Source organism: Nicotiana sylvestris, chromosome 6 (assembly GCF_000393655.2).
Source record: "Nicotiana sylvestris chromosome 6, ASM39365v2, whole genome shotgun sequence".
Classification (NCBI taxonomy): Eukaryota; Viridiplantae; Streptophyta; class Magnoliopsida; order Solanales; family Solanaceae; genus Nicotiana; species Nicotiana sylvestris.
In genome coordinates this window covers 95,566,374-95,638,462 of record NC_091062.1, presented here as the reverse complement: position 1 = coordinate 95,638,462, position 72,089 = coordinate 95,566,374, and the positions used below count along the sequence as shown (strand labels likewise).

At 39.4% G+C, this 72,089-nt stretch overlaps 2 protein-coding genes across 2 annotated transcripts; both read left to right on the top strand.

Annotated features, from left to right (window-relative positions):
• Positions 1–44,167: 44,167 nt before the first annotated feature.
• LOC104212612 (NAP1-related protein 2-like) lies at positions 44,168–49,642 on the top strand. Its single transcript, XM_009761925.2, has 10 exons — positions 44,168–44,391; positions 45,645–45,767; positions 45,858–45,908; positions 46,099–46,170; positions 46,283–46,396; positions 46,481–46,542; positions 47,366–47,450; positions 47,611–47,667; positions 47,770–47,802; positions 49,373–49,642. Exons 1-10 carry the CDS (start codon positions 44,275–44,277, stop codon positions 49,433–49,435), a joined length of 777 nt encoding a protein of 258 aa, XP_009760227.1. The 5' UTR covers positions 44,168–44,274; the 3' UTR covers positions 49,436–49,642.
• Positions 49,643–50,274: 632 nt separating this feature from the next.
• LOC104212613 (jasmonate-induced oxygenase 2-like) lies at positions 50,275–52,482 on the top strand. The gene is made up of 3 exons (XM_009761927.2): positions 50,275–50,755; positions 51,627–51,948; positions 52,031–52,482. The coding sequence occupies exons 1-3, from the start codon at positions 50,400–50,402 to the stop codon at positions 52,301–52,303; spliced, it is 951 nt and encodes a 316-aa protein (XP_009760229.1). The 5' UTR covers positions 50,275–50,399; the 3' UTR covers positions 52,304–52,482.
• The last annotated feature ends 19,607 nt before the right edge of the window (positions 52,483–72,089 follow it).

The following is a 72,089-nucleotide window of genomic DNA, read 5'->3' as shown; positions in this document are numbered from 1 at the left end:
TCGTTTTTTTAATATAAAGATAAAAGATAAAGTAACATTTTCGTATTTTTTCAAAATTAAAATGACTATAAAACATTAATAGAACTATATTTTTGGTAATTTTCGTTTTTAATAAAAAGATAAAATATAAAGTAACATTTTCGTATTTTTCAAAATTAAAATGACTATAAAACATTAATAGAACCATATTTTTGGTAATTTTCGAAATTATATAAAGTACAAAATAAAGTACAATTTTTGTATTTTTTCAAGTTTATGATAAATACATAAACTAAAATTTATATATATATTTTTGTAATTTTCCTTTTTTTGCGACGAAATAAAGCAAAAATAGCCAAAATAGCTATATTAGGCCTAAATTACATATTTATGCTAAAAATGTGAAAATTCTCGGGGAGGGTCAAAAATCAGGTGTCTACAGTATGATCTGAAGGTGTGTCTCGGAGGAGGAACAGTTGAGTATCTTAGAAGCTTGTCATTCCTCTCCCTATGGTGGCCATCATGGCGGGGTGAGGACGACTTCCAAAGTTCTTAATTGTGGGTTTTATTGGCCAACTTTGTACAAAGATGCAAGTGAACTTGTGAAGAGATATGACGAATGTCAAAGAGCGGGTGAAATTTCGAAGAAAGATAAGATGCCTCTCAATACCATTCTTGGAGTTGATATTTTTTATGTATAGGGCATTGATTTTATGGACCCGTTTGTTAGCTCGTGTGGGAACACATACATCCTTGTGGCAGTTAACTATGTTTCAAAGTGGGTTGAAGCCATGGCTTTACCCAACAATGAGGCCCGGAGTGTTGTTGCATTTCACAAGAAGAGCATTTTTATAAGGTTTGGCACTCCTTGTACAATCATAAGTGATGGGGGGTCTCATTTTTGTAATAGAGCTTTTGACACTTTACTTGCAAAGTATGGTGTCAATCACAAAGTTTCTACTCCTTATCATCTTCAGGCGAATGGCCAAGTTGAAGTCTCAAACAGGGAAATCAAGAGTATATTGTCAAAGACGGTCAATGCAAATAGGACCGATTGGTCAAAGAAGTTGGATGATGCTCTATGGGCTTATAAGACTGCTTACAAGACTCCGATTGGTATGTGTCCATATCGGTTGGTATTTCGAAAGCACAAGGCCATGTGGGCTTTGAGGAAGCTGAATCTTGAATGGGATGTGGCAGCAAATCTTCATGTGGAGCAGCTTAATGAACTTGATGAATTCCGATTTCATGCCTAACCCGGTTCGTCCTTGTACAAGGACAAGATGAAGTACCTTTATGATAAATATGCTCGTGGCAAAGAGTTCAAAGTGGGTGATTTGGTTTTCTTGTTCAATTCTCGGTTACGTCTGTTTCCGGGAAAGCTTAAGTTGAAATGGAGTGGACCTTTTGAAGTGGTGTTTGTTACTCCATTTGGTATACTTGACTTGAACAACAAAAATGGGGAGGCTTTCAGAGTTAATGGGCATAGGGTCAAGCACTACCTAGGCAAAATTGATGACAGCCACGTGGTGGCACTGCTCTATCTAAAGTGATTTGATGGTAACCTGCGTCGTGCCGCGATGTTAAATCAGGCGTTTCTTGAGAGGCAACCCATGTGTCTTTCTTTTTGTTTTTCTTTGATTTTATTTGTAGTATAGGATCTGCTTTTGGACTAACTGGTGTGAGATGTGTATAGGATTGTTTTGATGCAGTGCAAGACTAAGTTGGGCGAAAATATGCACTCTCTGAAGTTTGCACTGCGGCCGCAAAGGCCTTAGTGTGGGGGCAACATTTCAATGCGGGGGGAGGGGGGGGTTCTCTAAAGTTTTCCACCACAGCCGCAATGTATTTTGTGCGGACCGCGGTGGACCACTGCGGCCGCGAAGCATTTCTTGCGGTCCGCGGTGGGTAGGTACAGTGGGTCCCAGGTTATTTTTCTTTAAATAGGACCCCAGGCCCTCATTTCAAACTTTTCGATCCTTTGCTCTCAACGGTGAAAAAAACGTATTGTTCATCACACCTAGCTGCACGAATTCAATTGCTGAGTCTCATCCATCTACATTGCATCTCATTTCTGGTACTTTTAATCTTTCCCCAGCTTTTAAATGTGTTTTATTTTCTTTTTAAATTGTTAGTTCTACGTTGCTTCTCCCCTTTTTCTTTAATTTTTTAGCTTAGGGTTTCATAAGTTGTTTAGATTAGGACTAATTAATTAATAAATACTGATTAACTACCTAGTGGGTTCATAATATGTGCATTTAGGCTTAAATTGAGCAAAATCTAAAACCCTAGGTTGGTATTACTGGTTGTGGCTCACCGCGGTCCGCGGTGCTTCTACGCGGTTCGCAATGCCATTTTGTGCGGTCCTTGGTGCTTCTCTGCGGTTCGCAATGCCATTTTGTGCGAACTGCGGTGGTAAAACTTCTAAAAGTTGAAAATTGAGGACCGCGCCCATGGTGGATTTTATGCGGTCTGCGGTTCTTTCATACAGACCGCGGTACCATTTTGTGTGGTTTGCGGTGGCCTTGGTCAGAGATTGGGTAGTCTGACCCCCAACTCAATGCGGACCGCGGTGATATTTTGTGCGGTCCACGGTGGTTCCTTTGCGGCCGCACTACATTTTGTGAGGTTCGTAGTCTGCTGTCTGCAATTTTTCTTTTTCCTGCAATTATGTCTTTCACTAATTTTTCTGATACTAACAAGCTTCAACTGAATGTTCCTTGCAAATAATGGTGAAATCACGAGGCGGAAGTGATAAACAGAAGGAAAAGGAGAGTCCTCCCGAGATAGGGGATGCGACATGATTAGATTGACCCCACAAGTTCGGCAGGCAATCAAAGATAATAGAAAATCAATACGGGCTATGGATAGAGCTGTTTCCCATTCGGGAAGTGAGTATGTGCCCTCTCGGGAGGTATCGAATCAGATTCAGTGCCAGAGTATGTTCCTGACTGGACGGAAAGGCGAAGATTGAGAGATACACCTCTGGGATCTCCTACTGCCCAAGTGTCAATGCAAATTTCTTCTGAGTCATCTGAGGGCTTAGCTGCAGGCAGTGACAATGCCTCTTCCACCTCACCTACTGCTTTAATACCCGGTGAGGATCCCCTAGAAGAAGAAGGAGGGGGTGATCCCCAAGTAGGAGGAGTAGAGAGAACCAGGAAACCGGAAGCATGGCAAGATAGGTTTGTGAGTGAAGCAGCCTACCACAAGTTTAGAGAATGGTGGCCCGAGAGGAAGCTGATACCTGAGCGGAAATTCATTACAAAGGACCTTTTGACTCACAACCCTAATGTGCTGAGGCAGTTCAGAGAGAGAGCAGGCTGGGACTATTTCATAGGCCACGTTAGGGATTCAAATGAGCACTTGGTGAAGGAGTTTAACACGAATGTTGCCCACATAAAAAAGGGAACTATAGTGACCAAGGTGCGAAATTTAAAAATAAAGTTTGATGGAAAAACGATCAATGACTACCTGGGCTTCCCAAAGGAGGATGAGGCATTGTACTTAGAGAAGGTAGCATTGGGGGAGGATGCCCGTCCGTGGTTAGAAGAGTACTTGGCAATCCCAGGTACCACCCCAGCATGGTTGACAGTGGGACTAAAAATTTTGAGGAGAACCCTAAACTTCGAAGCAAAAGGGTGGGAGACATTTGTATGCAGTAGGCTAGACCCCACCACTCATGGAGAACTCTCTTCCTATCTCCCGGGAAATTCTAGTAGCTTCTATCATAGTGGGGTACCCAATCAACATCGGGAATGTGATGTACAGGGTGATCATACAGGTGGTCAATGAAGGTGATAGATCATACCCCTTCCCTAATTTCCTGACCATGTACTTTGAGGATCAAGAAGTAGAAAAAAAGGAGATTCGATGTGAAGATGAAGCCGAAGGCCCCCTTTTCCTGGTACAACCTACAGAGTGATGACAACCCCAAAGGCAAAGATCCGAAAGGCAAATCCATTACTTCCACTGGCCAATCTGAAGAGCCAGTAGTAGTAATGGCTCCTACTCAGCCTCCTTCAGCTGCCCCAGACATGGACCCAAGACCCTCCACTTCTATAGTTCCAGATATTCCTTCATCTGCAGCATACCCTTTGACTGCCCACTGCTTGAGCTAGACCCTTGCCAGTATCAACAACTGGATGCAGGCAGCCACATCTAAGCTGTTTGTACTTTCTACTTCGATGGCAGCCCAGTCTGTACCTCTTCAGCCGCAGGTCCTACAGTCAGTAGAGGACACTCTCAAGGAGATTTTGGAGAACCAGAAGAAGCTCCTAGAGAACCAGCAATTAATATTAGATGTTGTGGGTTCTCATGGAAAAACATTGAAGGAGTTGACAAAAGAAACAAAGAAATTGAGAAAGACTCGGGCATCCAAGGAGTCGGTGAAAGAGTTGAGGGTGGAGGTGGAGAAATTGAAGGCTGATCACTTGCCTTTGGACCTTTTATTGCATGACCCGGCTCCAGCAGCCCAGCCTGAGCCGGAGCAGGAGATAGAAAGGCCAGCAAAGAGGAAGAGGGTGATTCCCCGTACTGATGATGCTGTGATAGAGTTGGAGATGCCGTAGGGAGGCTCCTCTAGACAGCCTCAGACCCCAGCACAGGCCCTAGACCTAGTACAGGCCCAGGTCCCAATAAAGACACAGGTTACAGGGAGCCAATCACAAGTTCCCGGGCAGTCTGAGGACCCAGAGACACAGACTCATGATCCTATGCAGATTGAGGGCCAATATGGAGTTTCTCTTTACTCTCTATCTTTTATTTGTTCTTATTTTGGTTAGTTAGTATTGAGGACAATGCTAGCTCTCATTTGAGGGGGTAGGCCCCATTTGGATGATTTGGGATGTATAGATGACATTACTTTCTTTTTATTATGCTTTCTTTTTATTTTTGGTATGCACATAATTTTACCATTTTAGTTCACTTTTCGTACTTTGCAACTTTGGTCTGTATATAAAGTTACTTTCTGATGTATATATTCATTCCCCCTTATGTATATTCATCTAAATCCCCTCTTGTACATATTCATTCTACTATCCGCATTTTCTCTCTCATAGCTTCTTATTTCATTTTGGTAGCTTATTATTTTGAGTTTTGCGTTCAATAAGCCTTTAGTTTCTTAATGCCACGGTTCTTTCCAAAGGTGGAATTTGTGTGAACCGGGTGGCTCTTCCCGATGATGGATGGGATGACAACCTTCTTGGGTTTGAGTCTGTTTTCTTTTTGCTTTTTGTGTAAATAATAGCTAGTAAGTAAGGGTGCCTCAAGCAAAGATTCACTTGGGCCTAACACATTTGCCTTTGATCCTATGGTCAAAGACAAATTGTTGTGTATAGGATGGTGAAAGTTGTGACCTTGAGACTCTTGTGTTGACCGATAATTATCAAGTGATTTTTCGGGACCATTCATGTTTCTCAAATCTCAGCTAAGGTTGTTGTGGGCCCCCAACTCTGTTTCTTTAGAAATCCTATAGCTTGTGTGGTGAGAATTTGAATTGAAAGTCCAAGTCCCAAGCCATTAGTATAGAACTTGCCTTGAATGTTTGTCTAGGAGAAATTCTAAGTGTAGTTTGACTTGAGATGTGAATATAGGCTCTCCTTTATCCGAATGATATCTTGAAAACTTCCATAGCCTACCAATGATAATATCCATAGTCAACCCTTTTGAGCCATAGACCTTTTTCTTTTAAAAAACCACGATACAAGCCTTTACCCGTTCTAAAAATATCCTCTCTTAGCACCCAATCTTTCCTTAGCATAAGGAAAAAGCATAAGTTTGGGGGGAGAAATGAGGAATGCAACAAAGTGGTAAAAGGTACAAAATAAAGAAAAGGAAAGACAATGAAAAAGAAAGAAAATTAAAAAGTCAAAAAGAATGATCAATGTAGAGAAAAAAATGAAGGGATTCAATAAAAGTAAAGAGATGAAAGGTGTGAAAAGTTGAGAAAGGAGAAAAAGGTTTGAAATGAACAAGAAAGAGTGGCAGTGTGTCTCTCTAACCCATAAGAAAGAAGTTAAATGACTCAAAAAGTCAAGAAATGTGTGCCAAAATGAAGCAAATGAAGTGCTTAAGGAAAGATGGAACCTACCTCGACCAAATATTTCCTACCCTGAACCAAAAGTCTTCACTATATCTCCACAAAAGCCCTATATGATCTTGAGTTGAATGAAGCTTACATTAGTGGTGACTCACATAAGGAGCAAGCTTATGGTACTTAGAGCCGGACTTGTGACCTTTCTTTGAGAGAGATGAGTGTGTTTTCCACAATCCCGTTCTGAGTGCTACAATCTAAAAGTGAGGTTTTCTTAGGGAGAGTTGAGGAGTATGAGTTTGGGTTCCACAATGACTAAAGTAGTAGAAAGAGTTTCTCTGATGGGTTGAGTCAACTCTTGATGCTCTTGGATTTACTCTTAAGAGGTGGGTCTTATTTTTTTTGCTTGAGGACAAGCAAAAACTTAAGTTTGGGGGAGTTGATAACTAGGGATTCTAGTTCATTTTACACTCCTTTTTACTTGATTTTTGATTAAAAATGTATACAAAATAGTCCCAAAGGCTTATATGTTGTACTTGTTTGCAGGGTTTGGTAAAAAAAGTGACAACTAGTCAAAACTAGCTCAAAAAGGAGTGAAACATGCACAAGTACCAAAAATAAGTCCAAGCACAGTTAAAACAGATCCACTGCGGCCGCAATCCATTTAGTGTGGTCCACAGTGAGGAGATTCAGAGAGGTGCAGTTTTTGGTAACTCAAACATTATGGCTGCAAACCATTTTGTGCGGACCGCAGTAGCCTCACCGCAGCCACACTTCATTTTGTGCGGTCCGCGAAGATGAGATTCAGAGAGTTATGAAAAATGGAGATTGAAGCCAGCGCGGTCCGCAAGCCATTTTGTGCGGGCCGCATTGAAGCCACCGCGACCGCGGTGCATTTTATGCTGCCCGCGGTGGCCAGATTCAGAGAATGATCAATTAAGCCAAGAAGCCTCGTTGTGGTCCGTGGTGCATTTTGTGCGAACCGCACTACCTCTTCAGGGATATTTTTGTCCAAAAAAGTTAGCCTAGTATAAATACTTTCTTTTCATATTTTAGGGCATCTTTTGTAATCCAACTTTCAGCAAAGCACATGAACGACTGTATTAGGCTATTTTGAGTAATTTGTAGCTAGATTAACACTGAATCTTCTTTATCTTAGCTTGTAATTAAATCATATGGGTTGTTCTTCATCTATTTCTTTGTTTTCTTCCATTATTATGAGTAAATAGACCCATTAGCTAGGGTTGTGGTTCAACCCTAGTGTGGGTATTGTCACAACTCCTTTTTACCTACACCCTGGAAAGGGTATAAATTCAAGGGAGTTTTTCCAATTAAAGGACAATCGAAACGGAATCGTTTATTAAAAATCAGAGTCGCCACTTGGGAGGTTTATGGTGTCCCAAGTCACCGGTTAAAATCCTGAATCGAGGAAGTTGACTCTGTTCTATAGCCTGCGAACACAGAAATCCGGGAAAGGAATTCTGTTAACCCGGGAGAAGGTGTTAGGCATTCCCGAGTTCCGTGGTTCTAGCACGATCGCTCTGATCATACTTGGCTTATTAAAATTATTTAATTGCTGATTTTAGACCCTATGCGCATTTATCCTTTACCGCTTTTTAATTAAGAGAATTATCTCGAAATGGGTCACACGTACGTGTACCCATTTGTTTGGCGCGTCAAAAATCATGTCATGCGAACGTATCCACAATTAATAACACTTTATGATATAAAAAAGAGAAAGGTTTGGCCAAAGTTGCGCGTGTCTAAAGCAAACTACAAACATTTGTCATTTTTGTATGATTAAATGGTAGACGGCACACCTCGGACTATATGAGCTAATTTAATTAATAACCTACGAAACCCATTTTTATTATTAAGAATGTTTGTTCGGAGTTGCGCGAACGCATACTCTGAATTGGTTTTTAGAATTGCAATCATATCACGCGAACGTGTACACAATCACAATCGTATTTTAAACGGCCCTAAAGGTTTCTCTACGAATATTTGTTATTTTACATCTACATTGTGAAATTAACACAAGAGCGATTGGTTACTAAGTGTCTAACTATGGCATGTCTCAAATCTATTTGGCAGAATCCAGTTAATGAAGCACTAATGGAATTCGAACCCTTACTATCGAATGAGTGACTTAATGGCTGTCACCAAAACATACTCATTCAATTAATAAGAGAGCCCAAATAAGACAGGCCCAATTACTTAAGTGGCGCGTCCGTTCAGGATTAAAGAGGAACAAATGGGCTCTAATCATGAGCCTACAAAAAAAACTGTGAATACAAGCCATCCCCTTTTTGTCTCAACATGGGTTCAAAATCCAGACCACAAGCCAAAGTAAAAAAAAAATTAAAAGAAAAACAAACTGACGCAAGGCCAGTCAAGGCCCGAGATCCTGGACATCACGCCATCACATTCACACAAATCAGCCCTTCAGCTAATTCAACAAACAGCAACTACACGAGACCTTACACCTGATTAAACCATTTCGATAACAAATTACACCTCATGATACTGCTAAGTAAGTGAATCTGAACATGAACAATTGACTCATATTTAACATGTTTACAGATAATCAAGGTAATTCTATATACGTCTCAGACCCTGAAGTGACGAGCCGAAACATTTCATTGTCCAATACACTATAAAACTGAATACGAAACATTTTTTCTTGATGTCTAAGTACATCAAGCCTGCCGTGACAGTTCAAATAAATTACGCAGCAAAAGAAGCTTTCATACAGTCTACATTACTTGACTTGAATGATTGATGGTAAAGCACAACTACTGATTCGACTAAACGAGTTGTTCATCAAGCAATTACAAACAAATTCAGCTCTCAAAAGGATACTATCAGCATCCAGCAGAATGCAATGCATTATATGATTCCAAAATAAGGCAATCAAAACAAAATAAAGCTAAATCTATGAGCAAACACTGGTGACATTATGCTCAAATTTCCAGATTTTCATTTCATCTTTGAATCAGGCCTCACATTAGATTGAACTCAGAGATCATGTATGTCACGACCCAATTCCCGAACCTGGTCATGATGGCGCCTTTCATGAAGACAAGGCTAGCCATTCAACCCAATTCATCCTTTTAAGACAATTAATTAACACCATTATAGTATAAACACGGTTTAATAATATCCAATAGTGAAAAGTATAGATAAAATACGGAAATGCAACCCAACTCAGCCCTGACCGGGGTGTCACAAGTCATGAGCTACTACAGAGTTTACTAAAATTCTATAAAGTATGGAATTAGGAACAAAGTCTGAAGATATCATAAATAACAGAAGATAAGGGAGAAAACAGGTCTGTGAATGCCATGCAGCTACCTCGATAACTCCGATGAAAACTGGACAGCAGAAAACTTGCTCTATGCCTCAGGAATACATGTACCTGCACACATGGTGCATGGAGTAATGTCAGTACTCCAACCCAGTGAGTAATAAATATAAATAATGAGTGAAGGTAAGAAAACACGTTAAGGCACATAACATTCTATACAGAAGCAGTGAAATCATTTAAAATAACAATTCAGTGAAATATCATGTGAAATTTCTTTTAAACCAGTAAAACAGGTAATTTGGCAGTAAAATGACAAGTAGAAATCTGCCCCTCGGGCTCAATATCAAAACAACAAGTAGAAATCTGCCCCTCGGGCTCAATATCAAAATAACAAGTAGAAATCTGCTCATCGGGCTCAGTATCAAAATAATAAGTAGAAATCTGCCCCTCGGGCTCAGTATCTCAGAACAGTATCAGCCCCTCAAGCTCAAAATAGTATGAAGCAACCAGTCAATGAAATAAGAGCACATAATTATTATGGCAGATAATGCAGATAAGGAATAAATGCATGAGTGCAATGCAATGCATATGACGGTACCCTCTGGTACCCACTGTGGCGTGCAGCCCGAGCCATCCATATTTATTTATCGTCGACGGCGCTCACTAGGGGTGTGTACAGACTCCGGAGGGGCTCCTACAGCCCAAGCGCAATATAAAGCCATCTCGTGGCATCAAATCTAAGCCCTCGGCCTCATATCAATATCAGTATAATCACCCAGGCTCTCGACCTCAATATCAATGTAATCAACCAGGCTCTCGGCCTCAATATCAATATAACACTGCTGCGGCGTGCAGCCCGATCCATGCTCAGTCCAGAAATCATCATAAGTCCCTTGGGCATTTGTAAAACAGTAGTTCTCAGCCCGAAATATCATTTAAGTTTTCAAATCTTAGAAAGATGGCTGAGTTTGCAAAACAGTATTTAAAACCTTGGACTGAGATCAAATGATATGCATGTATGCGAAAACAGTGATGTCAATCCCTGAAGGATTCAAATAATTGGCAAGAAGCCCAAATGTAACAATTAAATCCAAGTAAGGATGATTCTCAATTTAGTTCAAATAGAAAACAAGGTAAAAACATCTCTCGGGACGGACCAAGTCACAATCCCCAATGGTGCTCTACCCCACGCCCGTTATCCGGCATGCAAGTCACCTCAATAAAGCGTTACGATGTGAAATTCCGGGGTTTCAAACCCTCAGGACATCATTTACATCAATTACTCACCTCGATCCGGTCCAAAATCTAGCCCGCGATGCCTCACCCGCATGAATCGACCTTCGGATGCTCCAAATCTAGCCACAATCAGTACATAATCATTAAAATATGCTAAGGGAGCGAAGCTCACTCAAACATATCCAATTTAACATCAAAATCCCGAAATTGCTCAAACCCGACCCCCGGGCCCACGCTTCGGAATTCGACGAAACTCACAAAATCCGACAACCCATTCAACCACGAGTCCAACCATACCAAAATTACTAAATTCCGATAACAATTCGACCTCCAAATCTAGAATTTTTGTTTTTGAAAAGTTTACAAATTTTCTCCAATTTCTTCCATTTGATTCACTAATTCTTGATGAAAATAACTATGAAATCATTAAATATAATCACTTTTGGATATAGAACACTTACCTCAATCCATATGGTAAAAATCGCTTCGAAAATCACTTCAATCCGAGCTCCATAGCTCCAAAAATGAGAAAACTCTCGGACTGCCCGAATCATACACTGTCCAGAAATTTTCGCGGTTACTATTCATGGGTACTGTTCACGGTACTATTCATGGGTATTGCATATGGGGGTACTGTTCATATGTACTGTACACGGGTACTATACATGGATACTGTTCATGTTTACTGTACATGGTACTGTACACGGATATTGTTCACGCAGGTGCGGTTACTGTTCACACTTGCGAAAAATGCAGAAATTGCCCAGAAAATTGCAGCAGCTTTTCGTTTCACTAAAAAGGCTCTAACTCCATCATACGAACTCGGAATTCGATGATTCTTGTTCCTATGAGTCACAAATAATAATACGAACATAGCCCTTCAGTCGAAACTCAATTCGGAGCTCATTTGCTCAGTTCAATACCCATTTCGCTCGTTAAACAATTAACTCATGTTTCGTGTCAAAAACCCAATCGCGACTTGATGAAATTAGACCAAACTTTGCAGATCACTCCTATAATTCATTATTTAAATTCTGGAAATCTCGAAATAAAATTTCGATCTCTAGAACTAAAAATGAACCTTTGGATCATTACATGCTTATGCTCAAACGGCAAAAATCTTCCAAAAACTCTTCCAAAACATATCTGAGCCTCATGGGACCCCGACCAAACATGCCAACATAATTCATAACATTATTCAAACCTCTTCCAATCATTAAAACACCTCAAACAACATCAAATTACCCAAAACTCATCGAATTCAAGCCTAATTTTCTAAAAACTTCCGAAATACACTTTCGATCAAAAACCCGACCAAACCACATCCGAATGACCTGAAATTTTGCACACATATCCAAAATCACCTAACGAAGCTATAGCAACTCTCGGAATTCCATTCCGACTCTCGGATCAAAATCTCACCTATCAACCAGAATTCGCCAAAATACTAACTTCGCCAATTCAAGCCAAATCCTTCTACGGACTTCCAAAATGCATTCCGATCGCGCTCCTAAGTCATAAATCATCCCCCGAAGCTAACCGAATCATCGGGATTCAAATCCGAGCCCTCTAACATATAAGTCAATGTTCGGTTGACTTTTCCAAAACAAACCTTCCTTAAAGAGACTAAGTGTCTCATTTCCTACTAAAACCAATCCAAATCAACTCGTTCACAGGCAACACTGATAATGAAGTATAAAGAAATAGGAAATGGGGGAAATGGGGTGGTAACTCACGAGACAACGGGTCGGGTCGTCACATCGTACCTGGGAATAAGGGGAAAGCAAAAGGAGTAAAGATCAGTAGGCAGCAGCAACAGAACAAAATCCCAGACTTAACAGTAGTAGTAAGCTCAAAAATGACCAGTGAAATCAGCCTTGGACCCAACTTTAAACCAGTAGAAATAACCACTGATACCCAGCGATCAAAAAAGAACAGCCAAAATTTGAACCAAACTATTGAAAACCAACCAAGCTCAAACCATTTTAGCCCTCGATTGTTTAGAGATCATTTCAGAAGTGAGAGCCTCAAGAATTACAGAAAAACTTTCAATGGAACAGTGATTTTTTTTTTCAATTGTTCTGATTTCTCCTGTATTTTCAGCTTTTTTGGTCTCTCTAAGGTGTAAAAAAACTCTCTTTGAATGAGAAGAAGGTTTCTTTTTAAAGGCTGAGGGTCTGTTGTGTGCCTTCCAAGGCAAGACAGTCAGATTTTTCCCAAAATACCCTCATAGGGCATCTTTTAAAACTGATTTTTGGACAGCTGTCCATTTCCTTCAGATATTTTCAATTTACAGCCTGTTTTCCCTAACTATTTTGGGCAGCTGTCCATTTAGGAAGCTTCTCGTCAGTTATTAAAGATTCTTCAAGTTGAAAAAATCTCCAAAATTACCCCCTAAAGTTCCCCATTATTCACTTACCCCCCTTAAATTCTGAATGCTCACAATCACAATAACAGTAAACAAACGGGCTAACATTTTTAAACAAATTAAAATTCAAAACAACTATTGAAATCATGAGAAACTAGCTTGAATACCCTTCACACATAAACATGAGTTCAGAAAATGTTCATGAAACAAGAATTAATGCGAATGATGAATTATACTTGACTAATCTCAATGCTTCAGTTCCAAAATTAATTCACAAATGTGAAATGAAACCCAGCGGAAAGAAGAAAATCTCATGAATTGAAACCAATATTAAACTCAAACCTTACGAAGCCGATTGTCATTGGCAATTAAGCAAACAAGCTAACTAACGAACTTACAACCAGAACATAATGCAATTAAGCAAGAACAAAAATTCTGAAGGACAAAAATTGGAAAACAAACAACCAAGCAGACAAATAAAAGAGATCAAAAGGAAACCAATCGACGCAAAGGCATTTATCCCAAACCTACTTCGGCAAGAACTGCATGAACTCGAACAACCTTGAAGAAGAAAATGAACCTTTGACGGTCATTAATCGGTTGTCCTTAACAAAAGACAAACGATTAATGATGGTTTTAGGTTCACTTGACCTTGCTAAGCCAGAAAGGAACCCAGGGAGAGACTTGTCTATCCGGACCTCTGCTCTACCACTGACGGACCATTTTGAGATGAAACCAACACGTATTTGAGGCAGGAAGGAGATGAGGGGTTGCATGGTGTGATTTTGGGTGGATCTGGGAATTTTAGGGTTTTAAGCGCTAACCTCAGATCTGAGATTCGAGGCGATGGAAGGGGATTTGAGAGGAACTATTTGGAGATTTGGGATGGAGAGGTGGAAGGGAGTTGATGGTGTTAATTCAGTGGCGATTGGATGCTGGCGCCGCCACCGGACGTTGGAGAATTCTGGGGCGGCTACTAGGGTTTGAGGGGCAGGGTTCTGAAGTTGGGGTGTTGGGATGATGAACTGAGGGGGGGTGTTCGGACATATATATACTCCCCAGGCTTTAGTTCCGAGCTGTTCGATCAAGTGAGGATCAACGGCTCAGATTGACACTGGTCGAAACGACGTCGTTTCGCTTGAAAGGGGGGTCTGAACCGGGTATAGGCGGGTTTGGGATGGAATTGTACAGATCTGGGGGCAATTGGGCTGAAGGGGGTTTAATTAGATGGCCCAAATCCGAATTTCCTTTTGTTTTTTTTTAATTTCTCTTTTTCAATTTCCAAATTTCTTTTCTTTTTAAAATTAGAAATAAATCCTAAATTAATTATTAAAACTAATATTATCCTATCAAATGAACTAATTAAGCTCTAAAAATAATTACCATACTAATTAAATACCAAATTAGAGAAAGCTAACAAAATTCGAGAAATTAAAATGCAAAAATGAACTATTTTTCTGTGATTTTTCCATTTTTATAAAACACTAAATTACTAATTATTTCAAACATGCAAAAAAAAAAATTAAATCCTAAATGCAAATGCAGCATATTTTGTATTTTCCATTAATTAACAAACAAAATGCATAGACAAAAATGCAAATAATTAACAGTAAATGCCACAAAATCCACAAAATTGCAAGTAATGAAACGAAATTACTTTGTTTTGAATTTATGGGAGTATTTCATGTAAGGCAAAAATCACGTGCTCACAGCTGCCCCTCTTTGTTCGGAAACACGAAGAGTTTTCGTGCAAAGATAAAGTGAGCGGATACGAGCAATTTTTGTCCGTTTGAATACTCCGTGGGAAGCATTTTTGAAAGATTTGACCGCACCCTGCCTCTGAGGTTGCCTACATATCCTTGGCTAAAAAGGAATCAGGTCAGTGTAGTTCGGGAAGTTTTGGTAGCTAGGACTACTATGAAGCTGTGATTTCACTATTGCTGCTGCTACTGCTACTGCTTACTGAACCTCCTTATTACACCATGTCAAAATAAAATAAGAAGCTATACTAGACTATGATCTATGGATTACAAAAGTCCTATCTATATCTTCAAACTTGATCTTGTCCTTCTTATTGCCTTGTTGTTCTCCATTCTTTCGGAGACATCCATTTGTTTCTACCTTGAATTGTAAACTGAGATGTTTTCCCCTTCTTCAGGTGGGTGCCTGACTGCTGAACTTGATATGTATTCCCTGCTCTCCAGGCGGGCTCCTGACTGATGACTTGAAAGTATTCCCTGCTCTCCAGGCGGGCTCCTGACTTCGACATAGACAAAACAAAGGATTTGAAAGCTCAAACATAAATTGTACTCCCTTGTTCTCCAGGCGGGTTCCTGATTGCTGACTTTGAAAGTATTCCCTGCTTTCCAGGCGGGCTCTTAACTCCAACTTGAAATGTATTCCCTACTCTCCAGGCGGGCTCCTGACTTCAAAATAAACAAAGCAAAGAATTTGAAAACTAAAACTTTAAATTGTACTCCCTTGTTCTCCAGGCGGGCTCCTGACTGCTGCGTTTGAAATATATTCCCTGCTCTCCAGGCGGACTCCTGACTGCTAACTTGAAAGTATTCCCTGCTCTCCAGGTGGGCTCCTGACTTCAACAAAACAGACAAAACAAAGAAAATTTTCTGCCCCAGTTTGGTGGCTGGGGACAGATGTGATTGTAAAACTAAATCATATTACCAAGTATTACTAAGGATTTGCAAGCTAGGTCCCATTATTCAGGGGAGTCCTGAAAACTCTTAATTAAACGACATTTTTAAATCTAAGTTATATCTTCTAAAGGTGTGACTTCTGCTAGATCTTGTTATCTAAGAGGGTATTTAAACTACTCCCCATTATCCAGGAGGGTCCTAAAAATCAAAAGTCAAGTTTTATTTTAAGAGTGACAGTTTTTATGGCTGAATTATACTACCCTACAAAAAAATTTTACGCTATATGTTGCTATCTAATCAAAATTTTACAGCTAAGTCCCGTTATTCAGGAGGGTCCTGGAAACTCCTAATTGAATCCTATCTCGAACATGCAAACTTCTAAGCCAACTTATATTCCTTTGGGATACATTTATGCTAGATTATGCTATTTTTGAACTTTAAACTAGGTCCCATTTTCCAGGAGGGTCATGAAAATCAAAACAAACCTGTTTGGTGCCTGCCTTTCTCCACGGAGAGCTTCTCCGAAACAACCGCAATTTCCTGCCCTTGTTTCAATCAAAGAAAATTTTGTCAGTTTAAAATGGTGGTTAGTTGATGGCATTCTTGCTGAAGATCTTTCCGCTGCATTGTTTTGTTCTGACTGGCTTTCCCGAACTGGCCCTGAACCGCTTTGACTTCCTGACTGACTTTCAAACCTCATGACCTTTGACGAACCGAGTGTTCTATACCCGTGTTGTTGTTTTGCCTCTGACTCCTTTATCTGAACCTTTGCATCCCTCATGAAATTACCAGTCCCTCCCACCGATGAGATTTCCGGTGATTCCTATACCCTCCCTTACATCGTGTTATCCTTAGTATGCTCCGACCACGATGTGCTTTGCAATTTTGGAAGTTGGTAGTGAGTTTTGACTTGCTTTGAACAAAACTGACATTGAAACATCTGACATTGAAACATCTTAGCAGATAAACCCAAAAAATGAAATGCAATGACTTTGCGGCTTAAGGATAAGAAGAATCCAAAACCAGATGACTGCTACAAAAGGAAAAGAAAAAGAAACTTATCTGAGTGGGACAGCTGGTACCAATGATCATGACATGCATTTCGGATTAATCGGCCCAATCTGTCCAACCAATCAACTTTTGGTTGTCGTACTTTGTTGGCCCGGAATTTCCATGACCTGATTACTTCACCCAAACCTTGACATTATTTGTCCTGTGGTGCCTTGAAATAATTTTCCCACTAGCAGACCTTTCTCACTTGTTGACTTTACAACTCTCTTTCGCCTTACAGTGCCCGCGAGGGTTTTCACCAATAAGACTCTCTCATTTAATTTCTCTCGACTCTCGTCGCCTTACGGTGCCTGTGAAGGTTTTCACCTATAAGACTCTCTCATTTGTATTTCTCTCGACTCTCGTCGCCTTACGGTGCCTGTGAGGGTTTTCACCAATAAGACTCTCTCCTTTTTTATTTTTCCTGCTTGAACCAGAGTGTTGCCCCTGACATGACTTACGTTTATCTGCTCGACTTGGCATCTCTCAAAGACTGATCGGAAGGTCTTTATTTGGACCGTAACGTGGGCTTTTGGATGGGGTTAAAAAGAAAGGATATCAAAGGCTCAAAACAATTCACATGGGTTCAACATTACAACTTTCAGAATCAGATTTCTTACAACATCCACGATTCTGCCCCAATTTCTTGCTTGGGGACTTTTGGATTTTTGTTTTGATGAGATCGAACCGTGAGGCTGCCTACGTATCCTTAAAAGGAATCAGGTCGAATGTAGTTCATGCCATAGAAATTACTTTGTTATTGTGTTTTTTTTCTTTTCTCTTTCTTCTCTCTTTTTCTCTTTTGCTTTTCTCTTTTTCCTTTTATTGTTTTTCTTCTTCTTTTCTCTTTTCTTTTTTTTCTTTTTCTTTCTTTCTTTATCTTTCCTTTTCTTTCTCTTTTTCTTTCTTCCTTTTCTTATCTTTCTTGATTATGTTTCTGATATTCGCTTACTGATTCCGAAAGAGGGGTATGAAAGAAAATAAATAAGGCTCAAAAAGGATGACAAGGGATAAAGTGTTTAGATAGCAGAACAAAACGCCTTCGTCATTTCAATCTTCAAAATATGCCAAATACAAACAAGTACAATCAAAGCAAGAAATCATACATAGTATCTCTTGACTGCATCGAAATTGATAGCCATTTCTACACATTTCCCTTTTACATCTGTCAAATATAACGCGCCATTGGACAACACTCTAGTTACAACAAATGGTCCCTGCCAGTTTGGGGCGAACTTTCCTTTTGCTTCAGCCTGATGAGGCAAGATACGTCGCAACACTAGTTGACCTACTTCAAACTTCCGTGGACGTACCTTCTTGTTATATGCTCTTGCCATTCTCTGTTGGTACAATTGGCCATGACATACTGTCGCCAATCTCTTTTCATCAATCAGACTTAACTGCTCCAAGCGGGTTTTGACCCTTCAACGTCATCAATTTCTGCCTCAGCAACAATTCGAAGGGATGAGATTTCAATTTCTGTGGGTATTACTGCCTCCGTGCCATACACCAACAAATAAGGAGTAGCCCCTACTGAAGTGCGAACAGTAGTGCGATAACCCAACAACGCAAACGACAGCTTTTCATGCCACTGCCTAGAACCTTCCACCATTTTTCGAAGTATCTTCTTTATATTCTTGTTGGCTGCCTCGACTGCTCCATTCGCCTAAGGGCGATATGGGTTTGAATTACGATGTATAATCTTAAATTGTTGACATTTCTCTGTTATCAAATGACTATTGAGATTGGCACCATTGTCCGTGATGATTACCTTCGGAATCCCGAACCGACAGATGATATTTGAATGCACAAATCGACCACTACTTTCTTGGTCACAGATTTGAAAGTTTTCGCTTCAACCCACTTGGTGAAATAATCAATGGCTACCAGAATAAACCTGTGTCTGTTTGATGTTGCTGGCTTGATAGGCCCAATGACATCCATGCCCCAGGCAACAAAGGGCCATGGTGCCGACATTGTATGCAATTCAGATGGTGGGTAATGAATCAAATCTCCGTGCACCTGGCATTGATGGCATTTGCGCACAAAACTGATGCAATCTCACTCCATAGTGAGCCAGTAATAACCTGCTCGGAGAATCTTCTTCTCCAGAATATACCCGCTCATATGCGGTCCACAAACTCCAGAGTGTACCTCAGTCATGATTATTGTGGCATGTCTTGCATCTATGCATCTTAACAATCCAAGATCTGGAGTTCTTTTGTATAACACCCCTCCACTGAAGAAAAATCCACTTGCCAATCGTCGAATTGTTCTTTTCTGATCACCTGTGGCCTATACCGGATATACCCCCATCCAGAGGTATTCTTTGATATCATGGAACCATGGCTCCCCATCAAGTTCTTCTTCTACCATATTACAGTAAGAATGCTGATCACGGACCTGAATCTGCAAAGGGTCCATATAAGCCTTATCTGGATGATGTAACATTGATGCCAAAGTGGCCAAAGCATCGGCGACTTCATTATGTATTCTTGGGATATGCCTGAACTCTATTGACTGAAATCGTTGACAAAGATCATGCAAACGTTGTCTGTACGGTATGAGTTTCAAATCCCGTGTTTCCCATTCTCCCTGAATTGGTGCACTAGGAGGTCCGAGTCACCCAAGACCAAGACTTCCTGGACACCCATATCCACAGCTAACCTCAACCCCAAAATACATGCCTCGTACTCAGCCATGTTGTTGGTATAGTAAAAACGAAGTTGAGCCGTAACAGGGTAATGCTGCCCCATTTCAGAAATAAGTACTGCTCTTATCCCCACGCCCTTCATGTTTGCGGCTCCATCAAAGAAAAATTTCCATCCAGGCTTCTCGACTTGTTCTAACTCAACAATGTGTATCATATCTTCATCAGGGAAATAAGTTCTCAAAGGTTCATAATCTTCATCAACCGGGTTCTCGGCCAAATGGTCCGCCAAGGCCTGTGCTTTCATTGTAGTTCGGGTCACGTAGACAATGTCAAACTCTGTGAGCAGGATCTACCACTTTTCAAGCCTCCCTGTGGGCATAGGCTTCTGAAAGATATACTTCAATGGATCCAAGCGAGATATGAGATAGGTAGTGTAAGATGACAAATAATGTTTCAGCTTCTGCGCCACCCAGGTTAGGGCGCAACATGTCCTCTCGAGCTGAGTGTACTTGATCTCGTACGGTGTGAATTTCTTGCTGAGATAATATATGGCCTGCTCCTTCCTGCCAGTGATATCATGTTGACCCAATACATAGCCGAATGAATTGTCCAATACCGTCAAATATAGAATTAAAGGTCACCCTGGTTCTGGCGGGACCAACACGGGTGGATTTGACAAATACCCCTTTATCCTATCAAACGCCTCCTGACATTCATCCGTCCACCTGACCGCAACGTCTTTCTTTAACAGCTTGAAGATGGGCTCACAAGTTGTCGTGAGCTGAGCGATGAACCTACTGATATAATTCAATCTCCCCACCAAACTCATCACCTCGGTCTTGTTCTTCGGAGGTGGCAATTCCTGGATGGCCTTGACTTTTGATGGGTCCAATTCAATACCCCGGCGGCTGACTACGAACCCCAACAACTTTCCAGACGGCACCCCAAAAGCACACTTTGCAGGATTAAGTTTGAGATTGTACCTGCGAAGCCTTCGGAAGAACTTCTTCAGATCTCTGACATGGTCAGACTGCTTTCTAGACTTCACGATCACATCATCCACGTACACCTCGATTTCCTGGTGTATCATATCATGGAATATTGTTTTCATTTCCCTCATGTAGGTTGCCCCAGCATTTTTCAAACCGAATGGCATGACCCGATAGCAGTACGTTCCCCACGGCGTGATGAATGCCGTCTTTTCAGCATCTTCCTCATCCATTAAGATCTGATGATAACCCGCGTAACAATCCACAAAAGAACCAATCTCATGTTTGGAACAATTGTCAATCAATATATGGATATTTGGCAGGGGAAAATTATCCTTCGGACTTGCTTTGTTGGCATCCCGATAATCAACGCACACCCTGGTCTTGCCATCCTTCTTTGGCACAGGCACAACATTGGCTAACCAGGTAGGATACCGCGTGACCCGAATAACTTTTGCATCGAACTGCTTGGTGACCTCTTCTTTGATCTTTACACTCATATCCGTTTTGAACTTTCTCAGCTTCTGTTTGACAGGAGGGAATGCCGGGTCAGTGGGCAACTTGTGAACCACTAAATCAGTGCTTAGACCCGGCATGTCGTCATAAGACCATGCAAAAACGTCTTTGTATTTGAACAGTGCTTTGATTATCTACCCCCAGAGTTGAGGTTCCAGATGGACACTTATTTTAGTTTCACGGACATTTTCTTGGTCCCGTAGATTAATTGCTACTGTATCGTTCAAATTAGGTTTGGGCTTTTCCTCAAAATGACTTAGTTTCTTACTAATTTCTTCATAGGCCTCATCATCATCAAATTCCAACTCGTCATCACACTCAATTTCTTGTATTATTATTTCAGAGTTAGATTGGCTTCTAAAACTGGGCCGAAGATTCCTCATGCATGTCATGTCATTGATATCAGCATAAAAAGAACTGTACAAAATAAGAAAACAAAAATAAAATTAGAAGAAATGAAGGAAAAGGAACAATTGCATTTCATTGAATATAAAGATAACAGGGTTTTAACACATCCAACTGGACGGAACATAACATCTGAATTACAGACCCTGGAATAATCTAGAAAACTAAAAGAAAATCAAAACCCACTACCAAGACTCCTTCCGGATAGGAAGAGGAGTAGCTTCCCGGTTGTTGACTTTTGCACGTGGTCCCACAAATTGCACATCTGCCTTGCTGGACCCTTCCCCATCCTGAACCATATTGACCTCGGCGAATAACCTTTCGAACCCCTTCTTCAAATCTCCATCGGCTCCAATTAGTGGTCCCGGGACCCTTGACAACAGTTGCTTTCTGGTACCCGGCCTGACGAATGACCTAGACAGATGCGGGACTGGCTTTGGCAATACCCATGCTTTCTTTTTCATCTTCCTAGCTCTTCTCACGTCTGCAACGGTAGGGTTGAACCCCAGACCAAAAGTATCTAGATTCCTTGGAAGGGAAACTGGCTACACAATACCTTGCAGAGATGTACCCAAACCCTTGCCCGGTACAAAACCGTTTTTCAACATTTCGACAGCTACCATGACTGATGCCGCAGCCATCTTTGGAGTTGGCACGCACTTTCCTTCCGGAATTTTCTCTGCCGATACTGTGTCGGAAACCTGGTTAACCCATGGTCCCTTGCCATCGTCAACCTCTATGAACGGCATAATGACACCATTGGGCACACACAAGTTATCTTCGCCATGGACCACAATTTCCTGTCGATCCCATTCAAACTTGACCATTTGATGCAGAGTAGACGGGACTGCTTTGGTAGCATGGATCCAGGGTCGTCCCAACAGCAGATTGTATGAAACAGCCACATCGAGCACCTGGAATTCCATATTAAATTCAACTGGCCCTATTGTGAGCTCAAGCACTATGTCCTCGACTGAATCCTTCCCTCCACCGTTGAATCCCCGAACGCAAATATTGTTCTTGTGAATTCTTTCATCCTCCACTTGCAGCTTGTTCAATGTGGCGAGAGGGAAGATGTTCGCGCTAGACTCGTTGTCAACCAGTACCCGAGTAACCATGGAGTCTTCGCATTTCACCGTCAGATAGAGGGCTCTATTGTGATCGGTGCCCTCCATGGGCAACTCATCATCGGAAAAGGTGACTCGGTTTACCTCAAATATCTTGTTAGCTATCTTTTCCAAGTGGTTTACTGAGATTTTGTCAGGAACGTGGGCTTCGTTCAAGATCTTCATCAAAGCTCGACGGTGCTCGTCGGAATGGATCAGTAATGACAAGAGCGAGATCTGAGCCGGTGTTTTACTCAATTGCTCCACAATGGAATAGTCTTGTACTTTCATCTTTTTCAAAAATTCCTCTGCTTCTTCCTCGGACACAGCTTTCTTCACCGACACTGGATTGTCTTTGGAAGTTTTAGCTTTTCTCAACTCTTCTGGGGCAAAGCATCTCCCTGATCGAGTCAAACCATGGGTCTCACACACTTCTTCTCTAACCTCTTTCCCCTGGTAAGTTACTGTCACACGTTCATAATTCCACGGTACCGCCTTGCTGCTGATCACTGGAAGCTGAGTTACTGGTTTTATAATAACAGGCTCTGTGCGAGCACCCTTCACGACCACGACAGGTTTACTTGTAACCCCTGGTACCACCACTTTAGCTTTCTCTAGTTTCACTGCAACAGTACTTGACGACCCTTTCTCGGCTACCACATCTGGCTTGTTGTCTACCTCTTTCCGCTGGACCACTGATTTCCCACTAGTTACCTTTTCCTTTGAATTGGTTTCACTGGAGCGGATCATCATCACCGTCTGCGAGGGTTTCTTAGCCTCCCCTCCTTTGTGTATCAACTCAATCATATGGGTTTCATGGTGAGCTGGTAGCGGGTTGTGGTTGATGTTTGGTGTTTCTGGGGATTGAACCTCGATCCGATGAGTATCAATGAGCTCTTGTACAGTTATTTTTAGTTTCTAGCATTTCTCTGTGTCATGGCCTAGGGCTCCTGAACAATACTCACAATTTACCGAGCGATCAAGATTTTTGGGAAGGGGATTCAGCATTTTAGCTTCGATCGGATTCAACATGCCCAACTGTCTCAATCTGTGGAATAGGCTGGTATATGATTCTCCCAATGGAGTGAAAGTCTTTTGCTTCTGCACCCTTTCATTTTTAAAGGCTTGATTGGGTCGAAAACCTGTTCCAGGGGGGTTTTTGTAGGCTTTTAGGGGTGGATGGGTATTTTGTGGAGCTTGGTAGGGACTCTGTGGAGCTGGCGCACGCCATTGCACGTGAGCGGGAGGTTGGGTATAGGTTTGTGCGTGATAGACAGAAAAAATGGGGATCTGGCGGTGGGTAGTAATGTTGTGGTAGGCCATATGGAGTGTGGGGTATGTTTGGGGATAGGGTCGAGGCTAGTTGTAGAATAGTGGAAGGTTCCTGGCTCCACCCCAAGCTGCCGACTCGATCGTTGCAACATCCTCTTTCTTCTTCTTTCCGAGTACACCTCCAGTACCGTTTTGAATGGTCTGGGTGGTTGCTTTGATTGCTGAGTAACTCATGATCTTATTGGACTTGAGTCCCTCCTCAACCATGCCTCCCATTTTCACAACTTCATTAAAGGACTTGCCCACTGCTGACACCAAATGACCAAAATAAGTGGGCTCCAAAGCCTGCAAGAAATAATCAACCATCTCGCTTTCTTTCATCGGGGGGTCAACCCTCGCTGCTTGCTCTCTCCAACGGAACCCATATTCTCGGAAACTCTCACCGGGCTTCTTCTCAATCTTCGTCAATGACAGACGATCTAGGATGATTTCGAGATTATACTGAAAATGACAGGCGAAGGCTTGGGCCAAGTCGTCCCATGTGTACCACCTGCTATGATCTTTTCTGGTGTACCATTTTAGCGCTGATCCACTCAAACTTTGGTTGAAATATGCCATCAGCAATTCATCTCTTCCACATGCTCCTCTCATCTTGCTACAGAACCCTCTTAAGTGAGCTACCAGGTCGCCATGCCCATCGTACAGATCAAACTTGGGCTTTTTGAACCCCGCTGGCAACTGAACATCTGGGAACAGACATAAATCCTTATAGGCCACACTTACTTAGCCTCCTAGCCCCCTCATATCTCGGAACGATTGCTCTAAGCTTTTGACCTTTCTGATCATCTCTTCATGCTTAGGATTTCTGGGCGGTTTCTCGGTCTCTGCCGGGATATCAAGATGAGGAGTGTAAGGATATGGTTCTGAACTTTGAAGGTGGGTTCTGGGGGATAGTACTGGTTATCGTGAGTTTGGAACAGGGGTTCACTAGAAGATCGGTGTAATGTAGCAGGTGGAGGTGCTACAAAAAGAGGTGTAATTGGAGGGGGAGGGTACGGGACTTGTTTGGGTGGTGGAGCTTGAGAAGTATGGGAAGTGGTGCCTTGGCATTGTTGGTAGAGGGGAGAGGCTGGAGATGAGTTCACAATAGGAGGTTCCTGAGGTTGGGCTGATGATGGGATATAAGCAGGATTGGCGGGATAAACCGATGGTGGATGCCCCTTCCCCCAAGCTTGGTACATTTCAGCCATCTGTTGTTTCAGCTTATACATTTCCTCCCTCATTGCATTAACGTCCATTTCTTCCACCTCTTTCGATGGGTCGATAATACTTGTTTCCGGTTCCTGGTCGACCATATTCAGCCTGTCTTTCGATCGGGTGTTGTAGGAGTGAGTTGCCAGAATGTCAATCAACTAACCACCTGCCTGAACTTAATACATCAAACACACAACCTTGTTAGCGATTAGGCTTTAACAGATTGGTAACCGCACATTGGGCGTGGATGCACTTAAACAGTTAACCATCTCTCTATTGTGTATTTGATCGGTTGGATGCATCATCCCGGCCTTTTCTTTCTTTTAGTTGCAAACATCCCCTTTTCTTTTCTTTCCTTTTCCTTCCTTTCATTCTGGCCTCTGTTCTCTCCTTGTTTTTACTCTCTCTTATTTTCTCTTTTCCTTTTTTGTTTTTCCGCTCTTTCCTTTTCTTTACTCTCTTGTTTTTCCTCTTATTTCTTTCCCTTTTTTTCTCTTTCTTTTTTTTCTTTCTTTTGGTTATGGTCGAATCCTATGGAGATTGTCTACGTATCATGACCCCGCATGAATCAGACCGAGCGTAGTTCTGGTGGATAAGTGTAAAATAAAGTAAAAACATTTGGGATTTTCAATTTTCATATAAAAACGCTATTACAAAGACTGAAACTAACAGACTCGAAAGAAACTAATAGACTCGAGATACAGACTCAAAAACGAACAACTCGCATGCTCTAATAACAGAAATACAAACTCCAAAACAGCTGGCAGACTTTAACGGAAAGAAAACACAGACTCAAGAAATCATGAATACATCAATGCCTCAACTGTCCTTGGGACCCGCAGGGCGGCATTCGGCCTTAATGTGGGCCGAGTTGCTAAATCCTCTTGAAGGTGGTAGAGATCTTCCATTTCCCGGCGAACAAAAATCATCACAGTGGCGAAGAACATAGATCTCGTCATATCCTCACAGTTGCCGCACTTCATTGCGATATAGTTGGCAACCCTTTTGACTCGCTCTCTTATGACGCCCTTCTCTTGCAACAAATGCCCAATTTGTTCGGTTCTGGCTCCAAAAGTTTGTTCGGCTACCTGGTTCTGCTCTTGGAGTTGTTGCAAGTCCCTTTCTAGCCGTGCCATTAAGGCGTAACAATGTTCTCTTTCAGTCTTAAAATTTTTGGCTTGTTGAGCCATTTCACCCTCGAGGTTGCCGATTGCCTTTTCCCAACCTGTGTCCCCTCTTTCATATCTTTCTTTCATTTGTTGAACGAAAGCTGCACGCCCTTCGGCGCTTTTGGCCACCCTTGCTCGTGCTTTTGTTAGTTTAGACTCAGCTTTCTGTAGGTCATCTTCGTAGTCATGTACCTTTTGAGTGAGGTTGTAAATGAGCCTTTCATCTTTCCTGCTTCGGCCTGGGTTCTCGGCTTCAATTTTCAACTGTCGAACCTGAACTCTAAGGGCCTCATTTTCTCGCACCAATCTTCTCCTTTCACCTTCGGCCTCTTGTGCTTGCAAATCATTGTTGAAGGTGACATTTCTCAATTCTTCTCGCAGACCGTGGATAATGTCCTTATATTCCCCTTCTCCCCCCAAGCTAACCTCTCTTGAATTTTATCATCAAAGGCTTGAACATGAGGCCTTTTGGAGGGCCTCTCGGGCTTTGGCTCGTTGTTTACATAAGACATTTCCTCAAACCAAGCAGCATAATTTGGATCTACTTCCCCCTTGGCGGCGTTTGGTACCTGGGTGCCGTTTTTGAGATACCGGCAGCTATTCCAATCCTGCTGAACTACAGCCTTAGGCAATACGGCTTGTGGATGCAACTCTATGACTTGGATGCTTAAATCTTCATCTTCAGGCACAATCTGATACCTCCCCAATTTCCTCAAGACCACATCTGCGGTGCATATGGCTGAATACTCCTTCGCTCATTATCCTCAGGTATCCCTTGGTAGCAGTCATATAGATGGCTTCTGTCCTCGGGAGCCATCCTATAGTCCACTAAACCTGACCTGCATCAAAAGCTTTCAAATGAGAAACCCATGCTTCAAATCCCTCTGGTGTGTTGTAATCTTTTATCCTCTCCTCGTAACTAATGATGAAGTTGTTTGGGCTCGACCCGTAACTCATGAATCGGGGATGATGGCGAATATGCTCGATCAACCATATTTGCAGAATGATATTGCAACCCTCAAAAAACTGAGCCCCTACTTTGCATATAGTCAATGCGCGATAGATATCTGCGAGCACCAACGGGGCAAGTGTATGATCTTCCTTGGTAGTGAGGATTTGTGCAATTCTAGCCATACGAATATCCACCGTTCCTTTCTCATTTGGAAAAACCATGATCCTCAAGAATGCCACAATAAATGCGAACCGATGATGAATTTGCCAAAGGCTCTTGTTTTGTTTGTTGCTCAGGCCCTTTTCATGCGTTTCAAAACCAGCGGAATGCCCGAACCTGAAGTACAAGAAATGGAAAGCACAGCACCCGTTGCTCACACGTTCCTTATTAGTCTGTTTACTAATATTCAAGAAGTCAAAGAACTTATGCACCGATGGAGCCCTTGGAAATATGAGTTGTTGCTTCCTCAAGTCCCGTTCGAATTCAATGTACCCGGCTATCTCCTGCAAAGTAGGGGTGATCTCGAAATTTGAGAAACGAAAGACATTGTGGACAGGATCCCAGAATGTTACCAAAGCTTTGATCAGATCTTCCCGTGGTTTGATTTCAAAGATGTCTATAAGAGCACCCAAGTGATTTTTCACCCATTTTTGACCATCTTCGTCTAGATCATTCCACCACATACGCAAGTGTAGCCGAGCATGTTCCCTGACCACTTCTGGCGGTTCTTGGATGGTACTCATTGTTCCTGTAGAGGATTAAGGTTAGGGTTTGACTCGAGTTGACCCTTTTGTAAACAGTTTTTCGAAGAAGAAAAGAAAAGGAACAAATAAAAGAAGAAAAGAACCATAATCTCTTCCCCTGTATGCCAACTTTAGCCAAATGGTTGTTTTCGCAAATGCGGACCCTTCCCAATTTCACGCGAATTTTGAGGTCGGGTGGAATTATTTTATGACCCCTCACAAGCTTGTCCATTCTTTTACGAAAATAGCCTTTCGACAAATGAAAAATACTCTGAGGCCACCTCGGCAAGGACGGTTTAAGACATAGCCGAAGCTGGATCGGTTTATTTTGACCAAAATCAAGATTGCATTCACTCGACCACCGACTCTCTTTTCTTGTTTTTCTTTTTCTCTTATTTTCAAAAAATAAGGCCGAACCTTATGTAGGTTGCCTACGTATCCCACATCTGGTGAGAATCAGACCTTCATAGTTCGGTCAGTTTTGACACATTTGAAAGAACACAGTGTTTGACTCTTTTAAAAATAACCCCCCCTTTTTTTTGAAAAAGTTTGGGCAGAATTTCAGGACGTTTTTCAAATATCGGGATGTTTTAGAACCGGGTTTTATTTCCTTTCCTATATCACTCTTGGTTTTCCTTTCTTCTTTTTTTTCGCTTTATTTCCTCTAGCCGGTCAGCATGCAAGCCAAAACAAATAAATGTTCACATAGCACATAAGATGCATCAGGATGGTCTGTTATTTCGGGCACACCTGTCCTAGACGAACCCAACCCCTGTGTTGAGTCCCCTAAGTCATATGCACATGATGCAAACAAACGTTCCTACTAGGGATCCGGCATGGGGCTATATTTTTCTAGGTTTAAATCCTGGGGTTTTGGTCTAGACTTGGGGTACCCGAGCGGACAATTGGGGCCGAGGAGGGGGCGACATACCGGGAGCACTGAAGTCTACCTGGCCTTGTCGCTTGCCCAGCCTCGTTCTATTTGGTATAATTTCTACAGAAAAAGCAGGCTACGCAAACGTATGCACCATTTCCAGAAGACTCAGATGGGGTGGCGTAAGAAGACAGTCATATACAATTCAAATAATGTTAAAGCGGTAAACAGACAGCATTTAGCACAAAAGGTTCACATAATACAGTAATATCAACAATAAATAAGGCCAAGCAAAATCATATTAATAAGCTCGAATTCTGAACCCTGAACCAGAGATTCTGGGTTCGATCCCCAGCAGAGTCGCCAGAGCTGTCACACCTCCTTTTTACCTACACCCCGGAAAGGGTATAAATTCAAGGAAGTTTTTCCAATTAAAGGACAATCGAAACGGGATCGTTTATTAAAAATCAGAGTCGCCACTTGCGAGGTTTATGGTGTCCCAAGTCACCGGTTAAAATCCTGAATCGAGGAAGTTGACTCTGTTCTATAGCCTGCGAACATAGAAATCCGGGTAAGGAATTCTGTTAACCCGGGAGAAGGTGTTAGGCATTCCCGAGCTCCGTGGTTCTAGCACGGTCGCTCTGATCATACTTGGCTTATTAAAATTATTTAATTGCTGATTTTAGACCCTATGCGCATTTATCCTTTACTGCTTTTTAATAAAGAGAATTATCTCGAAATGGGTCATGCGTACGTGTACCCATTTGTTTGGCGCGTCAAAAATCATGTCACGCGAATGTATCCACAATTAATAACACTTTATGATATAAAACAGAGAAAGGTTTGGCCAAAGTTGCGCATGTCTAAAGCAAACTACAAAAATTTGTCATTTTTGTATGATTAAATGGTAGACGGTGCACCTCAGACTATATGAGCTAATTTAATTAATAACCTACGAAACCCATTTTTATTATTAAGAATGTTTGTTCGGAGTTGCGCGAACGCATACTCCGAATTGGTTTTTAGAATTGTAATCATATCACGCGAACGTGTACACAATCACAATCGTATTTTAAACGGCCCTAAAGGTTTCTCTACGAATATTTGTTATTTTACATCTACATTGTGAAATTAACACAAGAGCCATTGGTTACTAAGTGTCTAACTATGGCTTGTCTCAAATCTATTTGGCGGAATCCAGTTAATGAAGCAGTAATGGAATTCGAACCCTTACTATCGAATGAGTGACTTAATGGTTGTCACCAAAACGCACTCATTCAATTAATAAGAGATCCCAAATAAGACAGGCCCAATTACTTAAGTGGCGCGTCCGTTCAGGATTAAAGAGGAACAAATGGGCTCGAATCATGAGCCCACAAAAAAACTGTGAATACAAGCCATCCCCCTTTTGTCTCAACATGGGTTCGAAATCCAGACCACAAGTCAAAGTAAAAAAAAAATTAAAAGAAAAACAAACTGACGCAAGGCCAGTCAAGGCCCGAGATCCTGGACATCAGACCATCACATTCACACAAATCAGCCCTTCAGCTATTTCAACAAACAACAACTACACGAGACCTTACACCTAATTAAACCATTTCGATAACAAATTACACCTCATGAGACTGCTAAGTAAGTGAATCTGAACTTGAACAATTGACTCATATTTAACATGTTTACAGATAATCAAGGTAATTTTATATACGTCTCAGACCCTGAAGTGACGAGCCGAAACATTTCCTTGTCCAATACACTATAAAACTGAATACGAAACATTTTTTCTTGATGTCTAAGTACATCAAGCCTGCCGTGACAGTTCAAATAAATTACGCAGCAAAAGAAGCTTTCATATAGTCTACATTACTTGACTTGCATGATTGATGGTAAAGCACAACTACTGATTCGACTAAACGAGTTGTTCATCAAACAATTACAAACAAATTCAGCTCTCAGAAGGATACTATCAGCATCCAGCAGAATGCAATGCATTATATGATTCCAAAATAAGGCAATCAAAACAAAATAAAGCTAAATCTATGAGCAAACAATGGTGACATTATGCTCAAATTTCCAAATTTTCATTTCATCTTTGAATCAGGCCTCACATTAGATAGAACTCAGAGATCATGTACCTGGGAATAAGGGAAAAGCAAAAGGAGTAAAGTTCAGTAGGCAGCAAGAACAGAACAAAATCCTAAACTTTACAGCAGTAGTAAGCTCAAAAATGACCAGTGAATCAGCCTTGGACCCAATTTTAAACTAGCAGAAATAACCGCTGATACCCAGCGATCAAAAAAGAACAGCCAAAATTTGAACCAAACTATTGAAAAACAACCAAGCTCAAACCATTTTAGCCCTCGATTGTTCAGAGATCATTTCAGAAGTGAGAGCCTCAAGAATTACAGAAAAACTTTCAATGGAACAGTGATTTTTTTTTTCAATTGTTCTGATTTCTCCTGTATTTTCAGCCCTTTTAGTCTCTCTAAGGTGTAAAAAAAACTCTCTTTGAATGAGAAGAAGGTTTCCCTTTAAAGGTTGAGGGTCTGCTGTGTGCCTTCCAAGGCAAGGCAGTCAGATTTTTCCCAAAATACCCTCATAGGGCATCTTTTAAAACTAATTTTTGGACAGCTGTCCATTTCCTTCAGATATTTTCAATTTACAGCCTGTTTTCCCTAACCATTTTGGGCAGCTGTCCATTTAGGAGGCTTCTCATTAGTTATTAAAGATTTTTCAAGTTGAAAGAATCTCCAAAATTACCCCCTAAAGTTCCCCATTATTTACTTACCCCCTTAAATTCTGAATGCTCATAATCACAATAACAGTAAACAAACGGGCTAACATTTTTAAACAAATTGAAATTCAAAACAACTATTGAAATCATGAGAAACTAGCTTGAATACCCTTCACACATAAACATGAGTTCAGAAAATATTCTTGAAACAAGAATTAATGCAAATGATGAATTATACTTGACTAATCTCAATGCTTCAGTTCCAAAATTAATTCACAAATGTGAAATGAAACCCAGCAGAAAGAAGAAAATCTCATGAATTGAAACCAATATTAAACTCAAACCTTACGAAGCCGATTGTCATTGACAATTAAGCAAACAAGCTAACTAACGAACTTACAACCAGAACATAATGCAATTAAGTAAGAACAAAAATTCTGAAGGACGAAAACTGGAAAACAAACAACCAAGCAGACAAACAGAAGAGATCAAAAGGAAACCAATCGACGCAAATGAATTTATCCCAAACCTGCTTCGACAAGAACTGCATGAACTCGAACAACCTTGAATAAGAAAATGAACCTTTGACGGTCATTAATCGGTTGTCCTTAACAAAAGACAAACAATTAATGACGGTTTTAGGTTCACTTGACCTTGCTAAGCCAGAAAGGAACCCAGGGAGAGACTTGGCTATCCGGACCTCTGCTCTACCACTGACGGACCATTTTGAGATGAAACCAACATGTATCTGAGGCAAGAAGGAGATGAGGGGTTGCATAGTGTGATTTTGGGTGGATCTAGGAATTTTAGGGTTTTAAGCGCTAACCTCAGATCTGATATTCGAGGCGATGGAGGGGGATTTGAGAGGAACTATTTGAAGATTTGGGATGGGGAGGTGGAAGGGAGTTGATGGTGTTAATTCGGTGGCGATTGGATGCCGGCGCCGCCACCGGACGGTGGGGAATTCTGGGGCGGCTACTAGGGTTTGAGGGGCAGGGTTCTGAAGTTGGGGTGTTGGGACGATGAATTGAGGGGGGGTGTTCGGACATATATATACTCCCCAGGCTTTAGTTCCGAGCCGTTCGATCAAGTGAGGATCAACGGCTCAAATTGACACTGGTCGAAACGGTGTCGTTTCGCTTGAAAGGGGGATCCAAACCGGGTAGAGGCGGGTTTGGGCTGGAATTGTACAGATCTGGGGGCAATTGGGCTGAAAGGGGGTTTACTTAGATGGCCCAAATCCGAATTTCCTTTTGTTTTTTTGAATCTTTTCTCTTTTTCAATTTCCAAATTTCTTTTCTTTTCAAAATTAGAAATAAATCCTAAATTAATTATTAAAACTACTATTATTCTATCAAATGAACTAATTAATCTCTAAAAATAATTACCATACTAATTAAATACCAAATTAGAGAAAGCTAACAAAATCGAGAAATTAAAATGCAAAAATGAACTATTTTTCTGTGATTTTTCCATTTTTATAAAACACTAAATTACTAATTATTTCAAACATGCAAAAAAAAAAAATTAAATCCTAAATGAAAATGCAGCATATTTTGTATTTTCCATTAATTAACAAATGAAATGCACAGACAAAATGCAAATAATTAACAACAAATTCCACAAAATCCACAAAATTGCAAGTAATGAAACGAAATTACTTTGTTTTGAATTTATGGGAGTATTTCATGTAGAGCAAAAATCACGTGCTCACAGGTATTTGATGGGTTTTTGATTTAAGGCTTAGATGTTTATGGGTAGTTGATATTTGGACTGATTTGTGTTTTTCATGTTGAATTAGTGGTTGCAAACACTAATTTGTGCATATTTGACTTGGGTTCTTCTTGAGAAAGAGAGCTTGAGTCTAGGAAAATCAGTCCAACAAGGAATTGGGATGTAATCAAAAGATTGATAGTCCTAATTAAAGGGTTAAACCTAGAGATAGTAATACCCGACTTGAGCCTATATTGCTTGCACAATTTTGACACCCAATTGTTCTTGAGAAAGTCAATTAGGGCAAAGTCACTCAAGCTACCGAGAGGTATATAGTGAGTAATTTTGTGCATTGGCTATATCACAATCTCCAACATAATGTCTTTGCCTTAGGCTTTAGATCCCGTCAAGTATTCACCTAGGAGAAAGTCAGTTCCCTAGTGCCTCTTTAACTATTCAGAACACCCTACAAGCAATCATTCTTAGTTTAATTTAGCTTATCATTAGCATAAATATTAGAAGTAATATCCAAAAAAAGATGATTGGAAGAGTAATTAAGAGCACTACGCATTTCTAGTTTAGATAGGAATCCAATTCCCACTTCTAGCTCCCTGTGGATTCGATCCCGACCATCTCGGGTAAAAGCTGCTTCCACCGCTCTCGCCACTTCGTAGTGGTGTAGGGTTGGCTTCGATCAGCACGTCGCAACGATATTATGGATCGGGCTGCACGCCGCAGCGATAGACATATGGATCGGGCTACACGCTGTTGCGATATATATATTAGATCGGGTTGCGCGTCACAATGATATAACGCTTGGGCTGTATGAGCCCCTTTGGAGTCTGTACACCCATAGTGAGTGTAGTCTACTATAAACTATGGATCGAGCTGCATGCCGCAGTGGTTATTATGATTATTACTATTATGAGATATTATTGAGCTGGAGTGTTGAGTGTGAGTATTGTTTGACGAGAGCTGAGTCAAGAGTGACTGAGAGGCTTGCCCGAGAGGCTATACTTATGAGTGATACCTTGCCCGAGGGATCCGTTTATGATATTTTGCTTCTTTTTATACTGAGCCTCTGTTGAAAAATGTTGAATAAATGATTTCAAAGTATTTTAATTGAAACTAATGTTTTGACGAGATATATGACTATGGCACTATTGGTTTTGACTTGATATTTCTGTTTAAAACTCTTATATGGTTTTAATTTGCTCGTCACTGCACTCAGACCTTATTTACTTTAGTTACTTACTAAGTTGGCGTACTCACATTACTCCCTGCACCTTGTGTGCAGATCCAGGTGTCGAGCAGTAGAGTGAGAGGTTCCAACACTCTCAGAGCTTTACCGAAGACTACAAGGTAGCCGCACGACGTTCGTAGCCCTGCTTTCCTCCTTCCTATCTTAGTATTCTGCTATTTCAGACTTATGATGTACTATTCAGTCAGTTTGAGTTGTATTTAGAGGCTCTTGACTAGTGACATCGGATTGTTGGGCTGTGTTGGTATTCTGTACTAGTTGTTTCGCTTATTCAGTTTTACTCATCTATTTCATATGACAAATTTGAGACTTATTCAATACTAGAAAATGATTTTTATAAAAGGTTTCATTGTGGTAAATATTTGGTTGGCTTGTCTAGTATTGTGATAGGTGCCATCACGCCCGGGGCATTTGGGGTTGTGACAACTTGGTATCAGAGCCTAGGTTACATAGGTCTCGGGAGTCATGAGCCGATTTAGTAGAGTCTCGCGGATCGGTACAGAGACGTCTATATTTATCCTCGGGAGGCTGCAGAACCTTTAAGAAAATATCACATTCTTGAATTCTTATTGTGCGAATCTGTTGATTCTAGTACTAAATTTTTGTAGTTCTATTCTCTCACAGATGGTGAGGACACGTGCTACTGGTCAGGATGGATGACCACCAGTACCACCAGTTGGGGCCACTAGAGGCCGATAATGCAGTCGAGGCCGTGGTAGAGGTAGGGGTGTAGCCTGCAAAATAGCTAGGGCTGCACCTGCAGATCCACCAGCCACCCCAGTTTAGGATCAGGTCCTAGTTGCGGACGTTCCAGTAGCACCAGCTCCGGTACCGGCTGTGCCTATTGTGATTCCAAGCCTTCAGGAGGCTTTAGCTCAGATTTTATCAGTATACACTAGCTTGGCTCAGGCGGTCTTAGTTACTACGGCCGCAACTACTTCTCAGGCCGGGGGAGGTACTCAGACTCCCGTTGCTCACATACCTGAGCAGGTTGTGTAGGGACTTCAGACACCGGGGGCACCTCCAGCACAGCTGGTTGCATCAGCTTAGAAGTATGTGGTACCAGTTATGCCTGACGACGAGCAGCGTCGATTGGAGAGGTTTGATAGACTTCAGCCTCCGACTTTCAGTGGTACAGAGGACGAGGATGCCTAGAGTTTCTTGGACAAGTGTTAGAGGATTCTTTGTACAATGAGTATTCTAGAGACCAGTGGTGTAGCATTTACTACTTTTTTTCAGTTTTTTGAAGTTGCCTTTATTTGGTGGGAGGCTTATGAGAGGCGTAGGCCTATTGATGTAGCGCCCCTTACCTGGAAGCAATTCTCCATTATCTTTTTGGAGAAGTATGTGCCACAGTCTCGTAGGGAGGAGCTGCGCAGGCAGTTCGAGCAATTATGTCAGGGTGATATGACTGTGACACAGTATGAGATGCGGTTCTTTGAGTTAGCTCGTCATGCGGTCTGGTTGGTTCCCTCAGATCGAGAGAGGATCAGGAGGTTCGTTGATGGCCTCACATATCAGCTTCAAATTCTCATGACTAGGGAGAGGGTGTCAGGTTCTACTTTTGAGGAAGTTGTTGTCATCACCCGCGAGATTGAGTTAGTTCGTCGCCAAGAGCGAGATTAGAGGGAGGCCAAGAGGCCTCGGGGATCTAGTAGTTTTGGTGGCACTCCTTTGAGGGGTCAGTTTTAGCACGGTAGAGGTCATCCATTCAAACATGCTCAGTCAGCTCTCCTAGTTCATCGTGAGGCGTCATTGGGTCATGGTTCTCACAACTCACATCAGGGCCATTCATCACTCAGTGCCCTACCATCCTAGAGCGCGTCCCATGCTCTATTAGTTCAGGGTTCTTCCATGCCAGGTCCTTCTATTGGTAATTTCGGTGCTAGGGGTTCCCTTCAGTCCCCATTCCCCACACTAGGGAGTTGTTACGAGTGTAGAGAATTTGGGCATATGAGGAGGCAGTGTCCTCATCTTCTTGAGGGCCCATCTCAGCAGAGGGGTCAACCCTCGACTTCAACTCCAGTTACTTCACCACCCGCTCAGGCAGCTAGAGGTGGGGATCAGTCAGCTAGGGGTCGCCCTAGAGGGGGAGGTCGATCAGGTGGTGGTCAGGACCGTTTCTATGAACTCCTAGCCAGACCAGATGTTATTGCTTCAAATGTTGTGATTATAGGTATTGTCTTAGTCTGCCACAGAGATGCCTTTGTATTATTTGATCCTGGTTCCACTTTTTCATATGTATCATCATACTTTGCTTGTTATTTGGATACGCCCCGTGAGTCTCTTGTTTTATCTGTTCGTGTATCTACTCCGATGGGCGATACTATAGTTGTGGACCGTGTATACCGGTCGTGTGTGGTGACTATTGGGGGTTTGGAGACCCGAGTGGACCTATTGTTGCTTTGTATGGTGGACTTTGATGTAATATTAGGCATGGATTGGCTATCTCCGTGTCGTGCTATATTGGACTATCATACTAAGATAGTGACATTGGCTATGCCTGGTGTGCCACGGATTGAGTGGCGAGGTTCGACTGATTTTTTCTCGAGTAGGTTGATTTTATTTCTGAAGGCCTAGCGAATGATTGGGAAGGGTTGCCTTTCATACTTAGCGTTTGTGAGGGATGTTAGTGCAGAGACTCCTAGTATTGATTTTGTTGCTGTTGTGAGGGATTTTCCCGATGTTTTTCCTGCAAACCTGTCGGGCATGCCATCGGACAGGGATATTGATTTTGGTATTGATCTGGTGCCAGACACTCAGTCCATTTCTATTCCACCATATCGTATGGCACTGGTGGAGTTGAAAGAGTTTAAGGAGCAGCTCTAGGAACTCCTTGATAAGGGGTTTATTCGGCCTAGTGTGTTGCCGTGTGGTGCGCCTGTTGTATTTGTGAAGAAAAAAGATGACACGATGAGAATGTGCATTGATTACAGGTAGTTGAATCAAGTTACAATCAAGAACAAGTAGCCGTTGCCTCGCATTGATGATTTAGTTGACCAGCTTTAGGGAGCGAGGGTGTTCTCCAAGATTGATCTCCATTCAGGGTATCACCAATTGAAGATCAGGGACTCGGATATTCTTAAGACAACTTCCAGGACCCAATATGATCATTATGAGTTCCTTGTGATGTCTTTTGGGCTGACTAATGCCCTAACATCATTTATCCATTTGATGAACAATGTATTTTGGCCTTATCTCAATTCGTTCGTGATTGTTTTCATTGATGATATTCTGGTATACTCACGTAGCTAGAAGGAACACGTGGAGCATTTGAGAGTTGTGTTGTAGAGGTTGAGGGAGGAGAAGCTTTATGCAAAGTTCTCCAAGTATGAGTTTTGGCTCAGTTCACTGGCTTTTTTGGGGAACGTGGTGTCCAGTGAGGGTATTTAGGTGGATCCGAAGAAGATAGAGGCAGCTTAGAGTTGGCGTAGACCGTCCCCAGCCACAGAGATTCGCAGTTTGCTTGGATTGGTGGGTATTGCCATCAATTCGTTTAGGGATTTTCATCTATTACATCACCCTTGACCAAATTGACTTAGAAGGGTGCTTTATTCAGGTGGTCGGATGAGTGTGAGGCGAGCTTCCAGAAGCTCAAGACTGCCTTGACCACAACTCCAGTATTGGTTTTGCCATCAGTTTCAGGTTCATATATAGTGTATTGTGATGCTTCGAGAGTGGGCATTGGGTGTGTGTTGATGTATGAGGGTAGAGTTATTGTTTATGCTTCTCGTCAGTTGAAGCCCTATGAGAAGAACTACCCCGTTCATGATCTAGAGTTGGCTGCCATTGTTCACGCATTGAAGATTTGGAGGCATTATTTGTATGGTGTGTCATGTGAGGTATTTACTGATCATCGTAGCCTCCAGAACTTGTTCAAACAGAAGGATCTCGATTTGAGGCAGCGGAGATGGTTGGAGCTACTAACGGATTAAGATATTACTATCTTGTATCATCCGGGAAAGGCCAATGTAGTGGCCGATGCCTTGAGTAGGAAGGCAGTGAGAGTGAGTATGGGGAGTTTGGCATATATTCCTGTTGGGGAGAGACCACTTGCAATTGATGTTCAAGCCTTTGCCAATCGGTTTGTGAGGTTGGATATTTCGGAGCCCAGTTATGTATTGGCTTGTGTTATTTCTTGGTCTTCCTTATTTGATCGCATCAGAGAGTGCCCATATGATGATCCTCATTTGCTTGTCCTAAAGGATAGAGTTCAACACGATGATGCTAGAGATGTGACTATTGGTGATGACGGGGTATTGAGGATGCAGGGCCGGATATGTATGTCCAATGTGGATGGGCTTCGGCAGTTGATTCTAGAGGAGGCCCGTAGCTCACGGTATTCCATTCATCCGGGTGCCGTGAATATGTATCAGGATCTGAGATAGTATTATTGGTGGAGGAGGATGGAGAAGGATATTGTGGGATTTGTAGCTCGGTATCTTAATTGTCAACAGGTGAAATATGAGCATCAGAGACCGGGTGGCTTGCTTCAGCAAATGGATATCCCATAGTGGAAGTGGGAGCTGATCACCATGGTCTTCGTAGTTGGGCTCTCATGGACTTTGAAGAAGTTCGATGCTATTTGGGTGATTGTGGATCGGCTGACCAAGTTCGCGCACTTCACTCCTGTGTGTACTACCTATTCTTTAGAGCGGTTGGCAGAGATCTATATCCGAGAGATTGTTCGTTTGCATGGCGTCCCAGTTTCCGTCATTTCAAATAGAGGTACTCAGTTTACTTTGCAGTTTTGGAGAGCCGTGTAGAGAGAGTTGGGTACTCAGGTTGATTTGAGCACAGTGTTTCACCCTCAGACGGACGGGCAGTCCGAGCGCACTATTCAGATATTGGAGGATATGTTGCACGCTTGTGTCGTTGATTTTGGAGGGTCATGGGATCAGTTTCCACTGCTCGCGGAGTTTGCTTATAACAACAATTATCAGTCGAGTATTCAGATGGCTCCATATGAGGCTTTGTATGGGAGACGATGTAGATCTCCAGTTGGTTTGTTTGAGCCAGGTGAGGCTAGGTTTTTGGGTACAAACTTGGTGTAGGATGCTTTAGACAAGGTGAAGGTAATTCAGGAGAGGCTTCGTACAACGCAGTCGAGGCAAAAGAATTATGCTGACAGGAAGGTCCGTGATGTGTCTTTCATGGTTGGGGAGAAGGTTCTACTGAAGGTTTCACCCATGAAGGGTGTTATGACATTTGGGAAGAAGGGTAAATTGAGTCATCAGTTCATTGGGCCTTTTGAGGTACTTTGGAGGATTGGGGAGGTGGCTTATGAGCTTGCTTTGCTACCCAACTTATCGAGTGTGCATCCGGTATTTCATGTTTCTATGCTCTGGAAGTATATTGGCGATCCGTCTCATGTTTTGGATTTTAGAACGGTTCAGTTAGATGATGATTTGACTTATGATGTGGAGCCAGTAGCTATTTTGGAGCGTTAGGTTTAAAAGTTGAGGTCAAAGGATATAACTTCAGTGAAGTGCAGTGGATAGATCGGCCCGTGGAGGAGGCTACCTGGAGACCAAGCAGGAGATGCGGAGAATATATCCTCACCTATTTCAGGCTTCAGGTATGTTTTTTGACTCGTTCGAAGATGAACGTTTGTTTAAGAGGGGGAAGATGTAACGACCCAGCCGATCATTTCATGAGTTACGGCTCCGTTTCCCCCATTTCTGCTTCTTGCTGTCTTGTTCAGCTATATTATGTGATATCGAGTTGGTTGGTTCGGGTTCGGGGAGGTTTTCGAAAGGAATGAGACACTTAGTCTCTTTTGAGTAAGTTTAGGTTGGAAAAGTCAACTAGATGTTGGCTTATGTGAAAAAGGGCTCGGATATGAATTCCAATGGTTCGGATAGCTTCAGGAGGTGATTTGAGATTTATGAGCGTGATCGGAATGTGTTTTGAAGGTCCGGAGTAGATTTAGGCTTGAATTGGCAAAATTGGAATTTTGGCATTTTTCGGTTGATAGGTGAGATTTTGATATAGGGGTCGGAATGGAATTCCGGAAGTTGGAGTAGGTCTATTGTGTCATTTGTGATGTATGTGCAAAATTTCAGGTCATTCGGACAAGGTTTGATATACTTTTTGATCGAAAGCGGAATTTGAAAGTTTTTGGAATTCTTAGGCTTGAATCTGATGATGATTTGGTGTTTTGATGTGGTTTTGAGCATTCCTAGGGTTGGAGCAAGTTTGAATGATGTTATGAGATATGTTGGCATGTTTGGTTGAGGTCCCGAGGGCCTCAGGTAAGTTTCGGGTGGTTAAACGGATCAAATCTTGTTGAGGGAAGTTGCAGATTTCTGATGTTGGTGTTGCAAACATTTGGCCTCGTGTTCGCGAGAGGACTCTCGCGTTCGCGAAGGGATGTGGTGTGAGGCAGGAAGTTTGACCTTTGCATTTGTGATGTTGTTCCCGCGTTCGCGAAGGGTTATGTTATGTGTTCATCGCGAACGCGATGAGGTTCCGACGTTCGCGTAGAGTAATGGGAGCAGCTGGGGTCCAGGTTCACTTGTGCTTTGCATTCGCGAGCTAGAGGTCGTGTTCGCGATGGGTTGAGGAGCTAAAGCTTCACGTTCGCGTTTGCGTTCAGGATGTCATGTTCACAAAGAAGGATTAAGTGGTCAACGGATTTTGTGCTTTGCGAACGCGAGGCGTTGACTGCGTTCGCGATGAAAGAATTTTAAATCGCTGGGCATAATGTTTAAAACACCATTTTCGCGATTTTTGGCCAAAGTACACCATTTTTGAGTCGATTTTGGAGCTTCTTAAGGGATATTGAAGAGGGAATCAAAGAGAACTTCTTAGAGGTAAGATTTATGGATATAATACTCGATCCTATTGTGATTTATGGTCGGATTTTGGTATTCTTGGTATGTATGAATTCGTAGGAGGATAAGATTCCATTGATGCGACTTTTATCGAATTTCTAGGCGTGGGCCCGGTGATCGGGTTGGACCAATTTCGGGATTTTTGATATAATTTGATTATTTTCGCCTGGGCTTCATTCCCTTAGCATATATTGATGTTGTAATTCTGATTTTGGATAGATTCGACGCGAGTTGAGGCCGAGTCGAGAGCAAGGGCGTCGTAGAGTAGTATTTCATCCGGTTTGAGGTAAGTAACCATTGTAAATCGGGACATGAGGGTATGAAACCCTGGTATTTTGTATTGCTTTGATAAATGAGGTGACACACATGCTAGGTGACGAGCGTGTGGGCATGCACCGGTAGGGATTGTGACTTGGTCCATCTCGTAGCGATTATTAAGCCGCGTATTTGATTTGAAATCTTATGATATCCCGTATTTTAAAGATTGATACTATATTTTGGGTTGTACGCCATATTTGAGGCCTTGTGCCGACCTGTTTAAACCCTTAGGGGTATTTTTACTACTTTCCTCACTCTATTTATTTTGAAAGCATATTCTCAGTCATGTTTTACCTGTTTATTGTTTAAATCCGGTTTCATCACTCTACTTCTTAATATATGAAAATTATTTGGGCTGAGTTCCCTGATTTCCACTGATATGCCCGAGTGACTGTGGGATTAATGACTGAGAGAGGTTTTGGACCTAATGGTAAGGATTATATATTTATTACGGATCGGGCTGCACGCCGCAACAATATTATTTATATATAGATCGGGTCGCACGCCGCAACGATATATATATTGGATCGGGCTGCGGGCCGCAACATTATGACGCTTGGGCTGTAAGAGCCCCTCCGGAGTCTGTACACCCCAGTGAGCGTAGTCGACTTTAAACTATGGATCGGGCTGCACACCGCAGCAGTTATTATGATTATTACAATTATGAGATATTATTGAGCCGGGGTGCTGAGTGTGAGTACTGTTTGACGAGAGCTGAGTCAAGAATGACTGAGAGGCTTGCCCGAGAGGCTATACTTATAAGTGATACCTTGCCCGAGGGGCCCGAGGGGCCCGCGTATGACATTTTGCTGCTTTCACTCTTCTTTATACTAAGCCTCTATTGAAAAATGTTGAATAAATGATTTCAATGAAACTGAAGTTTTACGAGATAACTGACTATGGCACTGTTGTTTTTGACTTGATATTTCTGTTGAAAACTCTTATATGGTTTTAATTTGCTCGTCACTGCACTCAGACCTTATTTACTTTAGTTACTTACTGAGTTGGCGTGTTACTCCCTGCACCTTGTGTGCAGATCCAGGTGCTCGAACAACAGAGTGAGAGCTTCCAGCACTCTCAGAGCTTTACTAGAGACTGCAAGGTAGTTGCATGGTATTCGCAGCCCTGCTTTCCTCCTTCCTATCTTAGTATTCTGCTATTTCAGACTTATGATGTATTATTCAGTCAGTTTGAGTTGTATTTAGAGACTCTTGACTAGTGATACCGGATTGTTGGTCTGTGTTGGTATTCTGTACTGGTTTTTCCGCTTATTCAGTTTTACTCATCTATTTCATATAACGAATTTGAGACTTATTCGATACTAGAAAATGATTTTTATAAAAGGTTTCATTGTGGCAAATATTTGGTTGGCTTGCCTAGTACTGTGATAGGAGCCATCACGATCGAGGCATTGGGGTTGTGACACGTGGCCTTCTTCGACCACCGATTTTGAAAGTTGTACGACAGTCCTCAAGATAATTTCATCATCTTCGATCGATGACCCTATGTTTGCAAGGGTCACCATTCTGTTCTCGAGGTACATGCTATAGGGTCCATTCTTTGAATCGGTGTAAGGTTACCTGCAATTTATCCAAGTACCTCTGCATTCGATCTTATCGGACCTCGTAGGTTTTGTTGACCTAGTTAACCACGAGCTAGGAATCACACTTGGCCTCGATGATCTCAGCTCCCAAACTTTTAGCCGGCTTGAGACCTGCAATCATGACCTCATACTCGACCTCATTGTTAGTCAACTTAGGAGTTTTGATAGATTGTCTAATCGTATTGCCTGTGGGTGGCTTCAAAACGATGCCTAGCCCGGACCCCTTCACATTTGAAGCACCGTCTATGAAAAGGGTCTAGACTCCTGAGGATGTACTCGATTTTAGCAATAGCTCCTTTTCGACCTCGGGCTCGAGGGCTGGTGTAAAGTCGGCCACGAAGTTTGCTAAAATTTGAGACTTGATGGACGTTTGAGGTCGATACTCGATATTGTACCCACTGATTTCGACGGTCCATTTGGCCAGTCGGCTCGAGAGCTCGGGCTTGTGCAAAATGTTGCGAAGGGGATAAGTGGTTACAACACAAATTGGGCGACATTGAAAATATGATTTTAATTTCCTAGATGCGCTTATTAGAGCAAACACTAATTTTTCTAAATGTGGGTACCGGGTCTATGCTTCACCTAAAGTTCGGCTAACATAGTAAACAGGAAATTGCGTACTTTGTTCTTCTCGAAATTTCTGTCGTGATCTCCGACCAGTTACGGATATCTCGCCTTTCCGTTATTTTACTTCACTCGAAGTCGATCATACTTAATCTCGATTGCTGCTGGCCTTGGTCTCAACGGACACTTCGATCTTTAGACTCGATGCCTCGTCTTCGAGCTCGTGTCTGATTCATTACGAGGCTACCCCCGATGCAACTCCTTTATCTCGATCAAATAGTAAAATTAGGTAGGCCCGATTTTAATCGCATACAAAATAATAATACTCACTTTCAAATAGGATGAGCAATATAACTTGAGATGAAATAAAAAATAAAGAATGTTATTTAATAAATTATACTACTCCTTTATAATTGGTGGACGTGCTAAAGTTTTAAACGATACAAATGTGCCGGAGGAAGTAATTTAATAATTTATACACGTGTCAAAGTCACAGAAAAAGTACAGAAGAAGACGTGTCAATCTCTTATTTGTTCTCCTAAAACCCTAAAACCTTAACATGTCTTGTCTCAAACAGACAGGTTAGAGCCGTTTAGGGTTTAAGCAGAATCTAGAAATTAGCAGTTAGAGACACTGAGAAGCAGCAGCTCTCTTCCTCAGCTGCTGTGTGTTTAGGCAAAGAATAAAATGGGGGCAGACAAAGGGAAGAAGCAGAAAGTGGATGAGGAAAACAACAATATTATTGATGAAAAGCTCATTTTTTCCATTGAAAAATTGCAAGAGATACAAGACGAGCTCGAGAAGGTAATTTTTTTTTTTTAAAACCGTTAAAAAGGGGTAATAAACGTAGAGAATTACTTAAAGAAAAGATTGAATTCTTATTATGGAGAATTAGATAGTGGCTAAAACTCCAAAGTTTTAAAGATCCAATTTTTATTCAATTTCTAAAACTTGTCGAGATTATCTATGACTGTGACATGAGAAGTTTGGAAGACCATGATATGGTTCCTTGTTCTTTATGTGAATATAAAGATCATTAGTTTATTTCTAAATTGAGTAAATGTCCAAATTCGGGCATTAAACTGTGAAGAAATTTGGAAGTATGAGATGTGTTAATTCCTAATTAATTTCTTATGATTCCAAAAACTGTGATTCTTCAGTAGAGTAGAAAATGTTAGAAGAATAATAAAGAGTATAAAAAGTCCTGTCTTCCTTGAGGAAGTCCAACTGCCAAACCTCATCGAAGCATATTTCTATGAATATATTCAGATAAATTCGTCAAATTTTGACTTTCAGCATGTTCGGTGTTTCTTTCAGATGGAAACAAAAATTTGAGAGATCTCCACTGGTCATGTACTACCTTAGCTTTCTTGATGTAGTTAAGAATTTAGAGCATGCTACTTTTCTGAGGACCTCAGTTCTGGAACTGATAGCTGTTTGACTTAATGCTTATTCTTTGTTCAATTGAATATTCAAGTCTCTTTCCTTCTTTTAATAGATGTCTACTCCAAAAACTTCTTTAAAAATTCTGTCTGATTAAGTTATACCCAATATGGTCATAGTTCAGTTCTAAGGACCTCTCTTCAGGAACTGCTCGGTTCCTTTCTTACTTAATGATCATAATGTCGATACATGGAATCCTGCAAGATTAATAGAGGATGATATTCTCATTATGGATTCAGCAGGCTAGTGTCTATGCGCTCCCCCCTACATATCTTTCTCTGCTCCCTTCACAATAAATTGAAAATCATGTTCACTTGTATGAAGAGTATATGAAGAATACAAGATGCAAATCTACGCACTTCTGGGAGCTTTGGATTTGTATGCTATATGCATACATGATATTGCTATGTGTCCGAGCTTTTTCTGAATGCACACCAAAAGCTTAATCATTCAGGGTACAATCTAATCAGAAGAGATGCAAATCAACTTCGGCAGTTTATACAATAATTAACTTGGATAAATTGCTAGAAGCTTTTCTTCTGTTGTTTAACGGTAAGATAACATGTGTAGCTCTTGGTTTTACATGTTGAATGATATATCAATTTTGCTAGCAGATCAATGAAAAAGCAAGTGACGAAGTGTTGGAAGTAGAACAGAAGTACAACAAGATCCGCAAGCCTGTCTATGATAAGCGAAATGATGTCATTAGCTCTATTTCTGACTTCTGGTTGACTGCTGTTAGTGATCCCATCCTATCCTTTCTCCTTGCAATCGCTTGACTTCCAAAGTATTTTTCACACAGTATAACTTATCTCATCTGCTTGCAGTTTTTGAGTCATCCTGTTCTTGGTAACCTTCTCACTGAAGAGGACCAAAAGGTTTGATCCTAATTTGTTTCATTTAAACTTCTAAACAACCCACTACAACTTGTTACGTTACTGTTTCTCCAATATTAACCATCCGCTTAAATTAGCAAAATCTCATCTAAATAAACTGTCAAAGTACAGTTTAAATGGATTCTTACCTTCTGATCTGAATCTCATAATGTTACTGTCCCTTTTCATGTAGATTTTCAAATTTGTAAGTTCTATTGAAGTGGAAGACTCAAAGGATGTGAAATCGGGTCATTCAATCACGTTTGTGAGTTCACCACTCTTTCTCGCTCTCTCAACAATGAAATTAATGAGTACATTAGACATCTTATGTTTTCTGGGACTGCAGAATGCTGATGACCTTCTCTTCTTTCTCACAGAACTTTAAGCCCAATCCTTATTTTGAAAATTCAAAGCTCTCAAAGACGTATACCTTCCTTGAAGATGGACCTACAAAAATTACAGCTACAACAATAAAATGGAAAGAAGGCATGGTAAGTTCTCTTTGCTGCTTGAGAGACGTTACACGTCTTTATCTTATGCTTTTCCTCTCACTATTTGTGTTTTGACTTATGAAGGGCATTCCTAATGGAGTTGCTGACAAGAAGAAAGGAAACAAGCGGTCCCACGCTGAAGAAAGGTCTGCTAACTTTTATCTAGCATTTCTAAGGGTTTTGATTTTTTAAAGCTACTAGTTGTTTGTATCAAGTCTGTCAACTTGCAACTGATATAATGTTGGGAACTTGGTTCGTCTTACTTGAGAAAATAGACTTGCTCACCTCATTAAACCAGGTTATGATCTCTACCTTAGGAATACAAATTTGTCAATTATCACATTTTCTTAATAAAACTCACCTATAACTGGTGTGATCCTTCAAATAACATATGCCGACCTAATCTTATGTTCTTGTAGTGGGCAAAATTTCCCCCCTGCAATTGCTTCCTTCACTATGGAGTTAGAAGTCAGCCATCTCTGTTAGGAACAGAAGCGCAAAATATATTGTTCTGTCCGTCCCAAAAAGAAATGATGCGTTCAAAATTTCAAAGTCAAATCATCTAATTTCAATTTGAATTAGGACACCCATTTCTTGAATTTTTGAAAAAAAAAGTTACATATTCATAAGCTATATAAGAGTATTGCTAATTAACTATATTAATGATTTTTTTGGGCAAAATGTTTCTCTCGAGAGAAAGCTGTTTATGAGTTCACAAAAATAGTGTAACTATGGCAAATATAGTGGTTAATGTAGCTGCGTCGAAACTATTTGCACTCACTGAGTATTTCTGCTACAACATTCTGTGACTTATCCTCTTAATCACTTGATAAGTTGGTGCACCGACTGGACACATGCTCACTCCTCTGTCTTCTGTACTCTCAATCCTAGCTGTCTTGTAAATAAAAACTGAATGTCATATTCATGGTCATCCTTGCTCAGTTGCTTTTCCCTTGTTATTCCATACAGCTTCTTTACATGGTTCAGTGAAGTCAATCAAAAAGGTGATGTGGATGATGACGAAAATGAGATTCTGGACATTCAGGATGATGAGGTAACATCTAGATCTTCGGCAGAACATTATGATTTTCTTGCTCGCACTTTTTTTTTTTTTTTGTGTGTGTGTGTGGGTGGGGTGGGGTGGGGGGGTTATTCAGGTATTTGGTGCATAGAGTTTCATTTTCAAATTTATTCTTTTGTTTTCTGATTTTCAGGTTGCTGAAATAATCAAGGATGACTTGTGGCCTAACCCTCTCAATTATTTTGACCATGTTAGTTCCATGCTGTGTCCCTTGTTTTCCTTGATCTATTAGTCATGATTTAGTCCTGCATTTTTAACTCGATAACATTATACAAAATTTGCTTTACCACAGGAGCCTGATGAAGAAGATATTGAAGGCGATGAGGTAAAGCAACATTCTTGCTAAGTTTTCATAACTCATACATTGTGCACATCAATTGACATAAAGTCGTGCTTATTCATCAGTGGCTGTAATATGTCCTCCTTTTGGGCTTACATTTATTTCTTTCCTTGGCCACAATGGTATGAGGGTGAAGGAGGACTAAGGAAAAAGTTTCTAAGTGGGGCTTGACTAATAGGATTTACTAAAATCATAAGGGCTGCAACTATATATATGATAAAGCCTATAAAACATAGAGCTACTACCAAACCTCTAAAATAACTTTCTGCAAGCAATATAGTTTTTATGGTGCTTCTGATATTTAGAAATTTATATTTCCATCTTTGCTTTCGTGGAAACTATTTGCTGCTTAAATTGTGGGGTTAAAACAGAACTTTGTCTAAGACATGAAGACACGTGAGGGAGAGAAGGGAAGGGTCTGTTGAAGGAAGTCTTTGATCAAAGTCTCAAAAGATGCAATCTTAGAAGCATCATAAAGAGAGTAGGATTCTTCTGAAGGAAGTCTTTGATCAAAGTCTCAAAAGATGCAATCTTAGAAGCATCATAAAGAGAGTAGGATTCTTCTGCACTTGTAAATATTTTTGTTCCAACCCCTTCCTGGTGCTATTAATTAAATGAAAATACCAACTTTGTGAAAAACAAATGCATCAGATAGAAAACTTTGAAACTGTAGCTTTTGGTTTTACCTGCCGGGAAGGTATTGGTTGGGGACTCTTCCATTCAGAAGATCAAAGTGTCTTCTGGTCTGAATATATCTTTGTTTTTTAGATCAAGAAAGTATCTATTCTGACAAAGTATTTGTTCCTTCTCTTCCTTTTCCCCTTGGGCCGAGGAAGAGAGGTCACCTGTTGGAAGCTTACACTGTTTGTTTAGGATGAGAGAGGGAGCAAGTTTGTGAATGTTCTTTCCCTTTTCCTAGCCGAAAGGAGGTAAAAGTGGAGCATATATAATTCCTCTAAGAGTTGGCATTTTCACCCCAGGAAAGAGGAAAGACTTCTTTTGTTTTAAACTTTGATTCCCAATTCTACCGATGAACATGAGGGGGAAGATACGCAATTATGTGCTAGTCCCCCTCTCTCTTACCTTTTCTCTGCAGTTTCTTAAAACATTGTGTTGCATGGTGGAAGCTTGACAAGGATCTAAAAGAGCATTGGCTTCCTTTTCAAGTCAAAAACACCCATTTTGATTTTTTTTTTTTTGGGGGGGGGGGGTAGGCAATGACCGCTGAGGCGCTGACCATATATTAATACTCGGTATGAAAATACATGAGGAAGGGGGGATATAATGCCTAACCTTCAGAAAACAACTACGGGGACTAGACATGCCTAATCCTGTACAAAAGGTGACAGCATTACCAATATGAATTGGAATTGTGTCAAAAAATGAAACTTCAGATTTTGCATGTGTGAATATGGTGCCAGGGGATCTTGTTGCTGGGAGCTGACAGTGATTTTAGCATAAAACCGCATACCATTTTATGTGTGTCGGCAGCTTATTGAAGATTGTTCTTTTATATCTTGGGTAATGAATTGGTTGATTTGATATGAATTGCCAGGGAAAGGACAGCGGAGGCTCTGAAGAGGAAGATGAAGATGATGAAGATGAAGAAGACGAATGAACTGTTGGTAGACCTTGTGTTTGATTTGAGTTCTCTTCAGTGTTTCGATTATCAGAGTTGGTCTCTGTAAAGAGGTTTCGGATATTGCAGAAAAATCGAATGACATATAGTGGTGACTCTAATTTTTAGTTTCAGTGAGTTTTTTCTCACATTTCTCCTTTAACCTTTTCTTTGTAATTTTGTCTAATTACTTATTTTTTCACTTCATATTTCCCATGCAAAAAAGAAATGAAAAAGAAGAGGTTAGATAGGGGAAGCTATTTTGGGCAAAGTGTAGGATTATACTTATTGTGGTAACAATATAGCATACTTAATTGAGATATCCACCCTATTTCAAATCAATAGCAGGTAGAAACACCCTGTATTGTTGTGAAGATGACAACCTAACACTGTTATAGTACCTTGAAATATGTTTTAATTTTAATATTAGGGTATCTGCATATTATTTTGAAGTGATCTTTGGCACTTAATATCAACATAGTAAGATCGGAGACATGGCAATAATTTATCCGCATCTAGTATTTGATCAAGTCAACAAATGTAAGTAATACCTATTTTCTCATTACTATTATCGTTGATCTCTCTAAGATTTTAGTCATACAGCACATTAATAGTTTTTACTGTGATATTTTCACGTTTGTACTAGTCACATGTGCTGATGAGACTTTAATAATGTGGGAATATTTTGGTAAGGTACTGTGAGTCCTGACAATGAACAAATTGGAGTAGTGTCGGCTCGGCTGAAGTAATTAATCGGATTAACTAATATCCAATGGCATGCATAAGAACAAAATAGAAAACAAAGATCTAAAATTTAGTAATAATTTTCTATGCTTCTCTTATCAATAATTTAATTTATTTGGAAACATAGGTAAAAAAATTACCCAAAAGACAGTGTATCGAGATTCCAAAATCCTACAAGTGAAAGCAGTAGTGATGTAACCAAACCAAGTTGACTCTGAGAATGGCTATGAAAAATATACCCACTGTCGACTTGACACCATTCTTCAGAGAAGGATATGAAGATGAAAGGAGAAAAATTGTAGAGTCCATTACTAAAGCCTGTACTGAGTATGGCTTCTTTCAAATTGTGAACCATGGGGTACCCTTTGATCTGACCAGTGGAGCTCTGCAGCTGGCAAAAGCTTTCTTTGAGTCTCCAAGTGAAGCTAAACTCAAATACTGTCCCCTGCCTAATGCACCAGTTCCTGCAGGCTATAACAAGAAGCCTAATCCGTCTTATGAGTTCAATGAATTCCTCATCATGCTTCCACCTGGTTCTCATTTTAACATCTTCCCTCCCAATCCCCCACAATTTCGGTATGTTCATATTTTTCACTTTTGGTTAAGAAACTTTTCCTGGATTGTTTGCTTATAAACAACGAGTTTAAAAATGTATACATATAATAAGATGATACTCATTGTGCACTCATTGACTTAAGAACTCAAGGTCCAATCTTTGATGGAAAGTTACTCTTTCCCAATATCCTTATTATGTCTCAGCTATTTGACTTGGCATGCATCATTTTTCCTAGAACAGAACTTTATTGAAGAGGGGGGTTTTGGGGGGGGGGTGGAGGTTGGAATTGAAACGAGTGCCTTCTATTTGGTAGACTCAAAGAGAAAACTCTTTCAACTGAGAAGATCCAAGAACCTTTTCTTGGTTTTGTTCAAATTTAATGATGACAATAAGAAAATACCATATGTCTCAAATGATTCCCTTATTGATCCAAGAACCTAAAACCTTTTCTTGTTTAACCTGTTTATAAAAGGCCAACTCCAACTCCAGGATTCTCTTCTTGATGTTTAGTCAATGATATTCTTTACGCTTTCTACTAGTTTGATCTAGACTGTGATAGTAATGCATGCGATCAATCTCAGCTCCATGTTCAAGAATTGAGAGCTATGTCAAATTGGATAGATTTTTAATATTATTTAAGCATCTCTAATCAGATAGTTTGGCTATAAAATTTCATGTCATTTATCCTACATAATTAAAGCTTCTTTTCCCAGATAGAAGACAATACATTTGATCTTAGTAAACACATATCCAGTTGATGCCAGTTAGCCCTTTTAATTGCCCTGCACAAGGGGCTGCTGGGGAAATAAATTTTGCTGTTGCCTTTCTTGGACAAGATTTGCTAGTGGAAAACTTTAGCTATTACGATAATGAATTCCTTTCACATTTCAGAGAAGTTATGGAAGAGTTATTCTCCCAATTCTTGAAGATAGGGATGGTTGTTGAGAGCATCCTGAGCGAGTGCCTGGGGCTTCCTCCATCTGTTCTTAAAGAATTCAACGATGACAGAAACTGGGATTTTCTTATTGCTTTATTTTACTTGCCAGCAACAGAAACAGAAAGGATAGGGGCAAATTCACATAAAGATGTCAGTTGCTTCACAATTGTGCTACAAGATGAAGTTGAAGGCCTCGAGGTTCAAAAGGATGGCGAATGGATCCTAATAGTCCCACAACCAGGTGCCCTTGTTGTCAATATTGGCGATGCTCTTCAGGTAAATCTCTCAAATTGCAGTCAACAGAGTTAGAGAATTGATTATTAGCTAGTTGGTAGAGTTGTTACCTCATATTTTACAGGTCCTTTCGAATGACAAATTCAAAAGCCCAAGCCATAGGGTGCTGAGACCTAATGGAAGATCAAGGAATTCATTTGCATTCTTCTACAGTTTGTCAGGAGACAAGTGGATTGAACCACTTCCCCATTTTACAAAGGAGATTGCAGAAAAACCAAAATACAGACCCTTCTTGTACAAAGAGTATCTACAGCTAAGAAAAGAAAACAAGTGTAAGCATGTATCCAGGCTTGAAGATGAGATTACCATATCACACTATGCAATCCCTGAGGAGTAATGTTAGACAAAGTAAAAAGGTAATGACTTGTAATTTGCAAGACATATATATGCTCATGATCTCGCCCTTTTCACAATATCTGATACATACTGACTTCTATAAACTTACATGCGGGGAAGAGGTTGATGAGATATATATATATATAATATGGTATCAGAGAATAGAACTTTCATAGTCCATATATATTGGCTCGTAGTCGTAGGTGATGATGATTTGATCCAAAGAATGATGTGCTGCATTCCGTTCCCTGTTAAAAACCAATCCTTTTCTGATTAGTTTATCTCCCCTGATTAATTTTGGAAACTCTTTTCCTAATTTGGGGGAACGAAAAAAGTTTATATGCTTATGGGATGTTTTCTTGACAACTTTTTTGTCCATAACATGTAAAGGATTTGATTCGAACTCGAAATATACAAGGTGAAGCACTAATTGTTTTTACTACAGACTCTACGGTATAGTACTCTAGAAACATAGTAACATTTTTAGGCTTATTTAATCTTGAGTCCTATTCTTTAGCAATTGGTTTGAGTGATTGATTGCATTCCCAGTTAATCAAGAGGTTCTCTCTCTTTAGCTTATCATTGACTAATATACTGATAAACATAATTAATCTTTGTAAAGTTACTTTCAAGCCATTGCACTTGTTTTACCTACCCTTAGTGTAGGCCCCCATGCAGGGGCAGAGTCATCCCCTCATATGGAAATAGTAAGGGGTAGCCAATTTTCGGATTGATAATTGAAAAATAGCCAGCGGTTGCAAAATCATTGAAAAATAGCCATTATTGTGCTGCAATACGGAAAGTTCCAGCATAATATACTGGAGATTAGTATACCTGTGTATTAACTTCCAGCATATATATTATGCTAGAGGTTGGTGCACCTGTGTATGAACTTCCAGCATATTATGCTAGAACTCCAACATACAGAAAGTTCCAGCATAATATACTGGAGATTGGAGCACTTGTATATGAACTTCCAGCATATTATGCTGGACCAATATGTTATGCTGGTACTTCAGTATATTATGCTGGAAGTATATTATGTTGGAAGTCTGGTATATTATACTGGAACTCCAGTATATTATGCTGGAATACCTTTTGGAATTAGTGTTTTCGTTCATATTTATCTTTACATGAAAAGTGACTAATTTTCGATTACTTTTGAAATTGTGACTATTTTCAATTACCACTTGTAAATCTGGCTATTTTTTAATTTCGCCCCTAATATGTGTCATCCGACACCGTTTCGCCAAAAACTTTTTTGTATATATATATGTGTGTGTGTAAATAATTTCTTTCCTCTAAAAGCAGTATGTATGTACATTATATTATAGACCGACACCTTTTTAGTAAATATAGGTAAGGCAGATAGATTAGGAAGGTAATTTGAGTCTTAAAATGAGGTTATATCACAAGCTAAAAAGTTGAAGATAGGAATACTTATCTTATAACCTTTATACACAGTTCTCTACGCTCAAATCGCAAACAATTTCAGCTTCATCTATTTGAGGTAGGTCCAATTTTGAAAAAAAGAAATGCTAATGCTTCAGAGTGACGTAACAAAATCATGGGTATAATTTTTGGTTATATCGTTTTCTATGCATACTTGTGTCTGCATGCATCATAGTAGTAGAGCACTTTAATTGACAAATTGCTTTCGTGTAATCCTTAAGACTTTTTTCATGAAAATTGCTGGAAAGATTTTTCTATTTGCTGGTGATGTGGTGTTGTCTTTTTCTTGTGATTGAAAAAGTAATGGCCATCATATTTTGCTTTATTATCTAGCCATGAGTAACCATCATTTCCTCTTTAATCATACAAACAACGCATAACCTTGGATCTCTAACCTTAAACCCCTCAAATTTACTATTTTTATCTAAATCGGCAGCTTAATTATTTGGTGGAGCTAATGTTTACCAACACACGGTCCAAAACTTCATAGCTCTTGTTTGCCAAATGCCAACACTTATTTAATTTGGCCAAATAGTAAATTGGTTTTTGAGCTGAACAGGTTATAACGTTTTAACTAGAAACACAAGTCAATTGTATTAAAATCAGGATATTCCAGGATTATAATTTTGAAATTATAATCAGGATTATTATTTTGATAATCAATCCCACCTTCTATATGAGGTAAGATATTAGCATTAAAATAATAATGGATTTACCTAAAACCTCCTACCAAACACGAGATAAAATTAATCTTAAAATTAAGGATCAAAATAACCCGCCTAATCCCTTGAAACAAATGGCCCATTTAGGTCAAAAGGCATTTTTATATTAAATGGAAAAGGAATAAGATGACAAATAAAGGGTAACTAATCCAACTCCTGGAACTATGTGTTGGTGCTTTTTCTCCAAGTCTCCAAAATGCTGTCACTGTAGATCTTTAGAAATCAGAATAAGATATGAGATAGTAGTAGGTTATTATTTCTGTGTTTTGATTGGCTTCCACAAAGTTTGTCTGGATAAGATATTCTTGCGTGGGGTTTTCCGGCAATTTAAGGTAGGGACAAGAGACTAAAAGCCAGTGGAAAATGACTTGTGTTAATTGATTTTCTTCCCGATTCTTTGATAGTTACATCTGCTTACTGCTTAGAATATCTTATCCCACTTTTAGATTCGTTAATTATCACTTGATTCGCATCCATGATTTGAGGTTTCTGGCTCTTCTTCCTTTCACTCAGAAATTCTCTAAGAAAATAAAAACCGCTTGATCAGTAAGCAAAGGCGGATCTACCATTTAACTTTATGATTTTGGATTCTAGAACAACAAGTTCAAGTGCTAGTACGCAATTAATATGTTTAATTTAATTTTTGTACATATTTCTTAACACATATACAAGTCCTCTTAATGAGCATTTCTGGCACGAACCCGGATTAAACAGACCATTAAGTTTGGGCTATCCAATGATTAACCAAAAATATACGTTTCTGACTTTTAACTCATCAACTTGGGAATGTGTTGTTAGTATTGTAAAAATCTGCAAATTTGTCTAGATACATACATCTCTCACTGCTGGCACTTTCAAACAGTCATTGTAACTGAAAATATTAAATTAATTAGCAGCCAAAAAGACCAATCCGGATAAAGATTCTGATGAAAGAAAAGAAGAATGATGGTCTATAATGTGTTGTTTAGGTGGTTTAATTTGATGATTAATTTAAGTAAACAAGCTGCGAGGGACAAGGAACATAGAGATTGTGCTTTTATTGTTGGAAAGGATAGATATGTTCTACTTAGCTTTTCTTGTAGATTTTTTTTTTTCGGTGAAAAGAAAAAATCTTATTAATCACCAATTAAAACAACCCATTACAGAGATTTCCTATTCTAACATTAATTGTTTAGTCCTATACAAAGGGCTTATCGATCAGTTCATCTATCTACTTCCTCCTATCTATCTGTACAAAATTTTTATCCATTCCAGCTGTCTAATGCTTTTGCTTTCTATACCAATTCATTATCTCTTGAAAGTAGGTTCTTGACGGCACACAGTTGAAGTACAAGTACACATATTTTGCATTCAACTGTTATATATTAATACCTGGCTTTTGCATTCTGTCCAAAGTCATCAGTTTCTCTTCTTTAACACACCAAATATCATGATTAACAAAATATAAGATTAAAATCAGCACCTCTGCAAATGGACCCATATATAGCCCCTGTCCTATTTTGATCTTCTCAGGGAGAAAAGGAACATGAAAAGACCCACACAACCAGTGAAATCTATTCGTAACTAGTAAATTTGTCCTTGTTTCGCGTAAATTTATTATATACATATATGAGTTTAATTTTCTAAAATTTGCGAAAGTTTCTCAATATTTTTAAAAGAAGAAGATATGTGAAATAATTATGATACATTTACACATGAAACTCTGTCTCTCTCTTTATTGTTTTCTTGAATTACCCAAAAGACTATAAGTTGTAAGTTACACATTTTTATATTGGAAATCAAATGATCCTGTCCATTTAATATTTGTATGAGCAGACTACGTATAAATAGTTAAACAATCTTGGCCAGTATGAAATTTCAGTACACCTATTTCAAATTATATATTAATAAAAAATAAATTACTTTTTAGCGAAAAAAGACCAAATTTGATGAGAGTAGAAGGACTTTGTCCGAGTCTCAGCAAATATATTGCTATAGCAAAATAATTATGGAATTCTGATGCAATAAACAAACGGCTAAATAGTGTGTCGATGGTCACATAATTAGATAAAAAGATATATGTATCCTTCCCACTTACAATTGTAACGACATCATACAGGAACTGTAATTTTTTAACTGATCCTAAAATTTGAGGGTAATCTCCATAAAATATTTTATATGATTGGCAATGTCAAGAACAAATAACTTGATTAAGAAATATTATCAGTTAAACTCTACTTGCAACTATGACCTTATTTAAAATATCTCTGAGATGATATGAATAAGCTTGAGCACAAAGTAAATTATGGAGCAAAAGAGCATGTAGAAAGAATTCTAATTAGGTGGTAACCTAGAAATCAAAGCACAAAAAAGGAAAGAGAACACTTAGATTTGTCTTTGTGCTCCAACTCTTTACTTCACACTTCTTGTATAGATCAATCAAATCTTTTTCTCTCTGACTCAAATACTCTATAATTTGCTTTAAGCTGTCCAGCATCAACCGTCATGATCTGTAGAAAATATATAAAGGTTCCTCAACTTAATGTTAAGTATATCTAATACTCAACCTATAATATAAAATAGAGCAAGATGTTACTTTTGGACGATGCATAGTTTGGAAAATCTCACATAGATTAAAAGTAAAATTTATGAGAAAGAAAATAAAGAAGGAAGTTCCTAAAAAAAAGCAAAAAAAAAAAGGAGGTAAAAGACTTATTACATACTTTACGTTAGTATGCCCCTCAATATCTTTGTTCAAAATATAGAAGTCCTTGTATAGGTACATATGAAGAAATACTATAATAAATTATTATAAACTTATACATTAATCATTTGGGGTTATGAATATGAAAGGCATGAGAGTTATTGAGATTATTAAAAGTGTAGGTTATGAAAGTAAAGAGGTATGAGTTATTAAGATAGAATTTTTAATATAAGATAAATGAACAAAATGATGAAAAACTCAAAAAAAGATAAATAGGTTTCTTGGCCCAAGAGAGATGCCATATCACTTTTCTATATATATATATATATATATATATATATATATATATATATATAGAGAGAGAGAGAGAGAGAGAGATTTTCCTCATTTATATGCCAGGCCGATCTCTCACGGTAGATCGGCTTTACAGGGGTTCTGTTTTAACCCACAAAATTTCCACCCACCCCGCGCCGCATCCACCCGCTGCACAACTGCACCGCATCCAACCACCCCGCTCCACTAATTTATTTTTATTTTTTAGCTTTGAATTTTCTGCTGAGCTTTTTAAGTTAGTTAATTAGATTTACTTTTATTAAACTAATTCATTTGTTTGGTATATATCAAATGGAATGTTTCTTTTAGAATTTTAAATTTGTGTTAGTACACCCGAAGTGTTGTATGAGTATATCACAACAGTACTAATAAGTGCCAAACCTAACCTCAGCAGAATAGTAACGAGGTTAGGTCAGGCCCCTACTGAAATTATAATAATATAATGAAATGACAGAAAAACAAAGTAATGGAAATTCATGGAAGATAATAACACGAAATCAAGAAAAAGACAAATACATCATGAAAGGAAACATAGGTCTTGCAAGTTAAGGAAAGACAACAAAATCAACACAACAAATAAAGGAAATCAACAGGGGTGCTCCCGAGGTACCGCCTCGTAGTCCCAAAAGTAAATATCTCACAATCTTTCCTTATATCACCGCGAAAGCATTATAGTTTGTTTTAATTTTTTTTTTACCGAAATAACATCCCGCATTTTAGCCAACCTTATCATACTGCATGACTTCTAGTAGTTCCCCTATTATCCACGTATATCAAGACCACCTTATCTTACCGCATGCGTTTCAATACCCAGATCTTATACCACCGGATGCGTATCAATAAGCACAACGACACAACAGAAACCACGTGCAAACAATAACAACCGCACGGTAGAAACCTCGTGCAAACAATAACAATCATTCGGCAGAAACCTCATGCAATAACAAGTTGTCATCTCCACAATAATCACGGAAACCAAAACATAACAACTAAAACAATGATATTTCAAGGATAAAAATTTCAAGTAAAGAAGCTCACAGTTAGACAAGGAATATGGAATCCAGAAAGCAAGTAATTCAACTAAACATGTAGTACAAATTGCAAATAAGAGATAAGACAAGTAGACATGTGAGATTAGGCTAAACATGATGACTGCACATGCTAAAGTAACTCAGTTAAGGCATAAAAGGGAGCTACTTCGACAAAACTGGAATTTTGGCATTTAGCCCGGGTACGCACTCATCACCTCGCGTACACGGCCCTCACATATCCCAAACTACCACAACAATACCAAAATCCTAAGGAAAAATTCCTCTTACACAGGGTTAGACAAGTCACTTACCTCGAACCTCGCTTAATCAATCAATAAGAAGGTCTTTTCCTCGATTCTCTGACTCCAAATGACCCAAATCTAGTCAAAAATAATTACATGCTATAAATATAACTATAGAAAACTAATTTAAATAGTGAAACTACGACTTTAGCAAAGAATTAAAAAATCGCTCCAAAAGTCGACCTGGGCCCATATCTCGGAATCAGGTAAAAGTCACAAAATCCGGACATCCGTTCAACACGAGTCCACCCATACCAAAATTACACAAATCCGATACCAGAACCTCGATCAAAACCTTAAAATTTGGCCTGAGGATTTTCCACCTTTTTCCATAATTTCTCAACCCAAATCCTTAATTAAATGAAGAAATTAATGATAGATTAGTGGGAATTAATAAAAAACGAGTCAAGAATTCTTACACAAATGTTTTCTTTGAAAATCTCTCAAATTTTCGCCTCAATCCGAGCTCTCTAGGTCGAAAAATGGATAGTGAAATTAAACCCTCGCACTTAGGCCTTTTCTGCCAGCGATTTCACATATGTGAACCCACAATCGCATATGTGGCTCCACACCTACGGAATTTCCATCGCAAGTTCGGACATCACTTAAGTCCCCTGGGTCCGCTTCTGCCAGCAAAGAGTTGCACTTGTGCATGCGCGCCTACGACCCAGTCACTTCTGCGCATCAACCTACCGCAAAAGTGAAGCCGCTTATGCAGAAACTATTCCGCACCTGCGAGTCCTGCCTGGACTGCTCATTTCCGCATCTGCATTCACCCTCTCTCTTCTACAAGCTCGCACCTGTGGTCAAACTTGCGCAGGTGCGATTGCACCAGAACTGATGTACTTCAGCCATTCTTTAAGTTCCAAACTTGATCCGTTAGCCATCTGAAACCACCCGGAGGCCCTTGGGACCTCAACCATACACTCTACAAGTCCTAAAAAATCACACAAACTTAATCGAGTCTTTAAATCACATCAAACAATGCTAAAAACATAAATTGCGCTTCGATTCAAGCCTAATGAACTTTAGAACTTCTAACTTCTAAATTCGATGTCGAAACCTATCAAATCACGTCTGATTGACCTCAAATTTTAAACACAAGTCACATTGGACATTACTGACCTACTTCAACTTCCAGAAATCAGAATTAGACCTCGATATCAAAAAGTCCACTTCCGGTCAAACTTTCCAAAAATCATCCAACTTTCCAACTTTCGCCAATTAACGCCAAAATGACCTACGGACCTCCAAATCAATATCCAGACACACTCCTAAGACCAAAATCATCCCACGAAGCTATTGGAACCATCAAAACTCCATTTCGGAGTTGTCTTCAAATCAAACTACAGTGAATTCCTACGACTTAAACTTCCATTTTAGGGACTATGTGTCTCATTTTACTCCGAAACCAGAAACCAAACCTCCCTGCAAGTCATGTAACCACAGAATGACATAGAGGGAGCAATAATTAGGAGATCAGGGCTAATACTCTCAAAACGACCGGTCGGATCATTGCAGAGGGTGTGGGTGGTCTCCTTGGTGAATAAGATGTAGGAAGCGCTGCTGAGATAGTTTGGACATGTGAAGAGGAGAGGTACAAATGTCCCTGTCAGGAAGTGTAAGAGGTTGGTTATGTGGATCTTAAGAGAGGTAGAGGTAGACCGAAGAAGCGTTGGGGAGAGATGATGATTAGGTTGGACATGACATATTTACAGCTTACCGAGGACATGGCCATTGATAGGGGTGTTGAGAGCGAGCATTAGGGTTGGAGGTAGTAGGTAGTCAGGCGTCTTCCTTTCCATACTAGTAGTACTAATATGTGTTATCGTATTTTTATATTCTTAGATTTCTATTACTACGTGATATGTTTTTCTACTTCGGTTATCATATTACTTTGCTGGTGCTGCTTCTTCTTTGACTTCTACCTTACCATATTTTTTTTAAATTATTTTGGTGCTTGCACTATTGCTTGTACCGAGGGTCTGTTGAAAATAGGCTTCCTACCCCACAAAAAGATAAGAGTAAAGTCTGTGTACTCCGGACCCTGCTTTGTGAAATTACATGGGTATATTGTTATTGTTGTTGTTGACTTCCGTGAACCTCTATAATCTCATTCTAAATTTTACAGGCTACCCGTATTCAACAGTTAAAGAGCTAATTGGAATGTGAAAGTACATAAATCGGAGTGTAGATAGCTAATTTAAAATTCCCCAGTGAACATATGTATTCCAAGATTCAAACGAAACATATTTTTTAGATAGAAAATTCTTCATAAAATACAAAAATTGATTCTACCTTCTTCAAAATGCTTGGTTACACCATCAAAATTTGGAGAACCAAACTTTAATTAATATATTTGATTTGTTCTTCATTTGGGAAAATCTGTATTAATTTTCCCTTAGCACTTGGAGAGGCCATATCAAAAATAGGTGGGCTAAAGGATGCTAATCGTACTCCTTGCATTATTGTGTAAGTTAATTGTAATAAACCTAGGAATATTGCATAGATCAAGAACACCGTAAAAATGAGATAAAGATGTATGCCTATATTAAGCCGTCTTGTTCATCAATGCGGAAGCCTTCCAGAAGGCAGAAGCGTTCCTGCAGTTGACAGTTCAAGGAATGAGATATTTGCCTAAGGTTGAGGAGATGAGAGGGGATCTAACCACATATTTATAGGTATCAAACCTTGACCTAATGAGCCTCTCCATAACGGGCTTCATTAGATCTTCAAATTACTGCTAGCCTATAATCCAAAAATAATTTCAGGATAAAATAATTAAATTTATATTCAATTCCAGCTCCTGTCGATCACAGCAACATCAACAACTAACATCTGCACGCAAGGTGCAAAAGTGTAATATGAGTACAGCTGGTCCCATGTACTCAATAAGTAACAAACCTAACCTTAGGTTGAAAGTAGTGATGAGCTGGAACAAAGGTCGGATCCAACACCAATAGTCAACAATAGTTCATAACAACGTAAAGCAAGTACAATAGAAATAACGGAGTCATAATTCACACGATGCACGCTCATACGCCCGTCACATAGCATGTGCGTCACCTCAACACCAAACACATAACACGTAATTCGGGGTTTCATACCCTCAGCACCAAGTTTAGAAGTGTTACTTACCTCGAACAAGGCAAATCCAATACCCAACAAGCCAAACGATGCTCCAAAAATGTCATTCCGGGCGCACCGACCTCCGAACGGCTCGAAACTAGCCAAAAGCAACTCAAATACATCAAATAATGCCAAAGAAAACAAACCTAATCAATAAGGGTCGAATCTTTAATCAAAATATGAAAATCGACCAAAAAGTCAAACCCGGACCTGCACCTCAAAACCCGACAAAACTCACAAAATTCGATAACCCATTTAATTACGAGTCCAACCATACTAGTTTTACTCAAATTCGACTCCGAATCGATATTCAAAACTCAAAAATTCACTTTATGAAATTTTAGACAAAACCCCCAAATTTCATTTTGAAATCAACAATCAAATGATGGATTCATGAAATATAATCAAAATTGAGTATAGAACACTTACCCCAATCCATATGGTGAAAATCGCTTCCAAAAATTGTCCAAGTCTGAGCTCCCCAACTCAAAATATGACCAAATGAACAAACCTTCGATATTAAGTATTTTTGTGCAGTTGTTCTACCTCGTTTTGTGTGCCAAACAATCCTGAAATTTGCTATTGATGCCTCAAACGAATTCCTTGTGAAATTTTAGTCAAGTTAGGCTTTTGAATTACTCCATTTGACCTTATAATAAAGGAGATATGTTGGTTTAAATATTTGAAAACAATGCATATTTATAAATACGAAGTCAGTGACAATTTCACAATTAATCTAAAAAAATGACCTGACCGGTCAATTTGAGCATTTTCAATTAGCTCAGTAGTTTGGGGGCACGAGTAGCTCCGTATGATGTATTATGACTTATGTGCAAAATTTGAGTTCATTCTGAGTTGATTTGATATGTTTCGGCACGAGTTTTTGGAAGTCGAAAGTTCGAAAATTCATTAAGTTTGATTTGAGGTGCGTTTCCTCGTTTCGATATTGTTATGCGTGATCTAAGGCCTCAAGTCAATCCGTGTTATGTTATGAGACTTGTTGGTATGTTCGTACGGGGTTCCGAGGGGCTCAGGTGAGTTTCGGATAGGTTTGGGTTGTGTTGTGCTCGTTTTTCTCATGTTTCGACGTCGTTTCTTTGGGTTGTGTTGTGCTCGTTTTTCTTATGTTTCGACGTCGTTTCTTTAACCATAAATGGTACCATATTAAACAAGTGAGCTCTGATTTCTGTTTTGATTGAAATATTAGATCCTATAGCAAAAAGAATCGTCAAACTTGGACATCGTATGAGGATTTTATGGTCATTTTACTAAGAATTGGGTTGTCAGATTTTTCAGATTAATTACGAAATTGCCACTGACTTGGTATTTAAAAAGCTGCACTATTTTCAAATATTGAAATCAACATATCTCCTTCATTATAAGGTCAAATGGAGTGATTCAAAAACCTAACTTGACTGGAATTTCATAAGAAATTCATTGGAGGCATCAAAAGCAAGTTTTGGGATCGTTTGGAACATAAAACGAGGCAGAACAGCTGTGCAAAAATACTTAATATTGAAGGTTTGTTCACTTGGTCATATTTTGAGTTGGGGAGCTCGGATATGGATAATTTTTGGAGATGATTTTCACCATATGGATTGGGATAAGTGTTCTATACTCAATTTTTATTATATTTCATGAATCCATCTTCGTTTTTGACATTTGATTGATGATTTTAAAATGAAATTGGGGGTTTTGTCTGAAATTTCATAAAGTGAATTTTTGAGTTTCGAACATCGATTCAGAGTCAGATTTGAGTGAAAGTAGTATGGTTGGACTCGTAATTAAATGGATTGACGGATTTGGTAAGTTTTGTTGGGTTCCAAGGCACGGGCCCAAGTTTGACTTTTTGGTTGATTTTGGGATTCTGATTAAAGATTCGACCTTTATCGATTGGGTTTGTTTCCTTTGGCATTATTTGATGTATTTGAGTTGCTTTTGGCTAGTTTGAAGCCGTTCGGAGGTCGGTACGCCCAGGATGGTATTTTTGGAGCATCGTTTAGCTTGCTGGGTATTGGATTTGGATTGTTCGAGATAAGTAACACTTCTAAACTTGGTGCTAAGGATATGAAACCCCAAATTATGTGTTATGTGTTTGGTGTTGATGTGACGCACATGCTAGGTGACGGGCGTATGGGCATGCACCATGTGAATTGTGACTCCGTTATTTCTATGGTATTGTGTAGTTACCTAGTCTTATCTGTAACCATAAAATCTCTACGTACTAGAGCAATTGAGTTGTGATCCATGCTAGAAACTATGTCTAGGCTACATGCTTATCCTATTGGGACCCACTGAGGTTACTTTCGCTGTTGGGTTATCTGCTTTCATTGCTTTATATACTCATTCATACGCATTCATATGCATATCATATCTCAGTCTCTGTTACCATTTATTAACACATCATATCATCATTTTGAGCTAGTTTCATGGCATTGTGAGCCCGAGAGACCGTAGAGATTGATGACTGAGTGAGGCCGAGGGCCTGATTATGAGTGACTTATGGGATAGGCTGCACGCCGCAGCGGTTATGCTAATTTATGATAGCGCTTGGGCTGAAGAAGCCCCTCCGGAGTCTGCACATACCCCCGGTGAGCTTGGTTGATTATATTGAGGGATGGATCTTCCCTAGACATGGATCTTGTCCGAAGTATTTATATACCTGGGGATGGATCTTTCTCACGGGCTGGATTTGGCCCTACTCAGTACTGAGTGACTGATGGTTAGTTGATTATATATTCCGAGATGAATCTTCCTGGGCCGTATTGGCCATATACAGTACTGAGTGATTGAGCATGATGAGTGAAAAGTGTAAGACAATGTGATTGAGTACTCTGAGAGTGTGAGTACATAAAGTTCATCTTTGAGATACATTGCATTGACATGCATACATACCATACAGACATAGAGATGCATTTTTCCTCATGTTGTACCGTTTTACTCATTCATAACTTCTCACATATATTGAAATATAGGCATAGAGAGGTATTTTACACTTTCCATCTCGAAAGAAAATGAAACATCTTATTTATTGTTAAAAGGATTTTTGGGAAAAATTACAGTTTTTAAACTTACTCGTATTTTCGACGATTTCAGTAAAAGATTTGGGTTTTCACTGATATATTGAAAAGCAGAACTATTTTTTGGGGAAACTATGAAAAAACTGAGCATTTTATCTTTGAGTTACTTCTTTTATTACTTGCTTTCCGTTGTTACGAATTATTGTTGGCTATTGGTGTTGGACCCGACCTTTGTTCCAGCTCGTCACTACTTTCAACCTAAGTTTAGGTTTGTTACTTATTGAGTATATGGGGTCAGTTGTACTCATACTACACTTCTACACCTTGCGTGCAGATGTTGGTTGCTGATGTTGCTATGATAGACGGGAGCTGGAATTGAAGACGTACTTGCGTTCCGGTTGTAAATGCCTCTTGTTCATGGTATCCTTAGAATATAAAAATCTATTTATGTACTTTTCAAACAGATGATGTATTTATTTTATACCAGCTTTGTAAATTCTAATCTTAGAAGCTCATTATTTGTATTACTAGTCTTTTGGGAAATGTATAAGATTCAGATAATTTCTTTTACTTAATTGTCTTATTGAATTTCATTGGAATTGGATAGAGGTTAACTGGCTTACCTAGTAGGTTAGATTAGGTGCCATCACGACTAGTTGGATTTTGGGTCGTGATACTAACAATCGGTTTAAATCAGATCTTAGTTGAATAAATCACTTGGTGAGACTAAACAAGCAATAAACGACGATGATAATGCGATTAAAGTAGGAAAGAAAAGGAAAGAATAATCTTATTGAGACTTTTTTATGAGCCACAATGTAGCAAAATAAATATTAATTGCCCAATTTGACAGGTGTAAAATACAATAACTTATGACAACGAGTGAGTAGAGCGAAGTCAGAATTACAAGTGAGAAAAGTGGAGACAATTATAGCTTAAGCCTAACATTCCCATCAATAAGTCAACTCCCATACATCGCTCTGGGTGGTTAATGACTACCGATATACTCGCCAGTGGTGAAATAAGCGTCAGGCATAGTGAATATGAGTGGATCTCGAATACTTCAGATGCGGTTGATGTCCAAGCAAGACTCCAGATTACAGCTTCATCAATAGATCCCTTGAGCCGTCCTCATAGTGCTTCTCCAACGTGCTGCTTCCATCTCCCCGAGCGGATACATATTCTAAGAAATATCGTATCTCCATGTAAACTAGCCATGTGTCGAGCCAAGTCATGTCCACCAATTATATCATTTAGCTCGTTTTATAAACTATAATAATTTAATTAATGTTGTTGCTACTCAATTTTTCCCTCATGATTTCCATTTAGCCTTGTGGGTCGATATATTTTTTAATATATTTTTATATATTTTTAAGGTACTGTTTATAGGTTATTTTTCCTGCATTATTACTCCACGACATGTTTTAAACATCAATTTACAATCTTCATGGTATTTTTCTAAACTATTAGTACAGTGATTTTATGCAAGTATATTTATTTTTGTAATACAAGTATTTTTAATTGATTCTAGCATTTATAATTAATAAATATTTGTTCATTATTTTTATAAAATTATTTATGGGCGTCCAGTTGGTCAAACTAAGTATTTGTATTTGTTATAATACTTTATGCATAATTTATGACATTTTATATCATTTATTTTTGGAGAAACAGATAATATTATTAATAAAGGTTACAGTGGCATTACACCACTATTATTAATAGTAGGAATAATACTTAGGTTTCCAAACATTGCTAGTTTGTTACATATAGAGCTTGATAATAGTCTAGTAGTAGATGTTGCATTCTTGTCTTCTTGGATCACCTTCATGACTGGGTCTAGAGGGTAGTTCAAAATAATTGTAGTAGAGGTTAGTTGTTGTTTGGAGCCCAATTTACTCAAAACGTGTGCCACCTTGTTGCCTTCGCGGAAGCTATGCCGGACCACTAGATTCCCCAATTTTTTCAACAAGCACCTGCATTCAAGTATAGTGTTAGTATAGGCAGGGAAGCTATTATGCTCAAGTAGTTGGATTATATCCGTCGAATCAATTTCAATCTCCAGGGGGGCTAGGTTTTTATTATTAGCTAGCTTTAGCCCTGTATGAAGTGCCAGTAATTCTGCATGGGTAGGGTTATAAGCTTTGATTTTGTTAACAAAGCCTACAATCATGTCCCCTTGAGTATTTCTTATAATGTCTCTAGGCTTATGGTTACCCAAGAAGAAAGCATATATGTTTAGTTTATAAGTTTGGGGTGGTGGTGGGTACCATTTAATGTGAATAGGAATTTTGTGCGAGAGGCTTTTGTATTTACAAGCAAGTAGTTTAAATTCAATGGTCCGTATGTTAAACATTTGGTAGTTGAGTGTTTTAGAAAGGTTGTAGAAGCAGTTATTGTTTCTATTTAACCAGAGGTGCCAAATTGCAAAAGGGAATACGTCCTCCCAAGTTATGCAGTTGTGTGTAACGGTTATTGGGAGGTCTTTGATTGATAACAATCAGTATTTGTTATTAGGGAGAGCATTAGTGTCGATTCCCCTATTGTTCCAGAATGTGTGTGCAACTGTGCACTGGAGGAAAATATGGGTTATGGTTTCTTCTGCTTCCCTACAAACCGGGCAAATATTGTCATTAGAAACTCTAACTTGATAAAGGTAAGATTTAGTGGGGAGTCTATTTTTAAAACATCGTCAGAGGAAAAATTTGATCTTCTTAAGGGTATGGAGCTTCCAAATCCAATCATGTCAGTGCCAGTTTGGATGTGATGATGAAACAGTGTGTAGACTGAATAGGTGGAGAAGGTGTCATTTGTGTTGAACGACCAAATGGGTATGTCTATGGCCAGGGGGTTTGTTGAGAGAGAGATGGAAGATATATCATTTTAAATATTATCGGGGAGTTCAAAGGAGATTTGTGACCAGTTCCACTGGTCGTTTCTCCAAATCTGGTCAAGGGTTAAGTTGCTATTATTTTTTCAAGAGGAACACGAATGGAAGAGCGGATATTTGTGTTGTTAGGGGTCCAACATCCAAAGTAGATGTTGTCACACCTCCTTTTTCCGCACCCGCGGGGCGCAGGGGAGTTTTTTCCAATTAAAGGACAATCGAAACGGGATTGGTTTATTTATTTCAGAGTCGCCACTTGGGAGATTTAGGGTGTCCCAAGTCACCAATTTAATCCCGAATCGAGGAAAAGAATAACCCTGTATTACAGTCTGCGAACCAGAAATCCGGATAAGGAATTCTGTTAACCCGGGAGAAGGTGTTAGGCATTCCCGAGTTCCGTGGTTCTAGCACGGTCGCTCAACTATTATATTCGGTTTGATTATCTGATTTTATACAAATATGAACTTATGTGCAAATTTTATCTTTTTACCGCTTTCATAATTGTTATTATTATTTTTACAAGAATGTGAACATCGTTTAAAAACATGTCTTTGAATTGCGTCACATAAAATGCACCCGCGATCCGGAACGTATTTTTATTCAATGTTTTAGGATTTGGATTTGGGTCGCATAAATGCGCACCCATGTTTAAGAATGTATTATTATTAAATCGTGCCTAAAGCGATTAGCGTATTATTATTTATGGATAAGACTGTGGAATTCACTAAACAGTCCATCCCGAATTCTAAATACTCAATTAAATATTTATTGAGGGCCCCACAATTAGTGCATTTTATTGGGCGAGGCTCATCTCATTTTATTATTAAAAGGACAGTCCTAAAATGCCTACATTTTTTATTGAAATTTCTCTCTACAAAATAAAGGAGAAATATCTTAATTTATTTATATGTTATTACCTAGTTACATTATACTAGGCATGTTCTCAGTTTGTCAAATTAAAAAAAACATAGCAATTCTAATTTTAATCCTAAACCATTTACATGCTGAAATTAACCAATATTATTTAACTAAATAAATTTCTACCAACTTCCTACTAGATGGCCTATTCGTTTGATTTTTGATTCGACGGAATTACTACACCATTTATTTATTTTTAGGCAATAGATGTAGATAGTTCATTTGTTAAGCTATCGTCGAATGTTCCACTATATGTATTAAATATCTACATGATTCTGATTTTTTGCAAACTACATAATTTATACATACAAATAAAATTCAGAATATAATTAAATATAATTCAGAATTTCAACTCTTCATTTTTCGTATTCATGCTTCATATTTCGGATTACAATAACCAGCGTGTCAGTTGTGTACCTGATATTGGAAGCAAAAGAAAATGAAGATGAGAATCAGCAGCAGTAAAATCAGTACAACACAACAACAATAGCCCAGCAACAGTAACAACCCAGTAACAGACCGGTGGAGTAGTAATCCAAAAAAAAAACAAAAGTTTCAGCTTTTATGAAACAACAATCAATTCTGATTTCAAACAACAAAAGAAAGCAGAATATTTTTTTTAGTTTTTTTTATTTGAAAGCTTAAATATTTTTCGGAATTTTCTATCTCTTAAATGTTCAGCCCTTTTCTCTCTTATTTTCAGATTTGGTTCTCTCTCCCGTTTTTCTGTCTGTGTATCTTTTTTTCTCCCTTGTCTTGTGTTCAAGACTTCATATATATAACACATCCCATAAACCTTTCAATTAATTCAAATCCATACTTTTTCTCTACCCAACCCATTATCTTCCCACTCATCCCCATTACATTAAATAAACATATTACACCACCCCATTATATTTTGTCCTCCATGCTTCATTTAAAATAATACAAGATTCCCCCCACTATATTTTGTCTTGTCCCCCCTTTATATTAAACAACTATATCACAATCCACTCCATTTCATTTTGTCCCCCATGCTTCAAATAAACAATTACAAAATGTACAATTCCTAAACTACCCCCTCCGACCTTACTGAAATTACCAAACTACCCATGAACGTACTACAAATTTACCAAACTACCCATCAGCTATAACACATCAATTAATCAAACTTAACCAAAATATAGACAATATGATCAATTTCTAACAATGTTCAAACAACAATATGAACACAGATGAACATCATAACAACAATATCACATGAACACGATTTTAACAACATTTTAACAACAAATCACACGAATACAAATTGAACAACAAAGAACAACTAAAATTTGATTGAACAAATTTTTAGCAACAAACAATCCTATTTTCGGATTCAACAACTACAACAAACAAGTATATTTAGATTTCTAACTTCAATCATATTGAACTTAAAATCAACTACTCTAACAACATTACAACAACAATTCCTATATTAAACTTTATGAGACAAATTCAAGAAATAATCACAAATGGTAAACAAGAAATCAAGCTATACAAATTTCGGATTCAAGAACAATCAAACAAAGTATGAACATGAATTAAATTTAAAAATCAAAACGATGGATTCAAATGATTAAAACCAACATACTTCCCTTATTACAACTAAATTCTTTTAGGCAAATGACAAAACAAAACCTAAGAAGAAACAATTATGAACTTAAGCTTGAACTTAACAATATTAACAATTTCCGGAAAATACATAAAATACATGAAACAAATTGAAGAAACAATTAATTAAACTTCAATTTGTATCTAACTAATATTAAACTAACAAATATTCATTTAAACAATAATACAAACATGAAATAAACATGAAAACAACTAATTAAACTTCTATTTTGAAATCTGAAAAATTAATTTTAACAAAGCACATGAACATGAACAAACTAGAAAAAATGATTTCAACGATAAACAACGAACAAAACAAGAATCAAATATTTAACGATTTTAACTTTTAGAAATATAAAAACGAAATATGGACAAAATAAAACTCAAAAACAACTAACCGGAGATGAATCAACGAAGAACTTTGATTGTAAACAAATCTGTCCGAGCCTCGACCAAAGCTCGAACAAATGACGACGAAGACGAAGAGAAGATGAAGCAGCCCGTAGCTACTGCCGCGACGAGCAGCAGCAGCAGTCCGTCCAACACATGCTGCGACGAGCAGCAACAGCACGACGTCGAGATAGCAGCAGCGGCGGCGACAGGCAGCAGCAGCGGCGGCGACAGGCAGCAGCACAGCGCGGACAGCCATGGACGACGACATGGTCGACGTCGAAGCTCGTCCATGGCTGTGTCCGTTTGGTTGTTTGGTTGAGACAGAAGCAGCAGCGACGGGGCTTCGAACAACAGAAGGAACAAACAACGGGCTGGTCGACACACAAGCAGAAGCAACTGGTGGCGACGACGGACTGTTTTGCCGGAGAAGATGAAGCTCGACCAAACGACGACGAACTAGAGCAACAATGGTGGACGAAGAAGATGAAGTGCTTGGGCAGCAGCTGTTTGGACGATGAGGGTGTGTCGAAGAAGAAGGTAAAGGGCAGCCATGGATGCTTGGTTGGAGCTTTGGAGGAAGAAGAAGAAGATAGGAGAGGGGGGGATGGTTTAGATTTTAGGGTTTTCTTCTTTTAGTTTTTGTTTTGTTTTGTAAAATGTAAGACAAAGGGGTTTGGGTCTTTTGGGTTATGGACTGGGTCGACCCAGTTCGAAATGGACTGGGTCGTAGGGAAGATTGGGCCATTTTTCGGGCCTGTGGCTTGAAATCGAAGAAGAGGCCCAATTCCGACTTTCTTTATATTTTTGTTTTCTTTTTCTTCTTTTATTTTTCTAAAACTAAATTATAAAAAAAACTTAAACTATTATTAAGAACTAAATTAATTTATAAAAGCGCAAATTAACTCCCAATAACAATTAACGCACAATTAAGTAATAATTAAGCATAAAATTGTATATTTGGACATTAAATGCTAAAAATGAAAACGATGCCTATTTTTGTAATTTTTATTTTTTGTAAAAAAAATTTAATTACTAACAATTGTAGAATTAAATCCTACATGTGAAAGACGACATATTTTTGTATTTTTTTATTAATTTAGCAAATAAACATGCACAAACAAATACAAATAATTATTCAAAATGTCACAAAATATCACAAAAATGGCACACCAAGAAAAATTATTTTATATTTGAATTTTTTGGTAGTAATTCTCATATAGGGCAAAAATCACGTGCTTACAGCTGCCCCTCTTTGCCCGAAGACACGAAGGGTTTTCGTGCAAAG

Coding starts and splice junctions, on each gene's coding strand:
- LOC104212612 (XM_009761925.2), top strand. CDS start 44,275: ATGGGGGCAGACAAAGGGAAGAAGCAGAAAGTGGATGAGGAAAACAAC. Junction 44,392..45,644: donor TACAAGACGAGCTCGAGAAG/GTAATTTTTTTT, acceptor TTTTGCTAGCAG/ATCAATGAAAAAGCAAGTGA. Junction 46,397..46,480: donor TAAAATGGAAAGAAGGCATG/GTAAGTTCTCTT, acceptor TGACTTATGAAG/GGCATTCCTAATGGAGTTGC.
- LOC104212613 (XM_009761927.2), top strand. CDS start 50,400: ATGGCTATGAAAAATATACCCACTGTCGACTTGACACCATTCTTCAGA. Junction 50,756..51,626: donor CCCAATCCCCCACAATTTCG/GTATGTTCATAT, acceptor TTCACATTTCAG/AGAAGTTATGGAAGAGTTAT. Junction 51,949..52,030: donor ATATTGGCGATGCTCTTCAG/GTAAATCTCTCA, acceptor CATATTTTACAG/GTCCTTTCGAATGACAAATT.